Source organism: Podarcis tiliguerta (assembly GCF_965153285.1).
Source record: "Podarcis tiliguerta genome assembly, chromosome: 16".
Taxonomy (NCBI): Eukaryota; Metazoa; Chordata; class Lepidosauria; order Squamata; family Lacertidae; genus Podarcis; species Podarcis tiliguerta.
The window spans coordinates 12150494-12219207 of NC_139549.1; the positions used below are offsets into that span (position 1 = coordinate 12150494).

The following is a 68714-nucleotide window of genomic DNA, read 5'->3' on the forward strand; positions in this document are numbered from 1 at the left end:
GGCCAGAAGCACCTTTTGCCAGTTGCTACTGGTGCGACAATTACAGCCATTCCTGGACTAGGAGAGCATGACCAGTGCAATTCAGGCACTGGCAACTTCAATGTTAGGTTACTGTAATGTACCGTATGCGAGGCTTCCTCTGCGGTACATTCGGAAGCTGCAGTTAGTGCAGCATGCTGCAGCAAGGTTGCAGACAGGAGTGGGACCCTGCCTGCATATAATATCTCTGCTCAGAGATTGGCACAGATTCCCCATCTGCTAAGGACCAAGTTCAAGGAATTACTATCATTATATAATACTACTAGCAGCTTGGGACCAGTTTAGTACTTACTTCATATATGCCCGCTCAACTGTTTGATCTGCGGAACTGGCACTGTAAAGGTGCCACATATATGTTTTCCACACTTGGAAGAAATTGATCTTTTAGCAGCTATGCTTTGGAACTCCCTGCCTATTGACACCAGGCTGCGTTCTTTTGGTACCCAAGGTCACCTCAGTGAGGGCTGAGTGCAGATTCAAACTCTGGTCTCCAAGGTCCTAGTCTGACACTCTAGTCTAGCCCCTTCTCGGTAGTGGCACTAACCCTGTGGAACGCCCTCCCATCAGATGTCAAAGAAAGTAACAACTATCTGATGTTTACAAGAAATCTGATGGCAGCCCTGCTTAGGGAAGTTTTTAATTACTGATGTTTTAATATATTTTTAATCTTTTGTTGGAAGCCGCCCAGAGTGGCTGAGGCGGGGTATAAATATATTATTATTATTATTATTATTATTATTATTATTATTATTATTATTTAGTTATTCCTGCAGGGCTCGCCTGACACTACCCCATTTCGGAGCTCTATTTGCCCGCAAAATAGTCTCCTTCCCCAGCTGAAGCGCACTCAGTGGGGTCTAGGCAGGTAGAAGGCCCATAAACAGTCCCGTCCCCTCGCTACCAGGAAAACAACGGGACCACCAGCAAAGGGGAACGGCGTGCCAGTGGGATTGCTAAGAGTGCAACACCGAGGAAGCTGCGCTGGCGAATCAGCGTGGGGCCTTAGTAACATTCGCTTCCGGTGTTACACTCTAAAACGTCCGGCTCAACAGGGATTTCGGGACAGGACGAGCTTCGGGAAGTCCAGAGGCGGAGCGACAGTAGAAATGGCGTCTCCGGCGCGGAGTAACCACGTGTGGGTGGGGTCCGAGACGGGCATCCTGAAAGGTAATGGAGGGTCCGGGGCTCGACCGCTACTTGGGGTGAGATGTCTATTATTCAGCGACGCTGGGGAAACGGAGAGCCTTGTGTGGCTTCCGGGGAAATAACTGAGGAGGAAGTGTGGGTAGATGCTGTTCCTAGTGGCAGGAGGGGGTGACGTTGCCCGCATCCTTACAACAAATTATGGTGCTTTGGGCTTCTGAGCATGTACAGAGTGCCTCTCCCCTTTCTGAGACATGTTTTGAAGGAAGTACATTATAGGTAGTACATGTGAAAGAAGGGGAGGTGATGGGGAAGAGAGGATGGTTTCTTGGGTGGGGAGCGTATATGTGTAGACAATGAATGCTTGTTTGGAGGGCGGAAAAAGTGGGATAGGCAAATGAACAGAAGAGGCTAGGCTATTCAGTAGGCATTAGCCATAGTGGCTCAGTGGAACCTCCAGCTCTAGAGGGAATATACCTCGGAATTTGCTGAGGACAAGCGACAGGAGATGGCAGTTGTCTTCATGCCCTGCTTGTGAACTTCGTGGAGGCATCAAGGTTTGCCAGTGTTGAAACTGTGATCCTGGAATAGGTGCACTGTTGGTTAGGTCCAGCCCAGTTCATGGTATGCTCTTAATGGGGAGGGGGAGATTGGGGCACTGTGGATAAGGTCTCTAGACACAAAGGCCAGAGGAGATATAGAGGGAGTCTTATGTGGGAGGGGAATGCAGCAACAGGCTTTTACATAAAAACCTATCACTTACCAGTCTAGTAGCTGGATGCTGTTGCTGTGCCTTTGAAAGGGGCTTGATCAGCTAAGTCTTTACAAGATTTCTTTAAATAATTATTGGCTGTGCTGGCTGGGACTGGTGGGAGTTGTAGTTCAGCAACATTTGGAGGGCCACGGGTTAGTCACCTCTGGTGTAGATCAAGTCCATGTTAAAGGTTACAGTGCCAGGAATGGTTGAGAAGTTGCCAAACCTGCATCATAAGTCTTAGCAGGAGGGAGCTAGATTAGAACACTGCAAGGAGCAGACAGAGGTCCACTAGCCCCTCAGCTTCCCCTTTCTTGGTGGTGAGTGACACAGGGAGAGTATGCCATCGACCTGTTTCTCTTTTCACCCTTCCCAATAATATCCCTTTCTTTCTCTTTTCTCCTCCTTCTAGGGATCAACCTGCAGAAGAAACAGGCCACAAACTATAAGTCAGGAGATGCAGTGCTCAGTCGACACGAAGCTGTTACTGCCATGTGTTGGGGCGATCCCTACGAGTCTGAGGTAATGGGGTTGCCAACTTCTAATGCAGCTGGCACAGTTTAGGGGACTGGATGCTGGGAAAGAAAAACAGGATACCTCATTGTATGGGGAGCTGCCTTATAGTGGGTTGGACTGTTGGTCCCTCTAGCTCAGTATTGTCAAAAAAAAACCCCACAACCTTCCCACAAATCCATTTAAAAGGGTGTAGAATATTAATCGGCCAAAGGCTAAAGGGAAATATTTTCACCTGGAGCCTAAAGATGTATAATGAAAGACAAGCCTCCCTCACAGCTCCTTGTGCATAAGATCTATGCATCTAAGCCATGGGGGAACACTAACAGAAACTTTCCTGAAGACCTCAGAGTTTGAGCAGGGATCATGCAGTGCCTGAAGTATCCTGGACTCAAGTTGTTGAGGATCAGTGCAAGAACGTTGAACCTGACCAAGAGTCATGTGGGCAGCCAGTGCAAGCATTTGGGCACTGGAGTTATGTGCTGGTGATAGTCTGTCACCATCAACAGTCTAGCTGCAGTGTTTTGCACCACCTGGAGCCTCCGGAACAGGCCCAAGGGTAGCCTTTACAGAGTCTTCCTTGTATTGTCTTTTGTGACTGGCAGCGACTCTCCAAAAGCTTTTCCTACCCCCTGCGCTTGAGGGCATTGTAACTTGCAATGGCAGAGGTTTGAACCTGGAACTTATTTTTGCATACATTCTCTCACTGAGGTGCAGTCGCTTCTCTGAAAGAATGCAGCCGGGGAGGTGCACGTTTGTTCCTTAATAGTTTCTGCTTTCTTTCCTCTTGTTTCTTCCCAGGTCTTTGTGGGATGCCTTGATGGATCAGTCAGATTGTTCAGTACTGAGAAGGGCAAGTTTACTGAGTCACGAGACTGTCTAGGAGGCGAGGGACCCTTTTGTGGCTTGGCTGTGCTTGACAAGTAAGTCTGAATCCCTTCAAATCCTTAGCCTTCATCTACCTCAAGGAAAGGACAGGCTTCATGTCACTTGATATGACGCCCATGGATTCCGCAGGGATGATCCTTGGGTGTTTGTACTGTAGAATGCACTCTCTTGGGCTGCCACACACATACGCACACCGAACTTCTGAGGTAGAACTACCAAAAGTACCCTCTGTGCCAGTCTCATCACCCGAGAAGATCTGTAGTGAAGTAAGCAATCTTTTAGGTATTTGGGGGCCTAAACCTCAGGGGTCCTAATTGGCTTGTAAGACCAATTTTCCCCTAGCCATGGCCACCTGCCCCAGGTGTGAGGCAGGTAAAGATGTAGCTATAAAGGAACAATCAGGAACGTTAATCTGTGCCAGCATGGTTCAAATTCAGAACCTTTTAAGTTTGGCACCCAGCAGGCCCGAGATTGCTTCCACTTGGAGGTCCCGAGTGATGCCCGTTGGCTGATCAGTTGTGACTTCAAGCCCCCTTCCTGATTGAACATTGCCTGGTCAGCACACAAATGTGTATTCCTTTCACTGAGTTGCAGGAGGTAAGGCTTTGTGGGTTTTTTCCTTCCTTGGAAAGGATTGCTACCAGCTCGTCTTATGCATTCTCCTTATTTATGGCAAATTAATTTCCCTCTAACTCCCTCCCCTCTTATCTCTCTTCCCTTTTCATGGTTCAACCAATTCCTACAGTTCCCTCATCACCTGTGTACAGTCTGGTTTGCTGAAGGTCTGGCGGGATGCTTCGTCGGAAAATGTGAGTCCTATCTTGGTGTCTGAGGAAGGTGGGGAGGGGGAGAGATGGGTTCCAGGCCACAAAATAGCCTTTTAAGGCGCCACAATGCTTTTTATTGTTTTTAATTTTTCTAAATATCTTTGCAGTCTTAAGTGCTAGAAACTTGTTGGGTTTTGCTTACTGAAAGAGCTATGTTCAGGGAGTTAAGTTCTGCAGATTGTATCCCATACTTGTTCTACTCAGGGTAGACCCATTGAAGCTATTGAGCTTAAAAGGTAAAGGGACCCCTGACCATTAGGTCCAGTCGTGACAGATTCTGCGGTTGCGGCGCTCATCTCGCTTTATTGGCCGAGGGAGCCGGCGTACAGCTTCTGGGTCATGTGGCCAGCATGACTAAGCCGCTTCTGGCGAACCAGAGCAGCGCACAGAAACGCCGTTTACCTTCCCGCTGGAGCAGTACCTATTTATCTACTTGCACTTTGACGTGCTTTCGAACTGCTAGGTGGGCAGGAGCAGGGACTGAGCAACGGGAGCTCACCCCGTTGCAGGGATTCGAACCGTCGACCTTCTGATCGGCAAGCCCTAGGCTCTGTGGTTCAACCCATTTGAGTGGGACTCCACTGAATAGAACTTAATTGGTTTCAACCTATGACTATACTCCTGTGGAACTGCACCTTTTGCACAATGCTACTGTAAAATGACAACATTTTTTAAAAAAGCAAACCAAAACCCTACAACATAATTGTTGCTTTATCCATCCTTGCAGCAAAAGTGGATTTCTCGCCACCCTCTTCAATGTTGCATATTTTGGGGAGGAACTAAGAATGAAAGCGGCTTCCCCAAGGCCAGTCATAGCTACTTAGCTGAGGTTTATGAACCTGCATCTGGCAGGTCCTCATGTTAGGTAGCCTGTCTACATACAGAACCATGGAATCATTGAGTTGGAAGGGACCCAAGGGCCATCTAGTCCAACCCCCTGCAATGCAGGAATCTCAACTAAAGCATCCATGACAGATGGCCATCCAACCTCTGCTTAGAAACCGCTAGGGAAGGAGAGTCCACATGTATTTGCCTTGGCTTTGTACACCTCCACCACCAGCTCTATCTCTTGCATTGCAGCTGGAGGTCCAGGTGGGCCCCGGCGTGTGCCGCATGCGCCAGAACCCGGAGCAGCCTCACCGCGTGGCCACAGGCGGGAAGGAGAACTGCCTCAAGGTGTGGGACCTCCACCAACCGCAGGAGCCCATCTTCCGAGCCAAAAATGTGAGTTTGCTATACTGTGTAAACAGCCTGGGCTCCTTTCTCCTGTCTTAGTGCACGGATAAGGGCGTAAGAAGAGCCCTGCTGGATCAGGCCAAAGGTGCATCTGGTCCATCATCCTGTGCCTGTAGTCCAACCAAAAGCTGGACTTGAACACAACGGTAGCTCTCCCCATTTGCAGTTCTCAGCAGCTGCCCTTCAGAGGCACATTTTGCCTCCAACTGTGGTAGGAGAACAACATGGCTAGAATCCATAGATAGCCTTTCCTCCATGAATTTGTCCAATCCTCTTTAAAGGCCATCCAAGCAGATTCCGTAGTGTAGTTCAGGAAAGATCTTTTTCCTTTTCAGATTCTTCAGGATGTGTAATGTATTGGAGAACGGCACACTCTTGCCTTCGTTCACACCATGCCTTGCCCTCTTGTCCACAGGTGCGGAATGACTGGCTTGACCTGAGGGTGCCTGTCTGGGACCGGGACATGCAGTTCCTCCCTGGATCAGAGAAAATTGTTACCTGCACTGGACACCACCAGGTAGAAGCTGGGGAAGACAGATATCTCCACTACATATTTCGGAAAGTTAGGCATTTGTTCTCTCTGCATTTGGACATCTCTTGAGATATCCTAACCAAATTTTGCACAGTGCTTCCATGTGTCCCTCGGAACATTGTCCAGAAGGGCTGGAAAAGGTTCCCCATCACTGCATAATAGTATTTGGGAGTGTTACAGGGTGGTCGCTGGTGTTGTTGGTCTTTCATCTGAGGCTGAAGACTTCTGCTCTTCATCCTCTTGGTCTTCTTCTGCCTCCAGGTCCGGATCTATGACCCCAGCTCCCCACAGCGGCGCCCTGTGTTGGAAGCCACCTTTGGGGAGTACCCGCTCACTGCCCTCTCCCTGACCCCTGACACAAAGTGAGTTTCTCTTCTCCCCAGTGCTTGGAATGAATGAGTTTGGTTTAACAAACTTCAATGAATTAGATCAAAGATCTCCCCCTTTCAACTGAAGGCAGTTCCCATAATTGCCAGGTGAATTAAATGTGAATGAAGTTTGTTTCAGGGTAGAACTTGGAACGATTTCCTGTTCATCTTCAAGTTCATTCTATTACATGTGCTTTTCTACTTCATAGATTCCTTGGGCATTTTAAGTTAAAGATCATAATTGTTGGGGAAAATAAGCTAAATCATTCACATTCCACCATGTTGTTGTTTTTTTGTTAGTCGTCTTAAGTATATTTAATACTTTAGCATAGCAGCTTGTAACATTCTGAATGCTGGAAAAAATTGCTGAGGATTATTTGTGTGAACCTGGACTGAATGAGAGCAGAATTATTTCATATTTTAAAGGGACAAATGTGAACTGGAACTAGTTCCTTTTAAAAAAATGAACTTTTCAAGCTCTGGATACAATCCCCAGCCTGCAATGTCCTTGGCTGCTCACAGCTAAGGGCCTACATGGATGCTGTCCCTTTGCAAAACTGGAAATATCTAATTCCTCCTTTTTTCACTTACAGTGCTGTTGTTGTGGGCAGCTCACGTGGGGATGTGGCAGTAATTGATTTACGGCAAGGTAAGTAAGAATCAGGATGATGGAGTGGGGAGGGGGTTTTGGATCTGAGGAGAATCTGGAAAGAGAATTGCAGAGGAGCAAGGTGGGCTAAAAACAGTGGGCAGAAGGAGATATTGATGTACAGCTGGAGAGGCAACTCTTTGATGACGGGAAGGTTCTTTAAAGCAAGACAGACAGCAGCATTTGGCAGGGGAAAATTCTCCTGCTGTGTTTTTTAGTCAGAGGTTGTTGCCAGCCTTTGTGGTCACATTTTGTGGAGTTATAGACACCGCACTCTCACTCTGAAACTACACACACCCTTGTTCTGTGCGGCCTATTCTGTTGGCTACAAGATGGTTCCGTACCCCAAGGCAGACCAAGTGGGGAAACATGAACCGTAGATCACCACCTCCCTTGGGATCCTGTACTTGGAATCTTGTAGTCTATGAATCACAGCCATGTGCAACAGACTTAAAATTTCCTGTTTAATTCCACACAAGTGGAAGAAAAACCTCACCGTTTTTTCTTCAAGTCTGCCTCTGCAACAATATCTTACTATATAATATATTTGTAAGGCTGTCGCCAAGCTGCAGTTCACTACATTCCAAATTCCACACTTGAGTAGTGTAGCCACACCATACCTGCCGCCCTCGTAACTCCGCCATTGTTGTCGTCTTGTGACAGGGCGGTTGCTGAAGTGCCTCAAAGGCTTCGCTGGGAGTGTCCGTGCCATTCAGTGCCACCCTGTGCTTCCGCTGGTGGCCTCCTGCGGACTGGACCGCTTCCTTCGTGTGCACAACCTCCAGCACAAGCGCTTGGAGCATAAGGTGAGGAGGAGCCCAACACGACAATGTTGCTGGTGTTTGCATATAGATTGTGGGGGAACCTCCCATCAGCGCCAGCCAGAATGGCCAACATTCAGTATTAGTGGGTGGTATGATTTTGGATTCTCGACTCCCATTATCTCTGGCTATTGGCCATGCCAGCTGGGGCTGACGAAGCTTGAGTTCAACAGTGGCTGGAGGACATCAAGATGGGGCAAGCTGGTGGCCTCCTCTCTGCTGCTTAACTGCACTATGTCTCTGTTACAGGTGTATCTGAAATCTCGATTGAACTGCCTGCTGCTAACCAGCAGAGAAAAATGGGAGGTGAGTCGAAGGGACCGAGGAGGAGGAGGTATTATAATTCCTGGTTGCCATGAGGCTCTGAGCACAGAGCGGGAGAAGGGTGTGGGGATTGTTCTCTCTAACAAGTTGAATGCTTGCACAGATGGAAGATTGTGTAATAGCACATTTAATTTCACCCTCATACGTAAAATAGGCAATCAAATGTGATGGGTTGTATCATCTGTTAGTCTTACTGAGAGTATACCTATTAAATTAACCAACATTAGGGCCCATTGATGTCAGTGGACTTACTCTGAGAACATAGTTAGGTGCCACACACTTATTGTAACAGGAGACATGAGTCAAGAAATCATGAGCATGCCTGTGTTAAACAGGTGCCTCTTTAAAAGCCGGCAGCATGCCAATACAGATGGGCACTCTCATATTTCAGCAGGGAGCGCATTGCATGCCACTGATGCCACTAGGGAAGCCTGTATTAAGGTGCAGATACATCCTTGATCTTCTTTCTCCAGGATGAAGGCGCCGACCCTTCAGCTGACCTCCAGAGTGACGTGAAAGAGGAGGAGGAGGAGGTGGACGAGATCTGGAACTCAATGGAAGTGGTTGCCGCCAAGCGGAAAGCAGAACGACAGCTGTTCTCTGACGTGGGGAGGGACGCACCCCGAAGGGACAAGGGCCTCAAAAAGCCGAAGAAGATTAAAAAAGCTGAATCTTGAGATCTGGGTGGGGAGGGGGTTGAAATGACATTTGCCTTTTTAATAACGAAGGAGGCAGGCATCACCAAAGTACCTGAATCTCGGCCTTGGACATGGGTTTGCCACAAGCAAAGGCCTTGGCTGGTCATGGGAGAAAAAGAGACAGAAACATTGTGAGCTGCTTTCTGCTGTCTCGTAGGACAGGTTTGCCATGGGGGGGGGGGGCTTTTAACCTCATAGCAGCCCCAGGTTATTTTTTGGATCTGGGGAGCTAGTGTGGCAGGAATGTGAAGTTTTATAGCAGGGGCTTCATTTCAAGAACCTTATGGAGACAACACATTTCCCCCCTGCATGTTTGGAATTCTCCATTTTCCTTCTCTCATTTTGGCTGCTGTGCAGTTAAGACCGCTTGAAGCTATTAAAAAGTACCTTCTTGCACAATATGTTCTGAATGTGGGCTATTTTCCCCCTGTGCAGGATCTCGGGTAGGAGAAAGTGTCACCATTCCCTGTCCTGCTTAGCATTTCCATTTCCTTTTTATTTTTAAGGAGTGTGTAGGAGCGATGTGTGGAAGCAACTTCTAACTCCCAAGTTTGGGACCACTCAGGATATTATTACCGTATTTTTCGCCCTATAGGATGCACTTTTCCCCCTCCAAAAATGAAGGGGAAATGTGTGTGCGTCCTATGGGGTGAATGCAGGCTTCGCACACCTCTCCGTAAGCAGCGGGAGCGCTCCCGCTGCTTGCGGAGAGTTGCCTGCATACTGAAGGCTGCGCACGCTGAGCTCAGCGTGTCCAGGCTTCGCGGACCTCTCCGCAAGCAGCGGGAGCCAGCGCTGGGCTCCCACGGCTTGCAGAGAGCTGCCTGTTTGGGGGCTGGGGTCGGGGGAAGCTCGGGCTTCCCCCGCCCCAACCCCGCGCCTGGGGGGGAAAAATAATTTCCCCCCCTTTATTTCCCCCCCAAAAAACTAGGTGCGCCTTATCGGACGGTGTGTCCTATAGGGCGAAAAATACGGTATATTCATATTCCAACTTTTCCAGGCCTCAGTGTGGCTTACACAAATTGAAACAACACAGATAAAAGTTGAAAAGTAATTAAACTATAATAGAATTAATACAAAAACAACTTATTAAAATACAGATAGTAAAAATAGCACAGCACTAATGGAAGCGCTTTCCCCTTTTAAAAAAAAATCAGTTCCCAAAAGCCTACTAGAATAAAACATGGTGCTGGCAGAAGGATAACCAGGAGGGAGTCAGCCTAGCTTCACTAGGAAGCGAGTCCCCACACCTGGAAGGCCTCCTTCCACATTCCCACCAAATGTGCCTGTGAAGGAAGCAGGGCTGAGAGAAGGGCCTCCCCCAAAGATCTCAGAGCCTGGGCAGGTTTGTGTAGCAGAATACGGCCCTTCAGAGAGCCTGGGCATAAGCTGTATTCTATAGGCCATAACCAACACTTTGAATTGAGCCCAGAAACAGCCAGTGGAGAAGTCGAAAAAAGGGAGTAAAAGGCTCATTACAACCAGCCCCAGTCAAGGGTTTGCCTGCAGTTCTTCGTTTGTTAGAGTTTTCAAGCACTTCAAATAAAGCCCTACATAGAGCATGTTACAGTAATCCAAATGGGATGTAACTAAGCTGGATGAGAATTCTCCAGGAATGGGCACAGCTGGCACATGAAATTTAACTGTGCAAATGCAGTTTTGGCTACCACATAAATCTGGGCATCCAGGCTCAGGGCCGAATCCAGCAAAATACCCAGACTGGGAACCTGCATTTTCAGGGGGAGTGTTGCCCCAACCACGATCGGATTTGCAGATTTATCAAAATGCATACTGCTATGTCCTAGAAAAGATCAAAACAGTTTGCGACAAGAATGTCAAGAGTTGCTAAGAGACCGCTATTCCCCCTCACAGAGAGCGACAGTTTCCAGAGTGGATTAACCATGAATGTCTTTTCCTAGGGAACTTCAGATATTGTACCTCTGTGAGGAGAACGAGGGGGAAACTCCAGTTCCAATGATTCTTTGGGGGGGAAGCCACAATAGTTCAAAGTGGTACAATACTCCTTTAAATGTACAGTGCGAATGCGGCCCAAGATTGAGGGGATGAGTGGAAAACCTACAGTCCCCGTGAGGAAAAGCTAAAAGTATTTGTGGTTATTTAGCTTTGAAAATGGTTTTCCCAGTAGTGATGTATGGAAGTGAGAGCTGGACCATCGAGAAGGCTGATCGCCGAAGAATGGATGCTTTTGAATTATGGTGCTGGAGGAGATTCTTGAGAGTCCCATGGACTGCAAGAAGATCAAACCTCTCCATTCTGAAGTAAATCAGCCCTGAGTGGTCACTGGAAGGACAGATCCTGAAGCTGAGGCTCCAATACTTTGGCCACCTCATGAGAAGAGAAGACTCCCTGGCAAAGACCCTGATGTTGGGAAAGATGGAGGGCACAAGGAGAAGGGGACGACAGAGGATGAGATGGCTGGACAGTGTTCTCGAAGCTACAAACATGAGTCTGACCAAACTGCGGGAGGCAGTGGAAGACAGGAGTGCCTGGCGTGCTCTGGTCCATGGGGTCACGAAGAGTCGGACATGACTAAACGACTAAACAACAAAGCTTTGAAAAAGAGATGGGTATGATAGGTCTTTAAAATAATAATAGGGTTAGAAAAATAATTCTACAAACTCAGGGTCCTCCACGAAACTCCTTCATACAACATGGTAATTTATGGAATTTTGCTGTGGCCATGGGGCTCACGACTACTGGCTTACAATAAAGGTAAAGGTACCCCTGCCCGTACGGGCCAGTCTTGACAGACTCTAGGGTTGTGCGCCCATCTCACTCAAGAGGCCGGGGGCCAGCGCTGTCCGAAGACACTTCCGGGTCACGTGGCCAGCGTGACATCGCTGCTCTGGCGAGCCAGAGCCGCACACGGAAACGCCGTTTACCTTCCCGCCAGTAAGCGGTCCCTATTTATCTACTTGCACCCAGGGGTGCTTTCAAACTGCTAGTTGGCAGGTGCTGGGACCGAACAGCGGGAGCGCACCCCGCCGCGGGGATTCAAACCGCCGACCTTTCGATCGGCAAGCCCTAGGCACTGAGGCTTTAACCCACAGCGCCACCCGCGTCCCATGACAGAGTTTGTCTGCCATTGGCTGTGGCTCCACCAGAAGATAGGTTTCCCTGCCTTCTACCCCACCAAGTAGCAACATTGGTCTGTTGTAGTTAAAGAGTGCTGTGGCTCCTTAAAGGCTTACAATGGTATTGTACTGGCTTACAATACCATTGGGCAAATCCATTGGGCTGGAATATATTTTTTTTGGGGGGGTGAACGAAATCCTATGCCCCACAAATAACCCAGAGATGCATTTTAAATAAAAGGACACATTCTACTCATGTAAAAACATGCTGATTCTTGGACCGTCCACGGACTGGATTTAGAAGGCGATTGGGCTGGATCCAGCCCCCAGGCCTTAGTTTGCCTACCCATGGTTATATCCTTCATGAGCTTCCCAGAAGCCTCTGGGTTGTCCACTGTCAGAAATAACTGAATACAACCCCTTAGCTCCACTGTAAAGAGACCAGTTGAAGTCAACAGACTTGTTAGTAACGGTTAATAACGGCCGGTGATTTTACTGGGTCTGAGCAGTAAGAGTGAGCTGGATATCACTAATTCCTGAGGGGAAGCCACTGTGAAGAACTGCCTTCAGCCACGGACCAGATGCCCATTTTTTACTGCCAGATGGGGTGAGTTTGTCCGCCATTGGCTGTGGCTCCACCAGAAGATAGGTTTCCCTGCCTTCCACCCCACCAAGTAGCAACATTGGTCTGTTGTAGTTAAAGAGTGCTGTGGCACCTTAAAGGCTAACAAATGTCATGGCATTATCTTTCAAGGGCTAGAGCCTGCTTCACCAAACAGACCTTTAATATGATCCAGCAAGAGCTGCTCTTATTATTCCACATCTTTTTTATTATGTGCTATTACTACAAAGAAACAGGGACGCGGGTGGCACTGTGGGTTAAACCACAGAGCCTAGGACTTGCCAACCTAGCAGTTCAAAAGCACGGCAAAGTGCAAGTAGATAAATAGGTACCGCTCCAGCGGGAAGATAAACGGCGTTTCTGTGCACTGCTTTGGTTCGCCAGAAGCGGCTTAGTCATGCTGGCCACATGACCCTGAAGCTGTACGCCGGCTCCCTCGGCCAATAAAGCGAGATGAGCGCCGCAACCCCAGAGTCGGTCACAACTGGACCTAATGGTCAGGAGTGCCTTTACTATAAAGAAAACCCTTGAATGCCCCCCACCACAAAAGGACACTTTTATCAGTTTTTATTCATATTCCCATAAAAAAAAAGCTTATTAAAAGTTAGACTTAAGGTTCTACCCAACACATTTCTCTTTAGTTCTTGCATTTATATCCCACCGTTTTCTCCAACAAGCTAAGGCGGCATTAATGGTTCTCCCCCTTCTCATTTTATCTCCAAAACAACCCTGTGAGGTAGGTTAAGATGAGAATGAGCGGCCCAACTCATTGAGTTTCATGGCCGAGTCGGGATTTGAACCCTGCTATTTCCTTGTCCTAGTCCAACACTCTTACCACTATACCACACTGGGTTTTTAATCATAACAGACTAACACAGCTTTCATACCATATATTGTATGTGGTTCAAGAGTGCTGGACTAGGACTTGGGAGACTGGCGCTCACATCCCAACTTGGTCTCCATGCTGCTGTCTCTCAGCCTAATCTGGGCATGGGGAACATTTAGTCATCCCGGTGTTGCTGCACTACACTTGCTATGTATGCTTGCTAGGGCTGATGGGAGTTGTAGTTCATCAACAACTAGAAGGGCAAAGGTTCCCCACACCTGGCTTAATCTACCTCACAGGGCTGTTGTGGGGGAACCATGTACTGAGGTCCAGCACGAAGGGCCTTCTGGCAGGTCCCTCGCTGCGAGAAGCGAGGTTACGGGGAACCAGGCAGAGGGCCTTCTCAGTAGTGGCGCCTGCCCTGTGGAATGCCCTCCCAGCAGATGTCAAGGCAATAAAGAACTATTTGAATTTTAAAAGACAACTGTTTAGGGGAGTTTTAAATGTCTGACACTGTATTGTTTTTAATTCGGTTGGAAGCCGCCCAGAGTAGCTGAGAAAACCCAGCCAGATGGGCAGGGTATGTACAAACAAACAAACAAACAAACAAACAAATTACCTGTATGTGATCTTGAGCTCCCCAGAGGACTGGTGGGATATAATGTAATAATAATCATTCTATTATTATTTAATGCTGCAATCTGCAGAACTGCCTTTGCTGATTTCTCCACCCAACATCTCTTATATCCCACAACTACTCTATCTGCATTTTTGGATGCAGTTTGGGAAGCTTTCTGTGTCATTCTGCAAACTATCCCTACTACAAAACTCTCACCATTTACAGGGGCTTGGAGAGGATTTTTGGAGCAGAAAAAAGGAGGCCCATGTATTCTCTCCCTCCTCTCTTGGAGGCAATATGCTGGGAATCACAAGCAGGCAGACTGGCTCTTGCACCCATGCCCTGCTTTGGGGCTGCCCATTGTGTCATCTGTTTGGCCATTGTGAGAAGAGGGTGTTGGACAAGATAGCCTGATCCTTTGGCCTGATGCAGCAGCCAGGCTGCTCTTACCTTCTCAAGGCAATGGGATTTGATTTTGAGGGGGAAATGCGGCTTTAATGCCCCTGGCAGCGAAATCGTATTTTTATTTTTTGTACCATATAACTTAGAGACTACTGTAGTTAAGCAGTATACTAAATTGCTTAAATCCATACATAAAACCAGAAGTAAGTCTCATTCAATCTGTATGGGATTTACTCCCTCCTAGGGAAACGTGCTAGGATCGCAGCCACCTTGGTAACGAAGGGAGTTGGGATCCGGGATCGGAAGGTGATATATTTTATAACAAATGCAAGTGATATAATATAAAAGAACCTTTTCCCTTTGTTTTTAAAGGAAGACGGTGGATGATGGTGGGCAGAGTGAGGCGAGGCAACTTTCCTCCGCCAAAGTTGGAGCCAAGGCGAAAGCGTGACCTCACAAAAGCCGCCTAGGGAATAAGGCTGCGGCGGCAGGCCCCTTTGGCGGGCCGGGCCGGGCCCCGTCCAGGCGCCGCGCGGCGGGCGATGGGCTGTGTGGAATCCAATGAAGTGCTTTCCTCCGAAGGGTTAGACACAAGCTCAGTAGCAGCAGCACCCGCGCCCGAAACGACTGCTCCAGCCTCGGAAAAAGGTGACGCCTCCTCCGCATCCCCGATCGCAGGAGGGAATCCCGCGGAGGGGTTTCCCCTCACCGGAGCTGGGAAAATTCGGGGAATCCCCAGGGCCTGCGCACGTGAGCAGGCAGGCCCTCGGATGGAACCTAAGGGGAGAGAGGTTCGAAGAGGGTGGGGCCTCGGGAAGGGGGCGGAACTCGCGCATGCACGTGGGAGGAGCTTGTGGAGGAATCGGCCCAGGCAACAGGAGGGAGGATTCCTATGGGAGGAACTTGACAGGAGTTAGGCGAATATTTTCCATTCCTGCTATAAAGCTGAATGAGCAAATGCAGTTTCCAACTGCAATAAACCAGCTGTTAGCATGCTCCCCCATTATTATTATTATTATTATTATTAATTATCATTAATTCTGTTGGGAGCCACCCAGTGTGGCGAGAGAAACCCAGCTAGATGGATGGGGTATAAATAATCATAAATTATTATTATTTATTTCACTTCATCGCAGAGATGTGATGCTTTCACTTTTAAACAAAACACAGTTGTGTGATCAGGGTCCAGACTCTGGTTAGTAAGAACAAGCCAGGATCAAGCTGAAATCTCAAATCTTAGCAAGTTCTAAAACCCATCACTCAACAAACCAAGCTTTTCTTAATCATATGTGTATAAAAGAGGAAAACAGGGTGCACAAACCCAAATGCTCACTGTGGTTGTTCACACTGTAGGAAACCATAATTTCACATTGCAGATTTTTCGGGGCGCTTATATAGTCATACATTTTTTTCCTTGTAGATTTAATTTAAACCAGAAGCTGCCTTATACATTAGAGGATACACTTGCTTAAATTCCTTCTTCAGCACAATTAGTAAGCCCTGTCCTTGTGCATCTGGCCACCCTGAGGAGAATATGCTTCTAAACAAGATCATGATAATCTAATTTACAACCTTAAAAACTAATCAGTAAATAGTGAAATAATAACCTAATATAAATAGCCTTTTCAGCTTCTTACCAATGTAGGAGAAACTGATATAGATTTTATTTTTTTTAAGGCTGCAAACCTCTGCACATGCATCTGCAAATAAACCCAATTAAACAAAATGGGACAGCCTCTGGATGAACATGCATAGGATTGCTTTATAAAAATGTAGACTGATGCTAGATTAGCTAACTGCAAATAATCCCAAACCTTGATAGCCCTGCAGAACAGGGTTGGGGAACCTTCCAGATGCTGCTATCCTACAACTCCCATCATCCCATTGGCCACACTGGCTGGGGCAGGTAAGAGGGAGAGATTATTTAAACAGAAGCATTCTGACCAGATAATGAGTAATAGCTCCATTCTATTCTCTGCTGGTCGGAATATATGTAGAGTAGTTCTGAGCACCACATTTTAAGAAGCATGATGATAAACTGCAGCATGTTCAGAAGAGGGCAACTGGGATGGCGAAGGATCTGGAAAGCATGTCCTATGAGAAACTGTTGTGGGGGACAAGGAAGAGGAGCAGGGTATGTTTACCCCGAAGAAGCAAATATTTAAGTAGACATGAAAGTGGTCTTCAAATATCAGAAGGCCCGTCACACAGACGATGAAGCTGACCTATTTTCAGTTGCTTCAGAGGACAGGATTATGACCAGCAACAGTGGCTTGCAGTCAGTGGACTAGGGGGACTAGGTTAGTCCCCTAAATGTTCCTGGTAAATTAGAATGACGGGGTCCAAGAGCCCTCCCGCTACCTTCCCAAAGCCCTCCCGGAGGCAGCAATGCTCCAATAATCTGTCAGAAGCCTGGCAACTCCTTCCCAAAGCCCAGCAAGTTTCTGACCTGCTTAAGATGCTCACACGTGCATCTCCCCCCCCCCCTATTCGCCCTTGCAAGGTGGTGCCTCTGGCCCTAACTGTTCCCCTACAAAAATATTAATTGCATGCCATGGACCAGAAAGTTGTATCTAACCAAGTTATACTGAGAGTAGACACATTAATGGATAGAAGTTTCATTCATTTAAATAGGTCTGCTCCAGCTATGGCTACCATTACAACCCAATGTTTAGAAACTGGAACTTGGAGCCTCCATGCCTGAACTTGCTAGTGCATCCATCTTAATTGCACCAGACCTCTTCCAACACACAGGGCCTGCTTGTGGGTTTTGTATAGGCACCTAGATGGCTCCTCTGAATAGAGGACTAGATGGGCCTTTGCCTTGAGCCAGCAGGACTTTTCTTCTCAACATGCTGCCACAGCAGCATGCAAGCTATCCCAGAACAGCAAGAGTTTCAGCGGCAGCCAATGCCACCCAGCAAAATTGGTGCTTGTAGCATTGGTCTCTGGTGCCCAGTTATGCCATGTGTTGGCACAGGGTCCTTTAGAGGGTTATGGAGACCAAAAGGCTAAAGCTTCCCTGGTTTTGCTGGTCCCGTCCCCCCCATTGACATGATCTTATAATTTTTGTTTGCAGTGAAAAAAAAGAGAAGACATAGCTTAAGGGAAAGGTGGGCAACTGGGAAGAAGTCATCTATCGAAGATCTGGGCAATCGGACTGAAAGCACAAAGATCCACGTGATCTGGAGACGTGTTTCTCTCTTCAGCACAAAGCGAGATTCCTTGAAGAGCATGAGCGCAGAAGTGGCTGGGCCCAGTCATCTGAACAGCGATCACGAACCTCATCCCAATACCTCTGAGAAATTTGGGGATACTCACTGAGGAGAGAGAGAATGTGGACAGAGAATGCAGAGCAGGCTATGGCAGCATTGCTGCAAAATACAGGCAGTCTTACAGCTAAGGGGAATAAACTTTAACTATCACGCATGGCTTTCTGTGAAATTCTTGGCTGCTCAAGATAGCAGATACCCATTTTGATAATGGTCAGGAAGAGGACCAGTAATGGGAAGTGAGGAATTCAAACATTTTTTTGGTGATCGTAATTAATTATGTGGGAAAGACTTGGACTTTTGACCCATGAACACAGCACAATATCCCATGCAGCAAGTAAAAGACTGTCTTTTTATTCCTCACACCCCTTTCCATCAGATGTTTTGATGGATGGGCCAGAGAAAAAGTTAACATTTCCTACATTGGGGCCAGTTGCAGGTTTGAGGGACAAGAGATGCCTTCAGTAAGCCTCACTGAGCTAGAGATGAGGAAACATCAGGCCTGGGGGCCAATTGTAGCCCTCCAGGCCTCTCTACCTGGCCTCAGAACCCTCCCCAGGCCAGTTACTTCACTGGCTCTAGGTGCCTTTGCCAGGTTAGAATGCGCCTGTCCGTGCCTCTTGCTAGCCCTGATGGAGGAGAGGGAGGGATATGTGATTGTGCATAGAGACGAGCCTACTATGTTGTTGTTGTTTAGTCGTTTAGTTATGTCCGACTCTTTGTGACCCCATGGACGAGAGCACACCAGGCACTCCCGTCTTCCACTGCCTCCCACAGTTTGGTCAAACTCATGTTGGTAGGTATAATTTACACCTGTTGCTCCATCCATTTTACCTTTGGGCCCACCTGCCACTGAAATATGGCCCTCGGAATGTTGCCCATAATTAAATGTCGCCCTCAGGCTGAAAAGTGTTATCCACCTCTGGCCCACTGTCATTGGAACTCCTTTGCCTCGCCATTGCTGGACAGAGCGTGCCAATGAGGAAGCAGGCAGGGGCAGCAGCTCCTCATCACTCAATGCCATTGCTGCTTCTCCTCTCTGGGCCAGACCACCAGACTAGATGGTGGTTAGACACCCTGTTCTTTTGGCCTTGCGACACCATTAAAATGCAAGAAGAGGCAGGTGAACAAGCAGTCAACAATGGTGCAGAGGGTGAGGAGGCCCAGCAGGGTCTTTGAGTGTGCCCCCAGGCATGCCAACCATTGATGCCACCCTGCACATGATAGAGAAATAAAGTCCCAGCAGACAGAACAGAAATATTCAGGGTCTTCCTTTCCTTTGAAGATTCTTAGTTTATGTGTATTTTTTCTTCAGTGGCCAAGGTCCACTTGTTGTTGTTGTTTTTTTCTTTGGACCCCTGACCATTAGGTCCAGTCGTGGCCGACTCTGGAGTTGCAGCGCTCATCTCGCTTTACTGGCCGCGGGAGCCGGCGTACAGCTTCTAGGTCATGTGGCCAGTATGAACAAGGCATTTCTGGCGAACCAGAGCAGTGCACGGAAACGGTGTTTACCTTCCCACTGGAGCGGTACCTATTTATCTACTTGCACTTTGATGTGCTTTCGAACTGCTAGGTTGGCAGGAGAAGGGACCAAGCAACGGGAGCTCATCCCGTCATGGGGATTCAAACCGCCGACCTTCTGATCAGCAAGTCCTAGGCTCTGTGGTTTAACCCACAGTGCCACCCGTGTCCCTTAAGGTCCACTTGTTTTCATTGATGGGGATGTTGCTGATGACTAGACTATTTAAAATGACAATTTGGTAAGATTTATTTTAGTTCCTCTTCCTCTAAGTTAGACCTCTGTTAGCTATCTCTGTATGTACTTGGCTTGTGTGGAAGTAGGTTTTTAGTTGCTACATTCACGCAGGATATTCAGAAAAAGAAGTTTTTTTTATTTCCAAGTGCCGTCTGGCAGCCACAATAGATGGTGGGTGGGTTAGTTAGAAGACTGCCAACAGTGTTGGATTTGGCCTGCCCAATTTGTAGGTTCCAGACTCAAATTATCTTGTGGTTTACTGTGCACTTTACCTGGTAACACAAATACTCTGCCCCCAAGGAGCTTATTGCTGAAATATTGCCAGTGGGGTGGGGAAAAGAGGATAAAGGAAACAGATGCTAGAGCAAAAAGGTAACATTTCATTTGACTACCAACATAAGAACACAAGAAGAGTGCGCTGGATCAGGCCAATGACTTATATAGTCCAGCAGCCTGTTCACTGTGAACAACTAGATGGCGGTGGGAAACCTGCAAGCAGGACCTAAGCACAAGAGCTGCTGTGGTTTTCAGCAAATGGGATTCAAAAGCCTTACTGCCCCTGACAGTGGGGGAAGAGCATAGCCATTGTGACTAGTAGCCATTGACAGCCTTATCTTCCATTAAACTTTACTAAACAATGCACAAGGAAAGAATGGAGAATATGACCTCTTTGTAGTACTCTATTGTAGTGTTTCCGTAGTACTTCATTTGATTTTGGGGGACGGACTGTAGCTGAGTGGCAGAACATCTGCTTTGCATGTAGGTCTCAGGTTCAGTCTCTGTTTACAGGTAGGTAGCCGTGTTGGTCTGCTGTAGTCGAATAATAATAATAATAATAATAATAATAATAAATTCCTTCCAATAGCACCTTAGAGACCAACTAAGTTAGTTATTGGTATGAGCTTTCGTGTGCACATAAAAGTTCATACCAATAACTAACTTAGTTGGTCTCTAAGGTGCTACTGGAAGGAATTTTTATTTTATTTTATTTTATTTTATTTTGTTCAGCCTCTGGCACCTCCAGATAGGGCTGGAAACATCCACTGCCTTAAACCCTGAAGAACAGCTGCTAGAAAACGCCTCAACAGCCGAATCTCTACCTGTCACAACGTTTCTTCTTTCTTCTTCTCCTTCTCCTCAGTTTGTAGATTTAAGTTACGGCCCAATCCTACGCACATTTACTCAGCAGCCAGCCCGACCCATTTCAATTACAGCTAACTCCCAGGTAAATCCTTTATTCTGGAATGCAGGCCCCGCCGGCTCTTGGTTGCCTAGCAACAAAATCCCGACTCTACACTCCCCCCCCCCCCCCGTTTGCCAAGGATCCCGGGAAGCGCCCGCCTTTTGTCGCATAGCAACAGAGCCCCGCCTCCCTCAACCGCAACGTCAGCGAAAAGAAGCCGCGTCGCTGGAGGGGCGGGGAGAACATACGCAGGCGCGCGCTGGCGAAGGCGGCGCTGCTAACAGACGTCGCTCTCGGCGTCGTGCGTGTGACGTCCGCCGCCGAGGGGGTACGTGGCAGTGACGTCGGCGGCCCGCCCTCCTTTCGGCTTGTTTGGTCGTTCGATCCGGAGGCCGGTGTTCGGAACTGAGGAGGGAGGCAGCGCCTAGAGCTAGGTCCGGGTCCGCGAAGCCGGTGAGTCGGGGGTCCGCCTCTCATATATGCCTCAGGCTTCGCCGTCGCCCCCCCCCCCCCGCTACTCTTGCCGAAGGCGGTGCTCCTCCGTAAAAGTTCCCCCACCCGGTGTGGTCCCCCCTCCCGCTTCAAAGAGTTCCCCCCTTTTTCAGGGACAGCGGCCGGAGCCCTTTCCCCCTTTGTGTGTCCCCGTGAAATGTTTCCCCCTTCCCCACAGATTGTGGTCTCCAGTCCCTTCTCTTTCGTGTCCTGCTCCAAATCCCTCCCCCAGCCTATTGGTCCAAGTCCTTCCTCTCGTGTGTCTTCACCCTCCCCTTTCTGACAGGAACGAAAGCTTTTCCCCCTCCTCCTTTCCTGGGTATCATTACGAATTGAGGTCTCTCTCTCTCTCCCCCCCCCCCCCCACTTCCAACTCTCCACTTTCCTCTTCCACAGATAGTGGTTGAAAACATTTCCCTTCTTTCAACCTCACCCGGATAGCTCAGTCGGTAGCAGAACGTGAGACTCAATATTAATATTAGGGGCGTGTGGGTTTGAGCCCCATGTAGGGCAATTTCTGCATTCCAGGGGGTTGGACTAGATGACCCCCGTAGTCCCTTCCAACTCTACAATTCCATGATTCTATGTATGTGGCAGCCCCTCAAGAAAGGGCCATAGCTCAGTGGTGGACCGTGAGGACTAGAATCTTAATTTGAGGGGAAGGGCCGTAGCTCAGTGGTTGAGCACCTGCTTTGCATCCAGAAGGTCCCAGTTCCCAGCATCTCCAGGTTGGGCTGGGAGAGAGCACTTGTGTGAAACTTTGGACACCCACTGACTGTCAGTGTAAACAATACTGAGTTTGGTAAGGCTGGCTCTGTAGAAGGCATAAGAACACCCTGCTGGATCAGGCTACTGGTCCATTTAGTCCAGCATCCTGTTCTCATGGTGGCTTAACGGATGTCTCTAGGAAGTCCACAAGAACAATTTGAGTGCACAGCACTCTCCCTTCCTGTGTTTTCCAGCAACTGATATTCAGAATAATCCTGCCTCCAACTGGAGGTGGAACATAGCCATTATGCCTGGTAAATATTGATAGCCTTATTAGCCATGAAGTTGTCTAATCCTCTTCTAAAGCCATCCAACTTGGTGGCCATGCCTGCCTCTTGTGGGAGCGAATTTCATAGTTTAACCGTGCACTGCAGAAAGAAATACGTTCTTTTGCCTGTCCTGAATCTTTTAACATCTGGCTTCCTTGACTATTTTCTAATTCCAGTGTTATGAGAGATGCAGCTTCCTATGTTACTTTGTGTTTTACTTTCTGTTTTGGCTTAGCTTCATCTATGTTTTCAGAAGCATCCCAAGTGGCCCGCAGTTTCCCTCGCCCTGACAAGCAACCCATGTTGTCCCTTTCTGAGGGTGATGGGGGAACCCCACTCTCCTTCCTGCCACCCTTACCCTACAGATTAATTGAGCTTTGGAGGGTGCAGTGCAATTACAGTAGTGCTTCTGGCTTTAAGAAAGGAAAGGAGGGTTGGAGCTGGTTATCTGGCTAAGGGGTGGCCAAGGCTGTGCCGCTGAGGGTCCAAATATACCCCAGACTTTCCCCGCTTTACTGGAGAGGGGAAGGCTGGAGATGGATATTGGGAGACTCTGAGCCGATGCTGTTCACAGTTTGGTGCTGAAGGGCTCTGAGTCCCACACTTGCACTGGGGTTTCCGAGCCCCTCTCAACCCCCAACACTACCGTAGGGGCCCTGCCTTCCTTCCTCTCAGTCTTGTATGCCCTTCCCTGGGTGTAAGCCCCATTGAATACAGTGAGGCTTATTTTCAGGTAAGATTGATTGAAGGAGAGGTACAGAATCCCTGTGTTCCAAGGCTGGATGTAATTTGTTGGATTCCTGGGTAGACTGTGTTTGAACAGGAAGTTCCTTTTTGACAGTTAGTAGATCTCTTCCTCTTCCACAACCCTTTCTAATGCTTTCTTTTAAAGCTGTCCTAGCTAATAGGCACTTCACCAAAACTTCAGGCATTAAGTTTGATAAGTTGTTAAAATACAGATTTTATACATATTTGTCATAGGATAAACAAACATACTGCATTCAGGAAAAAAGTCAAAACAAATAACTATAGGTATGCAAAGGTTTCTGATTTGTTGGTCTTTTTAGGGTATCCACTTTTAGTGGCGCAAGTTTTACTAGCTGCCCATATCCACAGTGCAAGTTTGATTAAGTTAATTGTTCATTGTACTGCATGAAATAGCACGCCTGTTCCAAACCTGCTGACTCTGAGAAGGGGAAACAGTTTCTCTTTCTCTCTTTCTCCACTCTTTGTTAGACAATTTGTAATAATAGAAGTTGCTGTAATATTTCCTCCCCTCTCCCAGACGGTTTTTTTTTTCTATAAAAAAGAAAGCCCCACTTGACTTCTCTTTTCCTTATAGGAAAAGTGCTCCAGCCCTTTGATAATTGTAGTCATTCTTTTCTGCACCTTTTCCTGTTCACTTACATTGTTTCTGCACAGTATTTCAAATGCAGCTGCATTGTATATTTACGTTAAGCAGGGTCAGGGGATTCCAGCTCCCATCAGCCCCAGCCAATATGTCCACAATTAGTTTATTCCTGCCGATTGGATACCACTCTGGTATCTTTGAAGGTTAACGGTGATCTAAAAGTGCTTCTTATAAATAGAGTGAATGATAAAGCTTATGCTACAATAAATCTGTCTCCTTATATCGCCACAAAACTCTTTGTTATTTGTGCCAGCAAGGTGGTGGTTTGGAAGACTGATAATCTTCTGTTATTGCTAAGCGATTCAGAACTTGTGGGGAGAGTAGATGTTAGTTCAGGGGTAGGCAACCTAAGGCCCGTGGGCCGGATGCGGTCCAATCGCCTTCTCAATCCAGCCCACGGATGACCCAGGAATCAGTGTGTTTTTACATGAGTAGAATGTGTCCTTTTATTTAAAATGCATCTTTGGATTATTTGTGGGGCATAGGAATTCATTCAATTCCCCCCCTCCCAAAAAAATATATATATAGTCCAGCCCACCACATGGTCTGAGGGATGGTGGACCGGCCCACAGCTGAAAAAGGTTGCTGACCCCTGTGTTAGTTCATACAACCATAAAGCAGCCAGATTCTCACTTGCCCAATTGGTATCACTACTTGGGCCTTTGTGAAATCTAAATTTCCTCCCACTGAATTAGGAGTGGTAGTTTTTCGAATCCAAAAGGAAAGCAGTGGAACTTAGGAATCTCTTGGATTTGTACTGAGCACTGGGGGGGAAGAAGCCGTTGCTAGTAGTTTAGAGCAGTTTGTCCTAGGGCACTGGGTGCCTTCGTTTGTTTTTCAGCTTAGTTCTGGTGGAGATCAGAGTTAACATAAAAACATAGAAGGAGCCTGGCTCCTGCTCATACCAAATGACCTGTCTTGTCCAGCATGTGGCCGCTCAGGTGCTCCAGTGGGAAGCCTACAAACGGGACCTGCATAAAACAGCACTCTCCCCATCCATGGTTTCTAGAAACTAGTGTTTAGACACTTGCTGCTTCTGACAGTGGAGATAGTAGCCATTGACAGTGAGTTAGTAGCCATTGGTAGCCTTATCCTGGTAGCGAGGGTGTGTATGTGTTGGGAGCCAAGTGGCAGGACAAAGTGGTCTGCTTCAGGAGTGGTGGGGATTGGTGTCTGAACATGCAGCAAATACTTTTTGTGTTGGCCCTACTGGAGTGGTTATGGTGCCACTTAGGCTCTGCTTCAGACAGGAAGATGTTTTGGGCCAGCACTGCTATGTTCTTAAAAGCCACAATACATCAGTCAAAAATACTATGAATTCTGTGACAAAAAATCAAAACTCTTAGTTTATGAACTAATAAGAAATTCTAGAAATATATCACGTGTATTCAAGGACAGGGAGGAAAACACCTTTCGAAAGAAGGTTGGTGGGCGGGATGTAGAGGCTTTTACAATGAAATATATAAATATAAAGTAACATATAATATGCAAATTAGCAGTTATCTCAGTGAAGTAAATCTAAAACCCCTGTACAGAGATCAGTGAAGTTATCTATGTGAATCTACAGCAGAAAATGAAATAGGAAAAATCCCCTTAAACTAATACCTGCAAACACCCCAGGATTAGATGGCTTCACCTCCTATTTTTTTTACAAAATGTTTAAGGAGCAATTATCCTAAAATGGGGAGGCTCTTCAACTTTATGCTCTGAGGGCGTCAAGTACCTGCCACTTGGAAGGAATCGTAGGTGATTGAATTTCAGAAACCTGAGACAGACGCCATTTTTGTATACTAGTATTGACCTATAGTACTAAGTAATCAAGATGCAAAGATTTTTAGGAAACTTTTGGCAGACGGGTTGACATCCACTTCTCTTATCCACAATTGTAGACACGGATCAAGTAGGCTTTGTTAAGGAGCAGCATATAGCTGATCCTATCAGGATATTAATTATTGCAATCTACCTGGGGCAGGGGGAACCAAGAAAAGTAACATTGATAGTATCGTTCTAGAAAAGCATTTGACAAATTGGGCTGGGAGAATTTATTCAGCTTGGTTCTGAAACTTCAGGTAGTGCAGAATTCGGTGACTGGGTTGCTCACTGGGGCAAGGCAGTTTGAGCACATTACACCAATCCTGGTCTGACTGCACTGGGGACCAGCTAGCTTCTGGTCCCATTTCAAAGTGTTGGTTTTGACAGAGCCATAAATGGTTCAGGACCACAATACCTCAAGGGCTGCCTCTCCCCATCTAAACCTACCCTGAGATCATCCTCTGAGGCCCTTCTTTGTGTGAACAGGCCTTTTCTGCAATGGCTCCCTACCTGTGGAACACTCTCCCCAGGAAGATTTGACTGGCGACTTCATTATACACCTTTATGCACCAGATTCTGTGAAACTAGTTGCTAGAAATCAGCCTTGGGCTGATTTACACATGACGCCCTTTTAAAGTGTGTTCTGAGAGGGGGGATTATTTGTTTGCTTTTGTTTTTATTTTTATTATGTGCTTTGCATTTTCTATATTGTCATTTTGTGTTGTGGTCTGCCCTGAAATCTATGGGTATAGGGCAGTATACGGAATTAATTAATTAATTAATACTATATCCGTTATTGGGTGGCGCTGTGGTAAAAGCCTCAGCGCCTAGGGCTTGCCGATCGAAAGGTCGGCGGTTCGAATCCCCACGGCGGGGTGCGCTCCCGTTGTTCGGTCCCAGCGCCTGCCAACCTAGCAGTTCGAAAGCACCCCCGGGTGCAAGTAGATAAATAGGGACCGATTACTAGCGGGAAGGTAAACGGCGTTTCCGTGTGCAGCTCTGGCTCGCCAGAGCAGCGATGTCACGCTGGCCACGTGACCCGGAAGTGACTCCAGACAGTGCTGGCCCCCGGCCTCTTGAGTGAGATGGGCGCACAACCCTAGAGTCTGTCAAGACTGGCCCGTACGGGCAGGGGTACCTTTACCTTTTTATATCCGTTATTAGAAAAGTTGTAATTTCCCACAATATTTGTAACTGTTTTGAAGAACCTGTTTGAGAATTCTCAGAGAACTATCAGACTTAATGGACAGGACCTCCCCAAGATTCAGTATGCAGAGTGGTACCCTTTGCCACCCCTGCTTTTTGCCATATCCCTGGACCCTTTGGCTACGAAAGTTAGGGGAGATGATTTGATTAAAGGAGTATCAGTGGAAGGAGTGGAACAAAAGCTTAACCTGTTTGCAGATGATATCAGGGTTAGAAAAACCAAATATATCCTTACCAAATGTTCTTGAAGATTTTTTGTTAAGGTGAAATCTCGGGAATGGAATCCATCTACAAAAAGTCAGAGATGTTGCCTTTCAATATCGCACAACTGGATAAATTGCGCCTTAACCAATCCAAAATTAAATTGTGCAAAAAGCAAATAAAGTATCTTGGAGTAATGATTACAAAAAGTTGGAAACAGTTAAAGAAAAATAGAACAATAGGCCTTTCATCAAATACATATAATTAGATCCCTCAAACTGGCAACATAGTTGGGAACGGTCACTACTGTACAAATAATTATCTTACCTAAGTTAAAAATGTTATTCCAAGTCCTTCCTTTCTGTACTGATCTGCCAGCTTTTGAAAGATTTTAGAATCTCTTAATTTAATCATCCAAGCAAACAAGACTGCCAACATATACAAATCGACATATTGGCGGGGGTGGGGAGCATTCCACCAAATTTATGACGCAGCCCATGCATGAAATGTAATTCTAATGATGAAACAGACCTCTCACATTTATTGTCAATTTATTTTAAATCCCTTGGCTGTAGCACATCTCTGACTTTGAAATTATGGTCACTCTCTGATCACCTCAGTTGCTCCTTTCTGTTACCATCCCTTGTTCTTACGTCAAAAGAAAAGAAATACAGCCCAATGGTTATAAACAGAAGGGATTGCACACGATAAGATACCTTTACAGAGATTTAAAAGCTCTAACAGGAGCCCAAGGAAAAGAAAAACTGGGAGAACTGGAAACAAGCTGGCTGCCCATACATCAAACTGCACGTTCCTTGGCTAATCACATAGTTCTTTCTCAAGCAAACAGACTGTTAAAGCCCATTGAACAATTAATTTTAAATTCAGTGTGCCCTCCCAAGAATTTCCCCCCCTAGTATTTATATAATTATTTGTAACCTGATGAGAAGTTTAACCTGACTGAAAACAATATGGGAAATTTTGAAATTAATTCTCAAGATTGGCAAAATGTTTTTTATTTTTTGATGGGAGGGGTGGAGATTTAAATCAGTAACTGCTAAAAGCAGATAATATTTTTTATGGTTTTCATTTTTGGAATAGTGTGTGTGTGTGTGTGTAATATTTTTATTCTAATATATTGATCCCCCCCCCCCATAATTGTATTGGTCACTGGTGCTCCTTTGGGAGGAAGGGTGAGATAAAAAATTAATTAATAAATGCAATAATAAAAACCGTACTTGAAAGGGTTGCAGGCTTTAAGTCATTGGTGGAACTAGTGGCTCTCAGATGTTGAACTACACCTCCCATTATCCCTGTCCACTCAGCTGCTACCTTGATCATGGGAATTTGAGTCTAACAACTCTTAGATTGCCCCTTGTTGATTTAAGTGTTTTTACAATGGGGTGGGGAAGCCTGTCTGGTGCAATTTGAGAGCAAGGTTGGAATTTTCATTGCTGGGCGCTGATGACCCCCCCCCTCTCTTTCTTTCTCTTTCTTTCTCTCTCTCTCTCTCAGCACCAGGTTATGAGCCTCCATGAATACGAGGAGACGCCACGGCTCTAGAAACACGGAGCAGGGCGTTTACCTGGGACCTTCCCAGACGCAAGTTCTGCCCCCGCTCGCTGCCACCCAAGCCCCAAGCCCAGTTGCGCCACCTCCTCCACAGTGGGACACCATGTCGTGTCAAGATCGCACCCAGGAATTTCTCTCCGCCTGCAAGTCCTTGCAGAGCAGACAGGTGAGGGCCACTTAAGGCTGAGTTGGAGGCAAGGGGATTTGGATAGACCTAACTCTTGCGGCCAACGTGAAGAACTCCTGCAATTACACCGCTCTAGGCTGGGGGCCTGATAGAGACAGCTGTAAATCAAGGCATGGGAATGGGTGGAGGATGCCCTGAGCCTGTCACATGCGCTGTTCCCGATGTTAACTAAGGGCCAAGTGAGATGATACATTAGCAGCAATTAATGTGCATGATTTGTGTGCGTGCATGATTTGTGTGCGTGAGAGTGATTGAATGTGAGTGAAGCATGGCCTGGATCCCAGGAAAGGGGAGTTTCACTTTCTCTAACTTTCTTGGTGCTGTTGAAAATCCACCAAAGGTGCCTCCCCTGCCCACCAAGCTTCTATTAATTCCCAGGAAGGAATTTTCCATTGCCACTTTGAGAACCAAGGTACCACTGTAAATAATTTTATAAGCTTAAGTGGCAACTTGATTATTGTTAATGTTATCGTCACCGTAATCAATTTATAATTGCATTCTACACTTATTGTCAATGCAACGTATAACAAAACCAGCAAAATAACCAGCTAAAACACAAAACCCAGCAGATACACTTAAAACAAAACTGAAACTATACCCCCCCCCCAAAAAAGACACTCGTGGCATAGATCCATTTCTCCAGTGGAGAAAGCCTGTTGGAACAAAAATTCTGCTATTGTTTCTGGAAAGTACAGATAGCAGGGCATCTGTTGTATCCTGAAAGGAATGCCATTCCACCAACACGGGCAGCCACCCTAAAAGCCCTTCTCTGAGCTACTGTGGTGTGGGCATCTGAGACCTTTAGAACTTGCAGGAGAAATTCTCCCACAGGCTGCAGGAATTTCCTGGGTACCTAAGGTTGGCATCTAAAAATGCTGGAGACCCAAAAGAAATAAAGTTTCATCTTTTTGTACCGGGCCATTGTGTTGTTTGTTGGGAGACAGGGAGCGAAGCGTGGCTGGTATTCTGAAAGGTGTAGATAGAATTTTTCCCCCTGGGAGAAGTTGGACCAGTAAAAACAGAAGCACCCACGAGTTACTCTTTCTTTCACATTTTTGTTTATATTCTTAACACAGTCTCAATATTCTTTCATTTTCTTCTTTTTTCAGAATGGGCTCCAGCCAAACAAGCCAGTGCTGAATGCCATTCGGCAAAGAAGCGAATTCACTGTCATGGCCAAGTGAGTTTATCAACCCATCGCTTCATGGGGATGTTTCAGGGACATATGAGAATGTAGCACTGCAGGGGGATCCAGAGAAATAGGTTTTCCCTATACAGTGTCGGGAGCCCAGCCCCACAGCCAGTAAGGTCCAGCACTCATGGCTGGTGAGATGGCAGGTACTGGAAGCAGGGAATGGGGGTTAAGTTGGTAAGTGGTTGGAAACATGGAGGACAAGCTTGGAGGAGGGCTGCTATGACCAACAGTTGAAGACAATTGAAGGTTCCCTAGCCCTTGCAAGAGGTCTGTGAGATCTCAGCAGAACTTGAAAACCACAGCCGCTTCTTCTTGCTTCTCTTGCAGCAGTGGGGGGCAGGCGATACGCTTGTGGGCTCTGGGGAAGTGAGGAGAAGCAGTATTGAGAGGTCCATGAGATCTTGCTGTGGAATCCAGTAGCTGCAGCCGCTTCTCCTTGCTTTTCTGGCGGTGGCTCCAGAGGAGTGAGGAGAAGCAACAGGGAGATCTTGCAAGAGCTCTGTGATAACCTGCCCGAAGCCGCTACCACTTTTCTGCCGGCGGGCAAGGCCTTTTGAAAATGTGGAATGTCAAAATCCAGCACACAGGGTGGTCCAGCACCTTGCATAATAACTCCTTGCCCCTTCCATTTTTAAGATTTGTTAGTTTCGTGTAACTTGAACACCTGCTGATAAAATGAAAAAGTAGGCGAGGCGGTTGAGTTCTGCATCCGTTGTTGTTAATTTCATTTTATTTTATTTTTGAATAATTTTTATTACGTTTCCAATTAACAAACCAATCTTATCACATGAGTTATACCTAATTATACCAATACATAATGCACTCCAAATAACTAGCCAAATTTTAAATTTTTGTTGGGGGTACCCATGCTTCGAGTTCAGTAAGTTGTTGTTAATTTCAACTCCTTGTGATTCTCAGGCGGATTGGGAAGGACCTCAGCAACACTTTTGCCAAGCTGGAGAAGCTAACAATCTGTGAGTATTTGGAGTGTGGATGAAGCTGGAGCCTACTGTAGGAAGTGGGGGAAACTGATCCACATCATGCAGTTGCTGGCTGAGTTTTGACTTGTCATTTGATGTCGATGAAAAGCTGGGGAGGTGTTGGGATGCCAGGGCAGTGGTGTACACAGTGGCTGACCATGAATGCTGTGCTTGGACGAAGGCAGGGAGCTGGGTTGAGAGCAACTGCGGCACCTTAGCTTGTCCTGTCTAGGATAAGCTTCCACTTCCATAATGTGGAAGTCACAAGTGAAGGGAGAGGGGCCGGGCTTGGTTGGTGAGAATGAGAGTTAATATAGAGGGTGTGGAGCCTCAGGGCCTCCTGATCTAACCCTCAGGACTGTCCTGAGTCCATCTCTCCCCTTATGGGCCTTAATTCAAACCTACCCAGAGTGTTTCTGCCTGGGCTGTGTCCTTTTGCTCTGATAACACCTCTTGCCTCCTTGAACCAAAGGCATAGGGAGGAATGTGTGCAGAAACTATCCCACTCTACAAAGGTTACATTGATCTGCCTGTGTTTGCTTCTGGTTCCACCCACCATGTGGCATGTGGCCCCTGGAAGGTTGCCCAGAGGGGAATGTGGCCCCCAGACTGAAAATGGGTTAATGCGCTACACTTTTCTGTATCTTCAGTGGCCAAGCGGAAATCTCTGTTTGATGACAAGGCGGTGGAGATTGAGGAGCTGACTTACATCATCAAGCAGGTGAGCTGCAGGGCCTTCTCTGTCCTGCTCCTCCTTTGGCTGCCTTTTCTCTTCATTCCGCTGCATCACTTGGAATGTCCATTGGACAGGGAAGGAAAGCTAAGCAAGTGCCAGAGAAGCTGGGAGGCACTACTGCGGTGTGTCATGCTTGCTGGTTGCCGCCTCCTCCTCCTCCGAGCTCTCTTAAAGGGGCAGTCTCCTGATCTAGCGCCTCTTGGCAACCTTGCGTTGGCTCTTCAGGCAGTTCCTCTTTCTCTCTCTCTCAACAGGACATCAACAGCCTGAACAAACAGATCGCACAGCTGCAAGAGTTTGTCAAGGCGAAAGGCAGCCAGAGTGGGAGGCACGTGCAAACTCACTCCAACACCGTGGTGGTGTCACTGCAGGTCAGGCCTGAGGCAGAGGGTTGAAAAAAGATGCAAGCCTAAAAGTTTGCGAGCCTTAAATGTCTTCAGAGCCAGAGGGTTTCCCCCATCCCAAAAGAACAAGACTTGGGCACTGTAGATAGCTCATTTCCCCCCACAACTCACAAGCAATAGAATAAATTCTGACAGCTTGGAAAATAATATGCATAATTTATTCAGCTTGCAGAACCTTTTTTTTTTCTTGATGCAGAATTTTGAGGTACACTGTTCATGCATCCCTGCTTGCCTTTTGGATGTTTTGGAACACAGCTCCTGTCAGCCCCAGCCAGCACCCGAGGTTGAGGAAGGCTGTTGTAGTCTTCTATGTATTAGACATAAAGAAAATGTTTGTTCCCTATTATGGGATTAGCAGCAGTGACAGGGTCTGGATGTGGGAATAGGTTTTCTGTGGCCAGAGAGGGTGGCAGGAAGGTCAGATTTTGCCTTCCTCACTCTTCTTCCCTTCCCTTCTTTTCTAGTCCAAGTTAGCCTCCATGTCCAACGATTTCAAGTCTGTTCTGGAGGTGCGGACAGAGGTAAGTTGCTTGTAAGCCAGCAATCTCAAACTTTGCTAAAGTGAGCTTCCGTTGTTTTAGCTGCCTCACACAACATAAATAAGGCATCTCCTGACAACACACACACACAAACACTCACACACACCTATAAACAAAATAATAAAATGAATGCCTTATCAACCCTGATCAAAGGCAACAGCATGTGGAGACTGCCTAAATTTGAACCTTTGTTATCTATATTGTTATCCCTCTTGTTTGGAGAAAAATGGGCTAAAAAAAGCGGAAACAACAGTGTCAAGTTTCCATGAGAGGTGGTGAAAAGTCTGTGTAAATTGTACAACCTTATGGATCACCGTCACTAGATGTAAAGCAAGCTTGCGGGGAACCTTTGGGCCTCCAGATGTTGCTGAAGTACAACTCCCATCAGCCCCAGTGGCCATGGATGATGTAGTTCAAGCAATGTCTGGAGAGCCAATGTTTCCCCACACCTGGAGGAGCTAGTGATATTATGCATTGCATTGAGGGGTGGGCAATGGGATGAAAGGGAAACGTTAACTTGTGCACATTAAGACCCACCGGCTGAGCGCCTTGATTGCTTGGCCTGCCCTGACCCACCCAACTTCCTTCCCCAGAACCTTAAACAGCAGAAGACTCGGCGAGAACAGTTCTCCCGCCCCCCGGTCTCCGCCATTCCCCTCGCCGCAAGCAATCTAGGTGAGTCGGAGCAGGGAGTCCCCTGGTACCAGAGGGAACTGGAAAGTGGTGCTGCAGGTACCCCATTGAAGGAGGGAAGGTGGGGTTGAAATGAGGTGGGGGAAGCAGTCTGACCTTGCTGGCTGATGTCCACAGGTGGCTCCGCTATGCTTCAGGACGAACGTCGGCACTCGGGGGACGTGGCTATTGACATGGACAACCGGGCCAGCCAGCAGCTGCAACTCATCAACGAGCAGGTGCCTTGGCAGGGGGAGTGGGTGGGCCTGAGGACGTTTGCACTAAAAATAAGGGGTGTGAAGCAATGGGAGAGGCTGACTGGCTTTATTTCGGGTGTTGTCATTCTTTAGCTTCCCATGGCTGAGCTATAGGATAAGAAACATCTGTCTACAAACAAAAGCACTCATGAACATTCATGTCCCTGGTGGAACTCCCTGTTTCTTCTGAGCAGTTTTGCCCTCTCTCCTTTGGCAGCCTTGCTAATTGTAGCCTATTGGCTTGGGGGAGCCTGTCAGACTTGAGCTGTCTGCTACTTGCATAGCCTTGCTTTGGGTTCTCACATCACACTAACACAGGGATGGGGAGCCTGGTGCCCGCAAGCTGTTGTTGGGACTCCAGTCCCCATCCTCCCCAGTCATTATGGCCAGTAGTAATGAGAGTTTTACTTCCAACACCTCCTGGAGAGCCTGGCAGGTTTCCAACCCCTGTCCTAGACACACATCCCAACCAGTCAGGGATCAAATATTAAATGAACTTACAGAGGCATGAAGCAAAGATAGAGAGCCTGTGGCCCTCCAGATGTTGTTTATCTTGAGTTCCCATCACCCCCAGTCAGCATAGCCAGTGGTTAGGGATGATGGGAGTTGTAGATGGGAGTTGTCGCCAAAAACACCTGGAGGGTACCAAGCTGCCGAAGGCTGCTCTGTATCATCAGTATTGACCACCACATGGCTTCCTTGCAGTTGTGTCATATCCACAGATCTGCTTGGTAACAGTGGTACAGAAAAGAGAGCAGGCAATCATAGAACTGTAGAGTTGGAAGGGACTCTAAGGATCATCTGTTCCAAACCCCTTGCCCACATCACCCGTTCCTCTTTTGTAGGATACGTACATCCAGAGCCGGGCAGACACCATGCAGAACATCGAGTCTACTATCGTGGAGCTGGGCTCCATATTCCAGCAGTTGGCGCATATGGTTAAAGAACAAGAGGAGACCATCCAGAGGTAGTGGGCAGGGGAGAAAAGCTCTATTCCTCTTGAGGCAGCCAGCGGATTGCAGCACAAGGGTTGTTTGGGAGGAGGCTTGTGGGGAAGAGCCTGACTGCTGGATCAGGCCAAAGGCCCACCAAGTCCAGCTTCCTGTTCCCTCCTCAGCAAGCAGGGCCTGAGTGCAGCAGTGACTCTCCTTCCCACTTGTGATTCTTAGCAACTGGTACACAAGGGCAAACCACCTCCAACAGACAGAGATGACCCTTAGCGGGGCAACTCACAAATGTTGGGTTCATCGCTTGACAACTGCAGCCAGCAACCAGCTGCTGCAAATCAAAAGGGGTGGCATTACACTGGTCTGATACGTGCAAAATGCACTGTATGTTATTTCATTAAGAATCCTGGGAGGCAACTTAGTGTTGCTGTTTCCATAGGTCTAGTTACAGGTAGGTAGCCGTGTTGGTCTGCCATAGTCGAAACAAAATAAATTCCTTCCAGTAGCACCTTAGAGATCAACTAAGTTTGGGCTTTCGTGTGCATGTGTGTGTATCTGAAGAATACGCACAAAAGCTCATACTGATAACAAACTTAGCTGGTCTCTAAGGTGCTACTGGAAGGAATTTATTTTGTTTCCATAGGGTTATTCCTCCTCCCCTAGAGGCAAGAAGCAAGCTGGCAGCTCCTCCTGAAGGCTTCACCTGCCCTTTCCCCCCCCTTTTTTTCCCAATCCTGTAGAATTGACGCCAACGTGGAAGATGCTCAGCTTAATGTTGAAGGCGCCCACACGGAGATCCTGAAATATTTCCAGTCCGTCACATCCAACCGGTGGCTGATGGTGAAAATCTTCCTCATCCTTATTGTCTTCTTCATCATCTTCGTGGTGTTCCTGGCCTGATGGTGGAGGCGGCTCAACCGCCCCCCACCAGCTCCTCCTCCTCCTGCAAGAGCCGCGTTGGGACGCTGGACTCTTCTGTTCTCTTTGTAGCCGGCCTGGGGGCAGAGTCATCACTGCTGCCCACCATGTGCCTGGTGCCGAAAGGGGGCCCATCCTCGCTCATTTGTGACTCTCTCTTTTTTGGCTGCGGCTCTTGGCCTAGAGCGGGGGCCACCCCAATCGGAGTGCAATAGCATTTGGACTACGCTGTGAAGGGCTCTGCCCCAACAAACCCCCTTCTGCTTCCCAAACGGGATACAATCCAGTGCGGGGGCATGTCTGTATGTAGCGGGACCAGGATCTTGCATCTCTTCCCCTCCTCTGTTCTATATATTTGCCCTTCCCCTTTGGGACTAAACAAAAAAACAACACACTAACAGAACCCCTCCCTTACCCTTTTAAAATATTACTGATACCTTGGTGTGAGGTTTCAACTTCCCAGCACAGGCTCCCTCTCACAATCTGTTGGGGAGGCAGCTGTATCTCTAAACTTGCAAGGCTTCTGTTGTCTTTTCCGGAGGGCCGTGGGCCTGATAGGGGTTTCTCCCCACTCCCTGTTTTCCATATTTAAGTTTCTTCCTTGCTTCTGCCTAGGCATAGAGAGCTCCTGTGTGCAAGGAAGGTTCTCTGAGTCTCCCGTTTTAGACAGAGGCAGATCAAGGGGCAGCCTTCCTCGTTGCGTCTCCTGCTCAAGGGAGAGATTTCTCACTGTGGCTGATGTACGCAGACCAAATATGTTTCCCCCTGTGGCTCCGATCCTCCTGGCTGACGGAAGTCAGCAGGGCTTGGGCAGAGACACTGACACCTCTTTTAGTTGCCAGGCACCCTATCTCTCCCTCTCTGAAAACAGATCTAACTCTCTAGTGCCTCCTCCATGCTGTCAAACGGATCAGGCTCACCCCCCCCCCAAAAAAAAGAAGTGGAGAAAGTGTCCTTGCTACCCCAACCTTACTAATCATTATAAGCTAGTTGATACTGATATAACTGCTAAGCTCTAATCCTTCTCTTCCCCTGCCCCAACCTCTTTTTCGTTAGTAGCCTATGCTAAGGCCATTTCAACCCCCTGGCCTGGTTATGGTGGCTGAGCAGGAACCCACCTTAATGTCACCACCACACCTTCCTTTTTTGTTTTTAGGTGGGTGGGATTTTGCCCCCCCCCCAGTTGCAATGGCCTTAACATTCCACTGTCAGTTTCTCCTGTGCTCTTTCAGATGAACGGGGGGTGGGGTAGGGGGAACCTGCTTGTCTGTCATTAACCAGTGTGAGATGGTGGTGCTACCCTGTGATCTAGAGGAGAGAGTAGCACCGGCTCTTGCCTGAAAGCTATTTTTAAAAAAAGCTTTACTTTAAAAACAACAACAACAACAGAGTCTTCTGCCCATTCTGTTGCTGGCACACTAGCCTGGATTGCAAACACGTTTATCTGCTTATGCCAGCCTGGGCCAAGCTGGTACACGCCAGCGTATTGTGGGCCACAGCTCCCATCTTCCCCAGTCAGCATGAGTGGCTGGGGCTGATGGCAGTCGTAGTCTTAAAAAACCCGGAGTGCATCAGCTCGTCCACGGCTAGCTTAACACTTTGCCAAGATTAGCTCCCCAGTCTGTGTTGCAATTAAAATCTACATGAAGATACAGCATAAATGAGTGGGGTGCAGTTTCTTCTGGGCCTTGGCCACTGGTCGTACAGTCCATCTTCCCAGCTCTTCCTTCCAGAGGAATGTAGCAGAAAGAGCTGCGGCGGGAGGTTCTGGCTGAGATTTTTCCGGCCCCTAAGGAAAGTCCCCTTTGTGCAAGTCAGGCGAGTTGGTTAATTTAACTTGGTACTGATTCTGCATCCGACACTGGCTTGCTTGGCTCTCAGGCAGAGGTCTGTCCTAGCAGAGGCATTAGAATCCAGCTCTCCCTTGCCAAACAAGTATAGTCAACAGGTGTTCTTCCTGGTTGAAAATGCTCAGAATAGCACCTATTGGTTGAATTTGCTTAGATTGAATTCGACCCACCCTCCAGATATTGGGCTCCCCTCTGCCCCAGCCAGTGAGGCCAAAGGTCAGGGATGGTGGGAGTTGTCCATACAGCAATATCTGGAGGGCTGTTTGTTACCCTTGAACTACCAGGTGTGGCCAACTCCCAAGAGATTGTGATTTAGCCCCGTTTTTGGAGGGTTCTGATCAAATTTGTTGAGCTTTTTTGGGGGGGAGCCTAAGCTTTTTTTTGGGGGGGAGAGCTGCCAAGATCTACCAGTGATCTTCCACAGACATCCGGTCATCTACCAGTAGATCACGATCTACCTGTTGGACGTGCCTGAACTAGACAGTGTTGCTGCAGGCCAATCTACACAGGATCCTTGAGTTATATTGGTGGGCGGAAGCGGAGAGAGAAAGCATGACAATAGCAGGCCGGAAAATATTGCAGCTTTGACTGGGAGCTCCAGGTGGGTGGAAATTAGGTCATGATTTTATGAGTCTCCAACTTAGACTATGTAAGGTAAGGCCTTGGAAACATCAATTTGCCATTCTGCTGGGAGAAGCTGTGTAATCCCTTCCTCACCCTGGGGTGTAGGGACCTAGATGCAGAGCCAGGGCTTGGCTTTGTGCCTGCAGTCACCACTGAGCGATGTGAAGTCATAACTTCTGAGCATGGGGCGAGTGCAATTCCTACAGGTACACCTTAAATAACCACCCCATACACAGCTCTTCCCTATCTAAGCGAAGGAGAATGCTCTTGCTACAAGAGCAATTCTCACTTTAGAAACAAAGTACTGTGTTTTTTTTAAAAGGCACAAAGATAAGCTCAGCAGGGGAAGGAGAGAACATTTTCATTTTTCTCTTTAGGCAGCAGGTGGGCACCACAAATTGCTCGTAGTCCTGATTGATGGGTGGCTCTTGTGAAAGACTCAAGAGGATGCGTGTTGGATAAACCTCACCACAGATGAAAGTACAGTGGTACCTCGGGTTACATACGCTTCAGGTTACATACGCTTCAGGTTACAGACTCCGCTAACCCAGAAATAGTACCTCGGGTTAAGAACTTTGCTTCAGGATGAGAACAGAAATCGTGCTCCGGCAGCGCAGTGGCAGCAGGAGGCCCCATTAGCTAAAGTGGTGCTTCAGGTTAAGAACAGTTTCAGGTTAAGAATGGACCTCTGGAACGAATTAAATACTTAACCTGAGGTACCACTGTAGTAAGAGTTACACCACTGCGATCTTTATTGGCCTGCTGTGTATAAGGTGGCTTTTCACTTAAAATCTACAATGCAAAAATATAGGGAACTTTTGGCATTCTAGATGCTGCTGGATTACAAACTTCATCATCCCTGAGCATTGGCCATGCTGCCAGAGGCAGATTTACATTATTTTTATGCCTCTTTTACATGTTTCCTTTTAACTCAGAGGCCCCCAAAGCAGCAAACGGAATATGAATACAAAAGAAAATGCAATAAAAGTACAATAAATAAATAAAAAATCATCTGCTGTAGTAGGCAATATTGGAACTAAATTTAACTCTTAGGATCAGGCATATACTATAAACTAGACAATAGCCGCAGCCAGCTACCCCACTGTATGGCTCTTGCTGCAAGAATGAATCACAGATAATCAATTTTCTATGACACTGTCAATTTGCTTTTAACATTTGCCAACCTAACAGAGTACCTAATGTTAACTCAAACTCACCATCTCTCCTCTTCAGTTTGTGCCATTCTTAGAGCTGTGGCAGATTTTGCCTATTGGTGTACATCCTCAGACTCAGTTAAGATTTCTTGCTAATTAAAAGTTGACCCTACAGCTCATCCATGCTGCCAGATTCACTGGCCTATGAAGCTGCCCTCTTCATAATTTGTTCAAGGTCTGCTTGCAGTTTTTGCTGCTGTTCTTCAGAGACTTCAAGCTTACCCAGCAAATATTCATTCTGAGCTTCAGGTTCAGAAAATGTGTAGTGTACATTGCGGATCTCCCTTTTCTGGTTCTCTGGTCATGTAAGGCCATGAACACATTTTTATTCATTGATGTAGAATTTAAAGGTTCATTTTGCAAGCTGTCCGATTTGGATTTGGGCCAGCAGTAAGCTTCACTGAGCTAAATGGAGATTACGTCCTTGAAAGTGTGTTTGGAAGTACAGTACAACCCCAGAACAAACAGTAATAATTCTATAGGCTTCCTAGCAGCCAGTTCAGAGGCATCCGTGATGGCTAGATTAACACACAGGCCTCCACTTCTAGTTCCTTAGATCTCTCACTTGGCTGAGATGGAAGTGAGAGATACACAGAAAACAGTGAAGAACCCAAGATTTGGGCATAGGTACAAAATGCTTTGATAAGAGGCACTCCTTGAATTTCTGATTTGAACAGACCCTATTTATTTGGAGATCCAATATTTTAATGGTATCTGGGATTAGGTAGCAGATGCCTCCCTGTTCCCAAACAACAAAAAGTAGCAGCAAAGATTGAAATCCTTGCTCTTTCCTTTGTGCAAAAATGTATTATTTTTGCAAAACAGTGCGTCTCCGTGCAAGTCAGTGGAGCATGAGGCCTCTGTATGCAACGTGAGTGTGGGGTTTGGCTTGGGAAGGAGCCAGGGTGTGGGCGTTTCAGTAAACTGAACTTTTTTGCAACTTTAGGAATTGTTTTGTGGGAAAATATGCAATACTCAAAGAGAATTACAGCAGGGGTTGGCATCATTTAAGCATGTGGGATTTACTTTTTTTTTTTTTTTTTTTTGCTAAAGCCCAGAGGTCCATCAGCAGAAACAAAGAGCATAAAAAGTACAAAAATTAGGCTGCTGATGTGGTCATGAGGCTCAGTTCCAGGATGGAGGTTTTAGACTGAACAAGTCCCACAGGCAAGGGGTGTGTGTGTGCAGATTCATTGTTCTTTTTAAAAGTCGGAAACCCTTGTTGAGCTATATGCATTTTTTGTGTGTAGGAGTGGGGTACCTATGGTTCTGCTGCTGTTGTTGGACACCCAACCCTCAGGCTATATGAGCAATGGCCAAAGTTGATGCAAGTTGTACTCTCAACATCATTTGTAGAGCCATAGGTTCCTCACTCCTGATATAAGCCATAGACAGTGGTACCTCGAGTTACAAACTCCTCAGGTTACAAACTCCACTAACCAGGAAGAGTTACCTCGAGTTGAGAACTTTGCCCCAGGATGAGAACGGAAATTGTGTGCCGGCGGCACAGTGGCAGCAAGAGGCCCCATTAGCGAAAGCACACCTCTAGTTAATAAGTTTCAGGTTAAGAACGGACCTCCAGAATGAATTATGTTCGTAACTAGAGGTACCACTGTAAAGCCCTAAATTATCTGGGACTCTCGATACCTACAAGAACACCTTTCTATATATTGAGTAGCCAATGCAGTGCTCCCACCCAGATGTTTGAACTCTCAGGTCAACACTCGGGTCCCATCACCCTCAGCCAATGTGGTCAATAGGGATGATAGGATTTATTTTATTTTGTGTATTGGATTTATATACTGCCTTTCTACCAAGGCGGTTTACAAATTTAAAACAATAAAACAAATATATGAAATGTTCAGGGGCATATGACAGGGTATTTCCTGTAGTGGTTTCCTGACTCTGGAGCTCCTTCCTTTGGGGAAATACAACCCCCACAGTGGGTAGTTTTAAGGAACAAGGGAAGTCCCACCACCACAACCTTTTATTCACCATGTGTTTGGTGAAACTATTTTTTATTCTTCTATTTTACTCTGCACATCATGGAGCTCTATAGGTGATTTTATAGTTTATCCGTATATCCTTTTGATATATCATACACAGAGACATGCATGTCATTTCTGTAAGCTGCCTTGGGCTCCATATTGAAGGAAATGTGAGCTCTAAGTCTTAACTAATAAATAATATAAATAAATAATAAATCAAGCACCCAGGGCAGCAGATCCCAAGCTGTTTTCTGCTTCCTCCCGGACTACACTGCTGTTCGAAGATATTCTCTCCCTCCAGCCTACATTTTACATTGGCATGCCTTTTACAATCTCGAAAAACTCAACAACCACAGACGTTTCACAGGAGCGTAAAAGCGCAGGGGCCTCCCGTTTGTCTTTTATCTTTTTCCCAGCCCTGTTTGCTCGGTAGCTGCTGCCCAACCACAGCTGCGCGCCAAAAAAAAAATGAGATTCCTCCATTCATCCCTACGACGAGCGCCGCTCCCTCTCTCCGCGACTGTAGGTAAAAGGGTGAACCGAAGGAGTCGTCTTCCTCCTCCTTTTAAACGAGCCGGAAGTAGAACTCCGGATGCGGAAAGCTCTAGCCGCGGCACCTCTATGGTCACAAAGCCGAGCGTTGAGGGCGCGCCTGACGTGCTCGCGTACTATAATCACCGGAGGGCGGGAGCGCGTCCGTTTCGGGCATGCGCAGTGCGGCGCGTGGGGCCCCCCTCAGTTGGATGAAAAATACTTCGTGAGGGAAAGAGCGGAGGGAGCAACTGGCTTGGCTTTCCAACCGACTCGAGAGCGGATTTATCATCGCCGCCGTCATTCTTGCTGCTATTGTTTTTAATCTTTCGAGCGAGAGGCGAGGTGCCTGTACCTGTCCGAGTCCTTGCCTCTCTCTCGGCCTCATCCTGCGCTCGGGGTAGCGCCGACGCTCCCTCAGGGCCGCTTCCCTCGATGGCCGACGGAGGAAAAGGAGGCTACAGCGGTGAGGAGAGGGCCGGGGGCGGGGGGGCTCTTGAGCAGCGCGGGGGGGGGGTCAGGTCAGGGGGGGGTCTTCGCTGGCGTGAGGGGTGGGAACCGGGCCGAAGCCGAGAGGGTACTTTAAAGACACGGGTAGCCCAACGTGTTGCGCCTCCGGATCCTGTTGGACTCCGGGTCCCGGCCCGCGTCGCTAGCGAGGAGCCCGGCAGCGCCTGGGGAGCTGTTCTAGGGCGCGAGCCAACTCCTAGGGGCCGAGGTCCCTTCGGCTCCCCCAATGAGATACTTGAAGGGTCCCCCCCCCGAAATTGATGGGCAATGTCATTCACACGGCGCGTGTGCGCCTCGTGATCGATTGTGTGAGGCACGGCTTACCTGTCCCCCCCCCCCAATATTTTATTCAAGTTGGCACCCCTGCTCTAGGGAGTCAGGAACCTTTTTTTGGTGGGCGACTATGTGGGCCACTGGCAGTCCTGTGGAAGACGAGGAAGGGTGGGTCGGGTTTGTGGACAGTGGGCCGGGATGGGAGGGGGGAGGAGCAGGAGGGTGGGGGCAATTAAGGCAGGGAATGCTCTAGGGCAGAAGGAGAGAGGAGGTGAAGACAGTGGCTATTAGGGGGGGCGAGGGGGGTATGGAGGAAGGTGTTATGGGGAACCTTAGGCGGGGTAGAGGTTCCTTTTTGAGAAAAGGATAAGGAGCTTGAAGGCTTTTAGAGAGCTCTTTTTGTGTCTATAGTACTGTCAATGTGACACACACACACATGTATCACTGACAGGGGTAGGAGAATCTGATTTTGTACAAAAATGAAGCAGAGTGGCAGGGGCAGCTCCTTGGAGAGGGATAACTAAGAAGAATATTTGGATAGAGTTAAAGAGCACGGAGACAGGAATCCCACTATTTCAGGTCCTTGGGGGAAGCTGAAGGGAGGCAATGGTGGTGGTGGATAGGGAATGGAGACTTGTTAGGAGGAAGTGAATGGGAAGGTGTGTCCTAGTTCGTGATATTCTCAAGTTGTCTGTGGAGAACTCAGAAGCGTGAGGGCACCTTGCTGAATTTTGTAGGGAGCACAGAGTGTAGAAGAAGGCAACTGATGGCCCAAGGGTAGTCAGTGTGGTGTTCTGCAGACATTGTTGGGAATGCAGCTCCCTTCAGCACCAGTCAGCCTGGTCAGTGGTTCAGGGATGATGAGAACTGGAATCCAACAATGTCTGGAAGGTGTCGTGTTGGCTATCCCTGCTCTAGTTTGCTTTTTGAGACTTACCTGGTGTGATTGTTTCTCTGAATACTTTGCTTGACAGCCTTCTGACACTTCAGTTTTTTGCCCTTACATAGAACATGATGACCGTGTGGGTGGAGGTGGTGGCAACAGGGGCTTCCCAGGGAGGAGGCGAAAAGGTCGAGGCCCCTTCCGAGGAAAGATGTACAGTGAGATGAACCATCACCCGCGGAACTGGAGCAGCGCTGGCCCCAGTCCTCGTAGCCGACTTGAAGAGGAGGATGGAGATGTTCTCATGAGTGACCCTCATGATGTGCTGCGATCCCGCTAGTAAGTAAAGTGTTCTCTTGGGTGGACATAAACATACTTTAGTTTGTAGGCATGCTGCTGTTGCTCAGCCTCGGTTACCCCATCTGTCAAATGGGAACAGCGAGTTATATCAGAAGACTGTAATAAGATAGGCATTATGAGTTGTATCAGCTAAGTTCCACTCAGTGTAGGACCAATGAAATCAATGGATACTGCTAATTTAAGTCCATTGGCTTCAGTGGGTCTACTCTGAGTGGAACTTAGTTGGATACAACCCTAAGTGGGGGTGGGGGGAAGAACCACCTTATGTGCAGAATGACACTTCACCACCATTTTTCTGTAAGGTCTGAAGCACTTTTGAATCCTGTACTGGTTATATAGTTTTCAGCAAAGAGAATATTCATTCCTTTTTCTTCGGAAGTACACTGGGGCCGAAAAGTGTAATTCTCAAAAAGAATAGATGTTCCCTATTAAGGACACTTTTAAAAAAGTGTTTTTTTGTTTTTGTTTTTGTTTTTTTGCTAGTGAACCATTTAAGTGTGTGAATTTCATAAGATCTCCAGCCAATCCCATAGAAAGGTTTTTGTAGCAAGTCTAGGAAAAATAAGGGGACCATTTCTTAGGGCATCACTTGGTTAAAGGCAGGATGTGAATAAGGTCAAGGAGCTGGTATTAACGAAGATCAGAATGGTAAAAGCCTGTGACCTGCTCTGTTTTTAATGCTCTAGTTTACAGGCCCTCACACACCCTAGTTTAAAAAAAAAGCATAGAAGGTGGAGCTCTTTGAAGGGATGTGAACCTTTCTTGCCTAACCAGGTACAGGTTCTCTGCTGTGGGGAGGGACTCTGTGCACATTTCCTGTACCTACAAAGATGGAAAATTGAGGTCATCTGAATCATTCCTCAGCATAGCACTTAACTAGCTGCAACCAGATGAAGAATCTGTGAAGTAAATAATAATAATAATCAGGGAACTGATAATTGAATGTATTCATCGTTTGGAAAAAGGGCTAGCATCACAAGTTACCTGGTTCATTGCGTAAAGTTAAGTTGCGGGTATAATTACCATTTAAATGTCTGATTAGTTCTGTAACATTTTTTGGGGGGGGGGGGGAACCAAATACTTTTTATTACTGCTTTGTCCACAGAAACGAACCAGCGAAGTAGAATAATTTGAGTGTGTGATCCAGACTTCTTTCTGGGCAAGGTTTCTCATATCTTAATTTGACACTCTGCTACACTCCATACTGAAATCTTGTTTTCTACTCCTCAGCACTCCTTATGGTCGTCCAAACAGAGATCGGGAACGGGGAGGTCTAAGCAATATAAGCCTCACAGTGAGACAGAATCTGACTACCCTAGAGCGGCTTGGCCCCAGAAGCAATGCCCCCAAGAGGAGCTGGTTCAAGGTTACAGTAAGTCACATGGGGAAGGGGAGGGATTTGGAAGCGGAGCTTGAAGGACCCCTGGCTGTTGTTGGCAGAGGTGCTCTGTTCCTGTAGAGTTGCTGTTTTGACGGACTCTTGCTTATTCAGTTCCTAAGCAATGCTGCGTGTCATTGGCTAAACTGTTTAGATTCTAAAGGGGAGGGTGGGGCTGGCAAAATGCCCTCCTAAGCAAAGAAGAACAGGCCAAGCAGGGGACTGAGAAAACAGCAGACCAGAGGCAATGAGGCCAAGGTAGGAGGTGAGGACTGAATATTGAATGTTCCAGAAGCATGAGGAGAAAGAAAAGGAGAAGTGGGCAGAAAAGAGCTGTAGAGGTGAGGTTAGCTCTCATGCACACTTTGATCTGAAACAATCAGTCCAATCTTTGTGTCAATTCATTGTTAATTGTTTAACAGAGCAGCTGGTTTACCTGAATAATTTTCAGACTTGTGTGTGCTGACAACACAAGGAGCTACCGCTTTTTGAGTTAGGCATGAGAACATTGTTAAGCAGGGTAGAAAGGGAGCTTCCCAGTTTCAGTTCTGCTGGTAATCTGCAGGTCAGTCCTTCCCCACATGGTAGCTTTGCAGTCCCATGTGGTTTGGGAGGGGAAATAGCTAAACCTCACAGGATTGGAGTTGAGAGAATGCTGCCTTCTTTTATAACAGAAACAAGCAGCACTGTGGTTTGACTTTGACAACCAAGCCTCTTAACACTGTGTATTTGGTGGTGGAGATTAAATGCATTTATTACTCCAGTTTCTATCTTGCCTTTATGCATATAACACCCACGAAAGCTAACAGTGGGCTGTATCAAATGTTATTCCTGCTCAGAGTAGACACATTGAAATTAACCAACATGACTAACTTAGGCCGATTCATTTCAGTAGGGTACAATAAATAGAACTTCAGTAGATTCCACCCAGTAATAATACTACAATAACACATTTTAAAACCAATAAGTAAATAGAGCAGATAAAACCTATCAAAGATACAAATTGAGGCCACAAACATAATAAGACTAGTCATGATTTTTTTAAAAAAGAAAAGTCAGCTTGACGGGCCAAAGGATAGTTACATAAAAAAGATTGTGTGACTGTGAAATGACATTAGAGAAGGCCCTTAGGTCATGTCCTTGCATGTACGCCCAAACTGCAAACCCAAGGCTTCAGAAGAAGTGCAATTCCGTCCAAGACAGCATGAATCCCCATTCCCTGATTTTAAATGAACCAAGTTCTTCACCAGCATCCAGGCCATTAGCAACACTGCACACTGATTCTGAACTTGAACAGGTTTTGGGGGGATTTAGATGGAAATGAGAGAGTTAGTCTCACCAGCATGTTCATAGAATCATAGAGTTAGAAGGGACCCCAAGGGTCATCTAGTCCAGCCCCCCTGCAATGCAGGAATCTCAGCTAAAACATCCATGATAGATAGCTTAAAAACCTCCATGGAAGAGGTGTTGGTGACACAGATCCTCCAAACTGCAGAATACCTCCCCCAGTGGTTCCATGTAGATGTTTAATAGCATGGGAAATGAGATGGAACCCCAAGAGATGCAATTGACCATCAACAAGGGCATCAGACAGGATTCACATGGCACCATTTTTTGAAACTGTTGCCCTAAGAAGGACTAGAGCCACCACAAATTTATGTCTCCAAGTCCCATCACACCCAGATTGTTCAGAAGGTTGATGCTACTGAAAGCTGCAAAGAGGCTCAGGAGAACAAACCAGGATGGGTGAGCTCCCTCTTTTTGCCCAAGTTGGAAACTGGCCAGAAATTATCCAGTATGTGGGGGATTAAGGAGGAACCCCGCCTTTAAATATCTTAGCACAACCCTCTGTACTTGGTGCAACAGTACTATCTTGTGACAAGGCATTTGCATCTCCTCACTGGCAGGTTTTATGAGCCAGGAGGAGCAGGGATTGAGCAGTCAGGTCTCACTTCTCCAACAGTCCACGTCCTTGAGTTGCACATATTGAAATGTACCCAGAGACTGTTTGTACTCACGGGTTTTGCCCTTGTGTACAGTTGATGCTAAATATAGCTATACCTAAGCTTAATGGGATTAGGAACTTCAGTGAAAGTCATCAGCCATTGGATCTAGACATCTTTTCAAATCTTTTCCTGAGCTGATTCTCCAGCTGCAGGCTTTTAAATCTGATTTATTTCTCCCAACATGCCCAGTCCAGCCATTCAGTGTATATGCCTGGGTCAGCTGGTTTTGCTAGAGAGCCGATTTGAGGAGATGTCAGAGGGTGAGAGGCCAGAGCTAGGAATAGAGGAGAAATTTGTGCAGTCTGCATTTGAAAGCAAACATACCTCATTTGTTAAGCAGGAAAAAGCATTGAAAGTAATAAACATATTTTAGGGGAAGAATGTACACACTTTATACACAATCTACATACATGTGTTACCTTTATCCACAAAAAAACTGCTCCCATTTCACCTATGCCTAGAAACATCTCCCTTTGTTCTCTTTCCAGCTGAATTGTAGCATTTTTAATCCCATAGCTTACAAAATGGGTGCCTCCCAGGTTTCACATTTCCAGATTAGCCAAAAGCTTTTCTTCCTTCCCCGCTGATGCAGTGAAAAATGTCCCCAACCTACCAATTGGCAAATGGACTTGAGAGCTGGATATTATTACCACATCAAAGCTTTGATATGGTTCTGCTTCTTGCCTTGATTGGCTTTTTTGCTTTTCTCCCCCTCAGATTCCCTATGGAAGGAAATATGAAAAGGCCTGGCTGATTAATGCCATTCAGAATTTGTGCAGCGTTCCCTTCACTCCTGTGGAGGTAAGAGAGGCATACACATGTTCCCTGGGCAAGAATTTTCCTTTCTGTTTTACAGAATTGACAGTCTTGTGATTCCCAAATTGTGTGCTGCAATAGGAGCTGGGGTGTTCCTTGAAACCGCCATGTCAGATGCATCCAGCACCCATTGTCATTTGGATCAGGAGGTTGTATGTGGCATTGATTTGATCTTGCCCCTACCCCAGTTAGTAAATTGCCAATGGTATTCTGATAGAAGTTGCACCAGCAATACTCAGATTATAAGGTGCTGGGCAGGGGCTGCGTTTCCTTGGGTGTGCCCAGTATTGATTCTACTCAGAAAACCTAGCTACTGTTTTTTAGAAATGCCAAGCAAGAATGTTTGGTTAGAACTGGGGAAAAGAGGAGTCAAGGAATGGAGCTTGTGTGAAGTTCCTCAACTTTCTCCCATAATTCAAGCTCTATACACTAGCATCCCATGCTGCAGCTGACGGGTACAGGGGAATCCCTGAGTCACCACCATTGCTTAGAATACCCAGTTGCTTCTATAGGCCTTAATCACCTGAGCAGGATGCCAGGAGGCATTAATTGTACTTCTCTGCAGTTGAAGGGAGAGGTACTGCTCTCTCCCCCCCCCCCCCTCAGAACCAATCAATAAAATGTTAGTCATTTTTGAGCACCTGAGTGAATTGTGCCTTCAATTTTAATCTAGGAAAAAACTTGCTGTGTCGTAGATAATTCAGCAGTTTTGGAAATGCTGGTGCTAGTGAAATAAAAATATCATGAAGGAATGCGGAGACTAGGGGTGGCATGAGTCTGGCATTAGCAGAACGTGTTGGTGATGGGGAAGCTTAAAAGATCTAAGCCCTGCACCTTCTGGTCACTCAAAGCTGTGCCCAGAGGCATTACAAGGCACCTTCCATGTTGTATAGTCTTTATTAATTATGAAGATCAGCTCCTTTTTTTTTCTAATTAAAGAAGAATGAGCTCTGTCTCACACCAAGACCTTTCCCCCTCTTGCCGCAGCTACACTATGCCAATAATCGGGTAGTGTTCTATGTGGAAGATGCCTCTGCAGCCAACGCCCTCAAACAGGTGTCTCGAAAGATTGTTGCCCCAGATGGCTACAAGGTTGGTTTGTTCTTCCTCTGTGGGCCTGGGGCTAGTGGTGGGGGGGTACATGAGGTTGGAGGGCGATTAGCTATGTCCAGACTAGTGAGGTTGCTTGATCAGTTATAGCTCTGACCTGCCTCATGTGATCGTCCTTTGCTGACACAGCTTAGATTCAAGCAGTGCCTGCAAAGGAAGAAAGGAAAGAACCAGGAGTGCACTCTTAATTATTTCCTTTGAAGTTGTGAGGTCAGGTAATTGAGAGATGGTCAACCTCGCCCATCGGCCAGGGTGGCTCAAAGGGGAGTGGGGGAGCTTAGGATCCAGCCCACCTGCAAGATCTTGTTCTCCAGTCCTCTCTACATACATTAAGAAGCCTGGGCAGGGATTAACCTGCACCCATCCAATCTCCAACTGGTATTTCTTTCAGGTTGTGATACTTTCAAACCCATGCAGTCCACCAACATCTGTCCAGCGTGAATTGAAACCAGAGGAGATTGAGCAGCTGAAGGTGAGTGGAATGTGCCAGAACTTCAGTACTATTTTCTTGCCATCCACTTGCCAGTCTGCCCTGCATTCCCAGAAGTGGTTTGTGTCTGGTGTTTTTCTCTTTGGGAACCTGACAATGATCCTTGATTTTAAACTGTCTCAAGTGGTTAGCAAGTTGGAATGGGAGATGCCATCTGTCTTTAGTGGGAAAACAAGTCCCTGTTCAGGTTGTGAGTATTGTACAATCTCTTCCTAACTTTGGTTTGGTTTTTTCTTTTGCTTCGGGTACTGAAATTCTGTTCCTCCCCCCAAGAAGGCAGGAATAAGCCTGTCTGAGGCCTTATCTATCTAATGGAAATTTTCTCTCTCCTTCCAGCTTTGCATGAGTAAAAGATATGATGGTTCCCAGCAGGCCTTGGATCTAAAGAACCTTCACACAGATCCAGGTAGGACACCGTACCCACCTTTTCACTGTTGGGACTGCTGTTCTTCTACACACCTAGAACTCTGGTTCCAGCTTCAGGGGCGGAGGTGGGTTTCTGTTGCAGATTCCAGCTGGCAGTGAAGTGAGATTCATGCTATTCTTTAACTCCCCAGATCTGGTAGCCCAGAACATTGACATGGTGTTGAGTCGCCGAAGCTGCATGCTAGCTGTGCTGCGGATCATCCAGGAGAACATTCCTGAGGTCATCCATTTCTCTCCCCCTTTCCCTCTCTTCAACCCAGCCTTTTTCTTGCCTTGGTGCACTCGGGGATTGGTGATTTCTCTGAAATTTCATGCTGAAAAGATTTCAGCTTGCCCTCAAATGAATATGGACCCTTGTAAGTAAGTGGTCCGTAATTACAAACCATACACCAAACATTCCAGAAGGGGTGGCGGTATTGGGTTTGCGTTTTTTGTTGATTTGTTCTTGTATTTATCGTGTATTTTGTGTCTTATCTTCTATTTTTATGTTGTGAACTGTCCTGATCTACAGATGGAGGGCAGTATACAAATGTAAATAAAGAAATCTTACTGTAGTTTAATTTATTTTTTAATGAGGCTTTTTTTAAAAAACCAACAAAAACTGCCTTAAGGTGACTTGGTGGCAAAAAGCACATCTCTCACTCACACCTCACAAATCCCCCCCATCTGTCCTTGCAGCTCCTTTCTCTGAACTTGAGTGACAACAAGCTCTATCGCCTGGATGATATGGCTGAGCTGCCCCAGAAGGCTCCCAACCTGAAGATCCTCAATTTGTCTTCTAACCAGGTAGGGCTGGATGCTCACTAGCTCAGCCTGAATCTTCCATTGGGTAAAATCTTCACTCTCTTCACTGTGCTCTCTTTCTTTCCCTCCTGGCTCCCTTCAGTTGAAGACAGACCGTGACTTGGACAGGTTAAAAGACTTGAAGCTTGAGGAACTATGGCTGGATGGCAACCTGTTGTGTGATAGCTTCCGCGACCAGTCTACCTACATCAGGTGAGCAGTAGCCCTGGGGCTGCCTAAGATGTCCTGGAAGGGTGTACCTCCACCTACCCAGAGGGCATTCAGGGCATGATTAAGATGTTTCTTGCCAAAAGGCGTATTTTGCCCTCCTAGGGGTGCCAGCTTGGTTATTTTGACCCCATAGCACCATCTGCCTCGGCTGCAGCCAAATCTCTGAAGATGCTGCACCCCATTCCTGGATCCTGAGTTGTGATTCTTGTGATAATGGTTTTATTTCAGCCAGATTGGAGCACTGCCCAGCCCCGTCTCCTCCCCCCCCCCATATTGATATTACTACATTTATTAGCTGAAATTTGCTTTTGTGGATGATCTGCCATACCGCACCTCCCAGCCACCCCAGCCTTGCTTCTCTTCCTTGTGAAATCTTCCTTTCCCCCTCCCCCGCTTTTCTGTCTGCCTTCCCCTCTCCGCTCTGCACACGTCACTTGCTTTTCTCTGCCCCCGGGGCTCTAGGACCTCAGGATGCGCAGCCTTTTCCATCCTCTCGAGTTCCCCCTGTGCACTGCCACCCTCCTTTGAGCCTGCCATGCTGAGCCACCTTGCTCGTGGCCTTGCCTGCTTCTATATTTATATATTGCGGCTCCCCAGTGCTGTACCTGGAAGTACCATATTGCACAGAGGCGCGTGGAAGTCTTTCTTTTGGAGAATTGAAGCTAAGCTGCTAAATCCCGGGGTGCCCCTGGTGCGTTTGGCTCTCACAGATGGCTGGTTAGCCAGTGACGGGTAAGATTCCTTGCGGAAGGAACAACCTAAGACAGGCACAGTCGCACAGTGGCCAAACGGAGCCCTTCCGCCTGCCTCCGGGGAAGTTGGCAAACACAAGGCACCAGAACCCTCCTTCACAGGCTTGTCGTCGGCAAGTAGCTTTTGGACAGCCTCTGCGCCGTTTCTAATGGGGAGACTTTTGCTTCTTGATGATCTGGGAGTGACGATGGTGCTGACTCTGGGTGGAGCAGCAGCAGCAGCAGCAGACTGAAGTGACAAGCTTCTTGCAAGTAAAACTCTTTCTCCCTCAGTTGTGCACTTGGAAGTCCTGTTTGTGTGGCCCAGGCATCTGTATCTTTGCAGGGTTGGAGCGTCAAGAAGGGGCAGTGTGGAGGATGGATGAGGCTGTGCATCGGTAGGGAGGAGTTTCCAGGCCTTTTTTTCTTTGTTTCCATCACTCTGGCGTCCCTCTGCTTCTCCCTCCCCCTCCCCCACCCGCATCTTCCATGGTCATTAATTAGATTTGGGCCTTGATGCAGGAACTCTCCCAAAGCTGTTTTAAGTTGGGTGCCAGGAAGTTGGCTCAGGCATCTCCATGACCAGTGGGAATTCTTGTCCATTCCCCTACTTTCCCTTCCCTGCCCCTGCCCTCTGGCCTCAGTGGAGCGCTCCTCCTATAAATTGAGCCATGCGGGTGAGTACACACTCAGGTAAGTGCAGAGGGAGACTTTGAGTAGCATGGCTTTGGAGACTTCTGCCTCTCGCACCCGTGTGCATGTGTAAAACTACCACGGGAAGAGTACCAGAGCATTTTGCTTTAAAGCCTGTGCTCTGCTACCTACTAATTTTTTGAAGTTGGCTAACTGTCACTCGCCCTTGTATGGTATCAAGTGACAGAACCATAATAATGAAATTGATCAACTTTTCCCTTAAATTGTCTGGCAATATTAAAGGAAAGCTGACTCTGCATTTTCTCCTAGGTGAGACTTGAGTCAGATTTTAATACGCAGAGTGGGAAATGTCAAATATAATCAGATGTCTCTTTAAACTGGATTGCAGTAGTTCTCTAATCCAGCATAAGCAGTACAATCCTTTTAACCCCATTCGTGTTGCTTCTTCCGTGGCTAACGGAAGATGCAGAGCCTAATACGGTTCCACGTGCAGCTTTAGCAACCCGTCCCTGATTTTGTACACGTTCTACCTTTGTTTAAAATGCTTGTACGTGCAAATTTCTTAGGCTTCCAAAGAAACATACAGTTTGAGAGCCTTGGGCGGGGGGCTCTTGTTAAAAGATTCTGGTAATGCCACCATTTTGTGGTGTTTCTCCACGCTCCTAAGAAAGCCCAGATGCGTGGAATGAAACTTGTGGGACCTGTCTCCTAAGTTCTTCCAGTTGGGGAGCTGGTTGTTGCTCTGTAATTCAGAATCCAGGAAGTGAGGTGTGGTGAGGGTTCTGAATCACCAGTGGGCAGCCTATATAATTCGGTGGGCATCTGTTTGGCCCAGGATAACAAATTGATAACTCTCCACCTCCTGACAGCAGTTGAGGCAACTTCTTTTTGCAAGACTGCCCATCTTGGTTTTAAAGGATGCTTTAGAGAATGGTGGCCAGTGGCCAGGCTGGGTAGAAGCCACAACAGGATGTAGTTCAGGTAGCACTGACTGAGGTAGGAAGATGGTGGTAGCAGAAGGTGGGGACCACCCAGGTAGGCCACGGGTGGGGGGAGGGCAGTGCTCTTGGGGCACAAAGCTCTTTCATTCACTCCTTTTCCCCTTTCTGACAGCGCCATCCGCGAACGGTTTCCAAAGCTGCTGAGGCTGGTGAGTGAATTGTTCAAATTCCAGGTGGATTCTGAGCCAGCTTTTGTATCTGACAGTACTGTTGCCTTACCCTTCTGCCTCTCCCATCACAGGACGGCCATGAACTCCCCCCTCCTATTGCTTTTGATCTTGAAGCACCTACCACGCTTCCCCCTACTAAGGTACAGAAATGCTCGGAAGGGGCAGGGGAGAGGGCCTGTGTTGCTGTTGCCCTGAGAAAGCTGGCGCCTTTCGAGCCCTTGCTTCAGTCCCATTGCTCGGTGTGGGTTGTGGCATAGGATGCCTTAGGGCTGGTGCTGAGTGGGTACTGGGTAGATTTTGCTTGGTGTTTGGGAGGAATGGAGGGGAACAGATTAACATCCGGCTTCTCTCTTTGACTCTCCCCACTCAGGGCAGCTATTTTTGCTCTGAAGACTTAAAAGCGTTGATCCTGCGATTTCTGCAACAGTAAGTAGAGTTGCAAGGTCTTGTACGTTAAAGAAAATCAGAGCCCCTGCCAACAAGTTTATAACCTGGGGGTTTTGGCACACACAAAAAAGGGGAGCTGGAGAAAAAAAAGAGAGGGTAAAGATCTTAAGTTTTAAGTTAGTTCCTGGGAAGAGGGTAGTGGTAATGATGCTGGCTGGCATTTGAAAACCAGGGTTTGAAATTGCATTCCAGTGTTTAAAACTTGGCTAGCAAAAAGGATCACTGACAGTACTGTAATTGAAAGAAGCAAAAGGGTTTATTGAGGCACAGTACCCCATAAAATAGGAACGCGAGTGGCGCTATGGTATAACCCACTGAGCCTAGGGCCTGCCAATTGGAAGGTCAGCGGTTCGAATCTCCGCAACGGGGTAAGCTCCCGTTGCTCAGTCCCAGCTCCTGCCAACTTAGCAGTTCAAAAGCACATCAAAGTGCAAGTAGATAAATAGGTGCCGCTCTGGCGGGAAGGTAAACGGTGTTTCTGTACGCTGCTCTGGTTTCGCCAGAAGCGGCTTAGTCATGCTGGCCACATGACCCGGAAAAACTGTCTGTGGACAAACGTCAGCTCCCTCGGCCAGTAAAGTGAGATGAGCACTGCAACCCAAGAGTCATTCCCGACTGGACTTAACTGTCAGGGGTCCTTTACCTTTTTACCCAATACAATGGAAATAACATAATAGAAATAATAAAGCGGCTAAAGCCTCTCTTCCATTCTTGCTGTTTCTTTAGCAATGTTTGTATTCTCCCACAGATATTACACTGTCTATGATTCTGGGGACCGGCAAGGGTTATTGGACGCCTACCACGATGGAGCCTGCTGCTCCCTGAGCATCCCCTTCTCACTACACAACCATTCCAGGTAAGTTTACACTTCTGACTTTTGTTCCCTTGCCATGGGAGAGGACTGCATGTTGCCCTACTACACTGCGCTTTGGTTTTGGTGTGACATGGTGTGAGACAGGCTGTGTGCACCCTTTCCAAAGTTTCTGTGCCAAGATGTGGGGTATTTTGCAACCTATACCAAGTAAACAAGAGTTGCTTGTATTAGTCACAAGGAGATTCAAAGAGCTGTGTGTGGATCTTGCACATGCCTCCCATTCAAATATTTCACGCTTTGCAAACATGAAATCTTTTTGTAAGGTGCCATACATTTGGTTGCATTGTGTTGATTGGGAAGAAGATTTGGTGTTAAATAAATCTAACTAGACTGTTCAGAGGGCAGGGATTTGTGGTGCTTCCACCGCTTACTTTTTAAAAAATCCTCATACCAAGAGAGAGACTAAGTTGAAAGTACATGGAGCTGCTTGCTTTACTTTGGAGCCAGCCTGGGATTTAACCCTCAGCACTCTGCCTCCAAATCCAACATTTTGTCTGCTGCAGCCAACTATACACCTCCTGCTATGTAAAGAAAGACCTGGGGAAATGGGCAGGCGTTTATGTTCTTGTTTTGTCTCCAGGAGCACTCTGGCTGAATACTTCAAGAACAGCAGGAATGTGAAGAAGCTTAAGGATCCCAGTAAGTAATGACCAGTGGCGGGGGTGGGGTGGGCGTACAAGGCTACAGACTCTTTTAAGGACAGTGTGTAATCAGAAGTGTTTCATGGGAGACGGGCCCTGCACAGTGATTCTGCTGCGGAGGTTGGGACCCCAATGCACAAAAGAGGGGAGGTGCAATGGTGAAAGGATTTGGGACAATGCTCAAATCCGCACTGAAGCCCTTCATTCGTAGCAGTCCAGTTGTGGAAGAGGATAACAGAAAAGCGCCTGATTAAAGTGAATAAACTGAATTGGTTGGCTGTTTTGGAACAAGAGCAGTGATTTTTTTATTTTTTTAGGGTTGGGGCAGACGCTCCTACATTAGTGGATTGTCCCTCCCCCCTCCCCCCTCCCCCCACACCCGTATGTGTATTTGCTGCTGGTTTCTCCACTTTGGGTTTACTTCAGTGAAGGTAGTGATTGACCTTCCCTCTGCTCTTTCTGCCCCCAGCCATGCGCTTCAGGCTCCTCAAGCACACAAAGCTAAACGTTGTGGCCTTCCTTAGCGAGCTCCCAAAGACTCAGCATGACATCAACTCCTTTATTGTGGACGTCTGTGCCCAAACGGTGAGTCAGGGGAGAAGGAACTGGCCAAGCACTTACCACCTTTCAAGGAGTAGGTGAGGTCAGTCGGCAACAAGAAAGACGAGGAATGGGTTGTTGGTTGGGCAGAGATTTGACTTGCCCCTGGTAATTGGTGGGAGCTGAGAAAAATTGCTCCCTCTATGCAGAAAGTCAAAATATGTGTTGTTCAGCTGGAAATCTTGGAATCTGAAACAAAGTATGATTACACCCCCCCCCCATAAATACATACCCCCCCCCCATTGCTGCTCACTTTTCGATAAAACAAAGGCAATTTACTTCCAGGAAAACCATCCATAGATCTCTTTTTATGCTGCTACTGTTTCAGTCCTTTTAGCCTGTTTTCAGTTGGCATGATTGTAATTGTTTCTATTGCTGTGTATTTATCTTGTAAGTGGCTGTGAGTATTTCATTACAGAAATGTGGGGTATACATCTTGATGTTAAATGATGTATATAACATCTGTGTGGGTTGCTGCCCTGAGACCCTTCTTTTCTCATTGCAGAACACGCTGCTGTCTTTCACCGTCAATGGGGTCTTCAAGGAAGGTGAGTGTGCTGTTAAAAGCCTGCTTTGTGGCACACCCTGAACAGTGGGAATGCCAGAACACTTGCAGCACCCAGTGCCCCTTCTTGAAAACTCTAACCTGCGCTTTCTTTCTAAATTCTACAGTGGATGGCAAGTGTCGTGACTCGGTGCGTGCCTTCACCCGTGTGTTCATCGTTGTGCCCGCTGGCAATAATGGGTAAGGCTTGTGAGCTTCAGGGCATTGACAAATCCAGGGATTGCAAGACAGGCGTGTCTCTGAAAGGGGCAGGTATTGGGAGGATGATGAAATATTTATAGGGGGATGAGAGACAGAGCCTTAGCAGCCATGTCTGTCATGAGCTGGGAATGTCAAAGGCTTTTAAAAATAACCCATGTGCTGGAGGCATTGGGGGATTGGCCAGCTTATGGAGGAGCAATCTGATTTCTCCCAGTGATTTATATCTGTACTGGTGAACCACTGGCCAATTTCTAGGGGACAGCCTGGCGCTGGTTGGGGAAGGGCCCTAGCTCAGTACTAGAGCATCTGCTTTGCATGCAGAAGGTCCTAGACTTAGTCCCCAGTATCTCCAGGTAGGGCCGGGAAAAATTCTCACCTGAAACCCTGGAGAGCTGCTGCCAGTCAGTGCAGGCAATACTGAGCTAGACCCAACAGTCTGACTTGGTGTGAGGCAGCTTCGTGTGTCACAATTCTTGCAAAAGATGTGGGGCTAGCATTGATTTTGGCATTTTCTGAAAGCACGTTAATGTTTAGAAGCAGGGGGATAACAGATTAGTCATGCCTTACTTAACAGTTACAGTGTTCCAAAGTATATATTCTCAGTAAAATTTAAGTGGTTCCTTGCAGCACAGTTTTAAAAACCAGGCCATCAAGATAGGTTGATTGCCACTTGTCGAATCTAGCGACAATTCCTTTTGGCTGTAGTTGACTTTCCACAAGAACAGTGGGAGCACGGTTCAAAGAAAACATCATGCTGGTGTGTCCCATTTTTTTCTCTGACTTCAGGACCCATTTTGCTGAACATTGGCTAGATGTTTAATATTTGCCACGCTTTTTGCTACTGTTAGAATATGGCAACCTTCTCTCCTTGGTGAAGGCAGAAGCAAGTATAGTGTCTAGCTGTTGCTCCTTTATTTATGGGAGCATCCTGCAGTGCTTGGCAAGAGATTCAAGCAAGCAAGCAAGCAAGCAAGCTGTAGGAGGCTCTGTGTATGCATTAGCAGATCCTAACCTCTTCTTGCCATCAGAGGGGTGGCCAGGAATAGTCAGGTCTCAGACTGAAAGGGTAGAAGGCAAAAGGGGCCATTCTGGCTACCCTACCCTTGATATTTCCTCCTTATGTTGGGTGTAGGCTTGCAGCCCCTTCATTAACCACTCCTGGCTCTTTCCCCCTCCTCTGCAGGCTGTGCATTGTGAATGATCAGCTATTCATTCGTAAGGCCACCAACAAGGAAATCCGCAAAGCTTTCGTCATGCCAGCGCCCACGCCCTCCTCCAGCCCGGTGCCCACGCTCACGGCAGAGCAGCAGGAAATGCTGCAGAATTTCTCACTGCAGTCGGGCATGAATCTTGAGTGGTCTCAGAAGTGAGTCTGGAGTTGCTGGGGGCTGGCAGTTGGGGAAAAGGAGTGGGAGATGGTCTTGAGATTAGGGTGGGGGGCAGGGAGGGAAAAGCGGTTGCAAAATGAGATTAGGTTAGGCTGCTGTCTCATGACTTTATCATCTCTCCCTACCCTTGCCCAGGTGCCTCTTGGACAATGATTGGAACTACGCTCATGCGGCCCAGGTTTTTACCCAGCTCAAGGTGAGTGCCCTGGTGCCTTTCTAGAGTGAGACCACCAGAACCTGCTGCCAGGCTTAAGAACTGGAGACAGACAGTGATGGCTGGGATGGATTTGCACTGCACTGCACTGTATAGTTCTTTTACAGGGGAGAACCCTGGGTGCCTTTTCCTTCATTCTCAGGGTCTGATGTGTTGTATTTGAGGGTCATGTTTCCCCCCCAGAGGAAGTTTGCAAGGAAAGCCATCCCCCTATGTAATATGCCTTGATGTGTGTATTCGGAATTATTTGAAGCGAGAGCATCCAGAAACCATTGCTGTTGGTTTTTTCTCTTTTGCTTTTCATCCATAGTGCAGTAATGAGAAGCTGATATGTAGCAGACTTTGCCTTTGGACGGGTGACTGTCCTTAGAATATTTTGTCCCCTTACTGGCCTCTTAACTGACCTTTGGAAGCGGAGTCAAGTCCGGATTTGGGAAAACTTTTTTATCACAACCCTGTGAGCCTGGGGAAAACCCCTGGGTTCTGTTGACAGTTTCATGTTTGTTTGTCTCCTTGTTATAACCAGACATGGAAGAGAGGTGGTTTTTGTTAACTTCTTACTCTTCCTTTTCTCTTCTAGGCTGAGGGGAAGATCCCAGAAGTGGCTTTCATCAACTGAGCGTTTGCCACCATTGCCCTTACCAAAGCCAGCCAAGCAGCGTTTCATCCGTTGGGTTCTTGTTTTGTAAATAAATGAAAGTTTCACTATGTAAATTAAAGAGACTCCTACCCTGTTGTGACTGTGAAGGCTGCACCTGTCCGTGTTGCCATTGGACTGTGGGCAAAAGCTGAGAAAACAGGCCCTTGTGGAAGAGGCAGCACCTCCTGCCTGCAGCGGCAGATGGCGTGAAGAATTGCTGTGTACACTGATTTTCTAACGGACACTGACGACTATGGAAATTTGGAGGAAAGGCACTTGGATCATTTTTGGGTTCTCCCGCCTCCCTTTTAATTTGAAAAGCTGATTTTTAGCATACCCCCCCCCCCGCCCCGCTGCTACCGACTTGGGAGTTGAGTCTTCTATGTGCCTAGAGTAAGAAGTAGTAAGTAGTTCCCAACATGCAACAAGGGTTATATCCCTAGAGGGCAGGGGGAATGGTAAACCTCCCAAAAGGCATTGGCAGCAGCACCACCCCTGTGTCCTTTGAGGCACAATTGATCATCCTGATGGTGCCAGAGAGAGTGGGTTTCCTAGTTCTAGGTTGCTTTAGAGGACTTTAGGTATGTGAGACCCTGTATGTATGGATGGATGGCCTCTGAAGCACAGCCCTTGCAGGACGTCGGATTTGCTGTCACTCACTGCTTAAATGAGAAGAAGCTTTGGGGTCTGCACACCTAGCAAGCTGTAGCTTCCGTGTTTCTTTTCTGCCTGTAGTTCTTGAAAACACTGTGTTTAGTAAAATTGTTATTAAAACCATGCTGTGGATTCTTGTGATGGTGTTCTAAACTAGAGACAAGATCACTTCCTTTTACTATGTGGATTTCTTTTTCCGTTTTGGCCATGCACGACTTATGATTGTGGAAGTTCTGTCAAATGTACAAATTATGTAAATAAGCGTATCTTCCCATCTTTCACATCTTACTAGTGTGTAGTAAGTAGAAGTGTGTAGGGAAGTCCTAATGCTTTAGCCTCCTGACCTGAGTTTATCCTGCTTCCTCTGAAAAGGAGAGCAAGGTTATGTTAACTTTTATTTCTTCCCTGTGGAAGATGGCTCCTCTTCCAGCCCTGGAGATCTGCAAGATCCCCTGCTCCGTGTTATATACAGAGACGTCACTCAATGACCCAGGAGCCTTGGACGAAGCTTTATTTTTTAAGACCGTGATGGAGAAGGGTGTTATCCAACACTGAATTATGCTTAGGTGACCAGAATTAGTTGGAAGGGGACTCACAACTCAAGTCCAAACCCTTTATCAGTGCAGGGAATCCACTGCTACAACAACCCTGATAGATAGCTATCCACTTTTAGTCTAAATCCTTTTCATTGTTTAAACAAAATTTAGATACAATTTTTTTTTAGTCTAAATCCTTTTGTAATTTGAACCTGTCAGTTTGGGTCCTACCCTCTGAGCAACAGAAAATAAATTGGCTCTGTGATTTATGCCAGGAGGAGCAGCGCCCTCCCCTAGTTGCTTGACTCCCAACTCTGAACAGCACCAGCCAGTATGGCTAATGCCACAAGGATGTTGGGAGCTGGTGCCTTGCAGGTGACGTTAGACTACCTTTTTACTCACTCTGGCCTCTACAATAGCTCTTCAGGTTTCATCAACTCTTTATCTGTCATCCAGGTTGAACAGACCTAATATATTCAACCTTTCCTCTTATGGTCTCTAGATCCCTCTCCATCTTTGTCGCCTATCCTCTGTACACGACACATGTGGTATCTTTTTAAAATGATCGTTGCAGCTCCTGGCGCTCCACAAACCACTCTTCACAATTTGACAATTCTCTGAGGGAAAGTATGTGCTTTCAAGGTATCATGTGCACCTCCTCAGCCTTGCCAGTTTTGGTAAATGACCGGAAGCTGACGCTGCCCTCCCCAAAGATGGCGCCCGAAACGAGCATCCGCCTATGACTGCGTGGAGAAGGGGAAGTGGGTTTAAAAAAAAAGGGAGGAGAGAAATACTACAATTCCCATGAGCCTCTTGGGCTGCAGCTGACCTTGGCAAAAGCGGTTCAAGAATGTTGCACTGCACATGGCGAGCAGGGCTGCGGATCGGGGGACTGGCAGGTGGGGGGGTTGGAAGCTGCGGGGTTTGGAGGCTGTGGGGCCGCGCGGATCCGCAACACCCCGTGCGCTTTTGGAGCTGGGGCGCGCGAAGGGCTGACGGCGCAGAGTTGCCTCGGCGATGGGGCGCCCGGGGCGTGCAGACCGCCTTCCCGTTGGATACTAATGTGCCCCGGGATGTCTTGCTTTTCCAACACGATCGGGGCCGTTTTTTCCGTATTCTCGGGCTGTTCTGCGCCGGCCAGTTCGTGTTCTGGGCGTATCTGGCACACTTCGCTTTCCACGGCTTGCGGGATGTTAGGGCGAGCCGGCCAGAGCCGGATCCCCAGCATGGGGAGCGCCCTCTGCCAACTCTACCGGGAGGAGCCACGATACAGTTGAGCTCCAACAAGTGGCGCTTCGGTTTCACTGCGTCTTGCCTGACCGTGGGTAAGGAAGGGCTGGATTCTTCTGCTCGCTCCTCCTCCGGGGTTACTTATTAGCATTGGTTGCTCTTCGTTGTTATAGAATTGTGGAATTGGAAAGGACCACGAGGGTCATCTCTTCCAACCCCCTGCAATGCAGGAATCGTTTTGGCCAGCATGGGGCTTGAAATCACGACCCTAAGATTAAGAGTCTCATGCTCTAGCGATTGAGCTATGTGCCGCGATGCGCATGGCGCTTTGCGCATTTTTCTAAGCAAAAAAAAAAAGACCCCTAACCCCGAGGAGTTTACAATATAAATTGCAATCTTACTTTCATTAAATTCTAGGTTTGCTTCTTGTCGGTGACAGATAGTATGTGGGGCACAGCAGGAAGATGTATCCAAACGTAATATTGTGGGTTTCAGATCCATGGGTTGTAGCCCACTTAGTTCTACCCCCAAATAGATCCATTGAAATTAATTTATTTAAGTAAGGCCCCTATCTGCACTATACATTTAGAGCAGCATCACTACCACTTTAAACAGGCATGGCTTCCCCCAAACAATGCTGGGAACTGTAGTTGTTAACAGTACTGTGAGTTGTTAGGAGACCTCCCCTGCCGTCACCCCCACAGAACTACTGGGAAGAAGGATTGATTGTTAAGCCGCTCTGGAAAGTGTAGCTCTGTGGTGGGGAATAGGGGTTTCCTAACAACTCTCAGCACCACTAACAAATGGCAGGCCCTGGAATTCTTTGGAGGAAGCCATGACTGTTAAAGTGGCATAGTATAAGGTGCAGATGAGGCCTCAGTCATGCTCCTTTGTTACAGGGGGTCTACTCTGAGTAGAATTAACACGGATACAACCCAATAAAAATAAGACACTCCCTGCCCAACTCAGGCTTATAACCAGGACCAAGGATCACATCCAACATCCATGGCTGGGGCAGGTGTAGTCTGAAACATCCATTAAGGCACCAGGTTGACACAGGCACCCAAATGTATCAAAGCAGGCGCAAGTCCAGCTTCTGTGTGAAATTGCACAGGTCAGGTGCTACCACAAAACAGGCCTTTCCTTGACATAGGTCTGTCACAGCTCAGCTGGCAGAAGCACCTGGGCCATGAAGGTCTTTGAAGGTCACAATCTCTTTGAATCGGGTCCAGAACCAGAGTAGGAGCATGTGCATTGGCGAAGCACTAGTACATGATGATTAAATTTCCTAGTCAGAAACCCAGCAACTGAATTCTGAACCACCTGCCATTTCTGAACCATCTCCCAGGGCAGCCTTAGGCTTTATCAGGCTTTGCAGTAGCCTGACCACTAGCTTATCTCAGCTCGAGTTGTCATCCTGCTCTGTTCCTTTGCAGGTTCTCTGATCTTGGCGGCAGGTTTTGTCTTTTCCCGACGCTCTGTGAGCCGGATCTTGCTGCACCGAGGTGGGCAGGAGGTGACCTTTACCACCTATTACCCCTTGGGCTGGACCTCGTCCTTCACGGTCCCTCTTCGCCATGTTTCCTGCATGTCCCATCGTTCGGAGGTGCCGGCGATGATGCCACTCAAGGTTAAGGGGAGAGCCTTCTATTTCCTGTTGGACAAACAGGGACGGATCACCAACACAAAGCTTTTTGACATCACTGTTGGTGCCTATCGCAAACTGTGAGGCACAGCACAGGAAAAGGCGCAGGAGACGGCCCGTCCTGCATCCTGGGCTGTTGTGCAGATGGTGAAAGATGGACTGGCCACATCCGGCAGACAGATCCCAGGCCTAGAAGCAGCTCTTAAATGGCTTCTTAGGCCTTCTGTGCTTTGAAAAAGACAATTGATGCATGATGTTTTGGGGTAAATGGAAGCTCATCTGGAGAGAGAAAGAGTGAGGGAATGAGAGAGAGCGAGAAAGAGAGACTGAGATTGCACAGAGTTGCCCTGGATCCTGAGTTGATTAGCATGTTTGTTAAAAATCTAGAAAGCACCAACCTGATTTTTGCACTGCTTTTTCCGTACCTCCCAACACACCCCAGCTGCATTCACAGTACATTTTTCTCTGTAATCTTTGGGATGACAGAGGGGGGTGGGAAATGTGTGCTTGTGTCTTGGTAGCAATAATTATGGTTGTTGTGATGGCTTCTTGTTTGATCTCCAGGAACTCATCCTGCCTTAACTGGAGATCATTGAATTTTTCCTTTGTAGAGCTGCCACCTTTATTTCTGGAGAGGCTCCTGTGCTTTTTATAATAGGGAGAGCAAGGGAGGGGAACCGTTTTTCAGCTCAAGGTCCACATTTCCTTCTGGGCAGCCTTCTGAGGGCTACTTGCCAGTAATTGGGGGGGGGGGGCAGAGGCAAAAGTGAACGGAACAATGAATGTAAACCTGACTTTTGTTAGAGTAAAGTAGTTTCTACACACACCAATCTATCTTCCATCCATACAACCAGGAGGCATTATCAAAGTTCAAGGCCGCATTCCAGCCAGGCAGACACCTCCATGATGGGAAATGGGGCTGGTGAGGTGTGGCATGGGGAGAGTTCTGAGGGCCAGACAGAGAGGCCTGGAGGGCCACACTTGGCCCTTGGGCCTGAGATTCCCTATCTCTGAGGAAATGTGATAGACACTGAACAGTAAAGTTCATGCATCCCCATTCCCTGTTACTGCCTTCCTGTTCCATAATCATTTCACCTGCTGAATTTCTGTCTGCCCCCCCCCAAGTGTTGTGGGGAGAGGGGACGGACCAAAGTTGACAATTGTCTCCTGTCTTCTTCCATTTTGGTGTGGTCCCACCAGCCACTGCCAAGTCTTGTTTTCCCGCTTGAGCAGAAGCTTCCTTGGCCGCTCTGGTTGCCATGGAAACATGTTGGTCTCAGTGGCATCAAGATGGCTGCCGTGTGGAAAGGGGAGCTGGGCGGCGGTGAGACTCCGGACCTGCGGCTGGGAAAGAGAGAGCTAGAGAAGGAGGGGAGACGAGGTAACTGTCTGCCGCTTCCGAAAGAAGCTTTTGAAGCCTACTAGCTGCCCCTGCTAACCTTGCGTTTCTCATTGTCAGCACAGCCTCCCCTTCCGCTCCCCACCCTGTTCTTTTGCATTAATTTCTAAAAGCAATGACGATAGAATAAAGCCCCTCCCCACCCCCACTCTCAGAAGTGTGGCACTCTGTGCATGCTCAGGGGGAGGCAGCTGGTTAAGCCTCTTGTTCAAGCCATTTTATGGCTAGCGAAATTATAACCTTGTGGGCCTCTGTCCAATGGATTTCATGTTGGGTCCATATTTAATCACCTGACCCTGTTTTTTCCTCTCTTAACATATATAGGAAACCCAATTTGATAGTATTAATAATTATAAGGATTTTTACTGCCCCTTCTCAAAAAAATCATAAAATAGTATACAGGGGTTTTGTAGGTGCTCCCAGCAGCAAACAGCCCTGCCCCACAGAGTCTCTTTTTAGCTTCACAACACCCCTGTGAGGTAGGTTAGGTGGGGAGAGGAAGGGAGGGAGAGACCAGCCCAAGACCACCCAATAAGTTTCATGACTGAGTGGAGGATTTGAACCTGAGTCGTCTGTCAAGCAATCTAACCACAGGGGTGGGGAACCTTTTTTCCAGGCCCAGAGCTGCATTCCCTTCTGCACATCTTTCCAAGGGCCACATGGCAGTGGTGACTGGGGCCAGAGGCAGAAATGGCTGGAGCAATTAATGTAGATGTTAGCTTTGTACAACAGGCTAGCTTCTTCAGGCATGCTCCCCTCTCTGTCCTCCATCCAGAGCCGTAGCTAGGTGATCTTGCGCCTCTGACAGAACCTTCCAGATTGCATCCCCTAGCCACGGACAAATTAGCTCTTTCCGCCTCTCCTCCACCCATTCAATTCACCCTCTATTTAAAACCATTTCTGAGGCAATAATCGATATTTATGGACATATTTTTAGCCGGTTTTGTGCCCCCCCCCATCGCCTGCGCCCCTGGCAGCACCCACCTCACCACCCCCAGCTACGGCCCTGCCTCCTTCCAGGCAAGGGCAAGGCATCGCCAGAGTTCAGAAGCACACTTCAGCCAATCATAAACACTCAAGGGTGTTTGAAGCAGAGCTGGAGATGGGGTATGGCGTGAAGAGAATTCCAAGGGCCAGATAGGGTTAGAGGGCCGCATTTGGCCTTCAAACCCGAGGATCCCAGTTTAAACAGTATGCAAGTTAAGAACCATATGTTTTCTCTTTCCTCTCCCTGTCCTTTCCATTCTGGAAAATGGCAGCAACTCCCTCCCCCCTTCCTGCTACATCGTATTCCCATTTTGGATGGCTCAGTTGACTTGAGCTGGCCTTTCAAACCCCCTCCTCTCCTTCCCCCACCCCACAAAATAAGCCACCCTTTATTAAATTGTTCCAGGGTTTCAGTGCAGCCCCTCCCTAGGAAGCTGCGGAAGAATACTGCTGAATTAGCCTTAACACTAGGCCAAAGTCCCAAGTCTCTCTGACCTCGACCAAAACATTTTGCTGAAAGCATTTAGGTCCAGTTGGAGTCAAGGTGATGCAAGTCGCTCAGATTAGGGAGAAGAAACATAAGAAGCTGCCTTATGCTGTCTCAAATCCTTGTTCTGTCTTGCTCAGTTCTGTCTGGCAGCGGCTCTCCAGGGTTTCAGGCAGAGCATCTCTCCCATCTTGACCTGGAGATGTCATTGTGCAAAGCAGATGCTCTACAAATGGAGCTAAATCCTCGCAAAGAGAAACCCAGTACACCAAGGAAAAGAGTTTTAAGCCTAGCTTCTTCCCTGATGTGCTAGTTTTTTTAATGTGCTGGGAATATTGCTTTTAGGATATGAGTGATCATTTGGCAATGTGAGTTATGGAACTGGAACAGTCCAGACACAAATTTACCACTTGCTGGCACTGTGAATCTTGAACTCTGCCCCCACTCTGTTGTGCCTTCTAATTCTAAGATGCCAGGAATGAACCAGGGATCATCTTCTTGCAAAGCCCCTGAGCTATAGAGGGAAGAGACTCCCAGGCAAGTTTGAGAGGTTGCAGCTTAGTGGCAGAGCCACTGTTTTGCATGCAGAAGGTGTTTAAAATAGAGAGGGGTTTTAAGATTACGCATGGTGTAAAGAAAGTGGATCGGGAGAAGCTTTCTCCACCCACAAACCTCATAATACCAGAACCAGGGGACAGACAACAAAAAGAAGTACTTTCTTCACATAGCATGTACTGTGAAGTTTGCTCCAAATAGAGGCATTGATGGCTAACAAACTAGGATGGCTTTAAAGGAGGATTAGACAAAGTCATGGAAGATAAGGCTATCAATGGACGCTAAGCCTGATGGCGATGTTCTCTCACCACTGTTGGGGGCAGTAATGTGTCTCTGAATACCAGTTGCTGGGAATCACAAATGGGGAGAGTTGCTGTTGCGTTTATGTCCTGCTGGTGGGCTTCCCATCGGGGCTTCCCATTGGCCACTGGGAGAACAGGATGCTGGACTAGATGGGCCTGTGGGAGGATCCAGCTGCCAGGCTCTTAACTATCTTCAGAAGGTGCCAGGTTCAGTCCCTGGTATCACAGGCAATAGGGTAAGAGAAGCCCCTTTATAGCTACCACCATGTGGAATACACCCAGATAAGCCAAGATCTGACCCAGTACAGTATGTCTGTACCAAGGAACTGAATATCCTGACATCCGAGACAGGCACCCAGATGGATGCCCTCGTTGAACTCTTGTCCATTCAGTATGTAATCCTAGCCTGCTCTGAGTTAAGTGTTTGTGTATGAGAACCACCACTCCGAAATCTTCCACTGAGAGCAGCTGCCTCACTTTTTATCTTGATGGGGTCACCTGGCTCAAGGATGTGATCTTGTGGTACATCGTTCCAAATAAATAATGAGCCTCCTTTCCATTGATTTTTATTTTATTTTACACATGCTCAGTAATTGCCGTGGTATTTCCAGACCTCCATAGAAACCCCAAAGACTTGTAGATTTCATTTTAACATAGGGTTTCTGTTTGTCCAGTTTCAAACTTGCAGCTCTTTCCATCTCTCTTTCCTTTCCCATTTATTTTGTTTACTCATTACAACAAATGCAAATACTGTTAACCTGGACAGTTTTTACTTAGTTTGATGTTTTTAATTTTCCAAGAGACCAGTGGAGATAGCTTAATTGAGTCAAGAAAGACGACTCAGAAATCATTTTGAATGCTTTATTACAACATAAAATGTTATTGGGACATGCACCCCTAACACCAGTAAATTAGCAAATTTTGAAAAGTTGTTTGTCAGTTTGCTATGCATTCAGACACTTCTTAAGATATCACAATGAAATTTTGTGTGATAGTTCCTGAGATCAAGGAGCCAGTTTTCATCTATGTTTTGATACAGTTGGGTGCCATTTTGAATCAAAATGGCAGACTGGACCTTAAAAACTTCACTGGTTGCAGAACTGTGCTGTTGGTTTCTTTCTTTCTTTCTAAAAATTTGAAAGCAACATCAGCTCAAAGGCTGCTCATTAACAATAGAGAAGATATGCTTATACGCATTCAAATCTTAAAATACACTGGATGGTTGATCAGACCACCAAGTGGGCACAGGTCTTACCTAGCTAAGGTGGATGTTAATTGAAGAAGCATCAGCTGCAGATAGTGATGAGTTGGAATGCTGTCTCGTAAGTCCAACATTGTGTTAGAACTAGCACTTTTTTCGGGGCCGCAACCTCGCACAGTGCCCCCAAACATACATTTTTAGGCGATGTGAAAGCACGGCCCTGAAAAAAGTGTGTATTTTGGGCTCTCATGTGGGTCATGTGAATCACACAGGAGAATGGACAGAAAGACGTCCATCCCAGTTTTGGGACTCAGCATGTTGGAGGGTTTGGAAATACAATTCTCAACACAGTGGGAAAAGCTATGACAAAGCAACGTGTATGCTCAGCTCTTGAGGTGCTGTTGATGAGCAATTTCAAGGGCCCTCCGGCACCTGCTCTCCTTCCTTTTACTATATATTCAGTTTATTCTTTATTCAATTTATATCCCGCCCTCCTTCCCCAAGGAGCCCAGGGTGGCAAACTCACACACAAGAAAACAGTTCAAACATCTTGCAAACAATTCCAATGAGGCTACAGGTTGGGAAAGCCCTCTACTTAAAAGGCTTGTTGGAAGAGAAAGGTTTTCAGCAGGCGTCTGTCTAATATTTAACAAGAGGGCACCCATAGGGTGGTTGTCATGATACTAAAAGCCAGATTTCTACATTGTGTGGCATCAAACTTTTGATAAGACGGTATCTGCAGGAGGCCCTCAGCTGCAGAGTGCAGTGGTTAGTTGGGTATGCAGTGAGACCAGTGCTTTTTTCCAAGAAAAATGGTGCTAGAACTCACCATGGAGTTGTTTCAACAAGTGGCCAGGCGACTTGGGGCAGCCCTGAACAGATGCAGATTTTACAACAACCATGTTCACCACTCACGGAGATGCTAAAAACTACTGCAAGCTGTCTCCCTCTTTGGTTTGGGGGTCGCCCCTAGTTCTGGTGCAGGT

General features: G+C 47.2%; 5 protein-coding genes and 2 long non-coding RNA genes across 11 annotated transcripts in view; 6 read left to right on the forward strand and 1 right to left on the reverse strand.

Annotated features, from left to right (window-relative positions):
* Positions 1-1049: 1049 nt before the first annotated feature.
* On the forward strand, positions 1050-9193 carry WDR74 (WD repeat domain 74). The gene is made up of 11 exons (XM_083418614.1): positions 1050-1206; positions 2349-2458; positions 3251-3372; positions 4083-4146; positions 5245-5388; positions 5816-5917; positions 6194-6294; positions 6894-6949; positions 7613-7755; positions 8020-8076; positions 8568-9193. Exons 1-11 carry the CDS (start codon positions 1146-1148, stop codon positions 8769-8771), a joined length of 1164 nt encoding a protein of 387 aa, XP_083274740.1. The 5' UTR covers positions 1050-1145; the 3' UTR covers positions 8772-9193.
* A 5078-nt stretch (positions 9194-14271) lies between these two features.
* LOC310667050 lies at positions 14272-17781 on the forward strand. 5 transcript variants are annotated; one of them, XR_014506142.1, is made up of 3 exons: positions 14272-14413; positions 14729-15004; positions 17436-17781. It is a non-coding gene; the product is annotated as an uncharacterized lncRNA (long non-coding RNA). The 5 variants fall into 5 exon arrangements; XR_014506143.1 differs by having other exon boundaries at positions 14362-14413; positions 14733-15004; XR_014506144.1 differs by having other exon boundaries at positions 14364-14629.
* Positions 17782-19753: 1972 nt separating this feature from the next.
* On the reverse strand, positions 19754-20761 carry LOC310667055. The gene is made up of 2 exons (XR_014506154.1): positions 20485-20761; positions 19754-20194 (listed from the first exon to the last, which is right to left on the reverse strand). It is a non-coding gene; the product is annotated as an uncharacterized lncRNA (long non-coding RNA).
* A 61-nt stretch (positions 20762-20822) lies between these two features.
* STX5 (syntaxin 5) lies at positions 20823-36794 on the forward strand. Its single transcript, XM_083418618.1, has 11 exons — positions 20823-21020; positions 28242-28464; positions 29595-29665; positions 30599-30654; positions 31311-31381; positions 31651-31767; positions 32265-32321; positions 32933-33014; positions 33150-33250; positions 34114-34235; positions 34956-36794. Exons 2-11 carry the CDS (start codon positions 28261-28263, stop codon positions 35113-35115), a joined length of 1041 nt encoding a protein of 346 aa, XP_083274744.1. The 5' UTR covers positions 20823-21020; positions 28242-28260; the 3' UTR covers positions 35116-36794.
* A 4646-nt stretch (positions 36795-41440) lies between these two features.
* On the forward strand, positions 41441-59509 carry NXF1 (nuclear RNA export factor 1). Its single transcript, XM_083418529.1, has 21 exons — positions 41441-41806; positions 43132-43345; positions 44597-44738; positions 47468-47551; positions 48554-48658; positions 49068-49148; positions 49503-49572; positions 49724-49812; positions 50271-50378; positions 50479-50588; positions 53105-53141; positions 53234-53302; positions 53533-53588; positions 54358-54465; positions 55064-55122; positions 55594-55709; positions 56230-56272; positions 56397-56469; positions 57674-57856; positions 58014-58074; positions 58673-59509. The coding sequence occupies exons 1-21, from the start codon at positions 41776-41778 to the stop codon at positions 58709-58711; spliced, it is 1878 nt and encodes a 625-aa protein (XP_083274655.1). The 5' UTR covers positions 41441-41775; the 3' UTR covers positions 58712-59509.
* An 840-nt stretch (positions 59510-60349) lies between these two features.
* Positions 60350-67079, forward strand: TMEM223 (transmembrane protein 223). Its single transcript, XM_083418661.1, has 3 exons — positions 60350-61247; positions 62589-65141; positions 65277-67079. The coding sequence occupies exons 1-2, from the start codon at positions 60773-60775 to the stop codon at positions 62879-62881; spliced, it is 768 nt and encodes a 255-aa protein (XP_083274787.1). The 5' UTR covers positions 60350-60772; the 3' UTR covers positions 62882-65141; positions 65277-67079.
* The window catches only part of SLC3A2 (solute carrier family 3 member 2), a 22301-nt gene continuing 17641 nt past the window's right edge, over positions 64055-68714 (forward strand). Inside the window, exon 1 of the mRNA XM_083418533.1 lies at positions 64055-64178. Within this exon, the coding sequence (XP_083274659.1) occupies positions 64088-64178 (91 nt within the window). The 5' untranslated portion in view covers positions 64055-64087. The remainder of the gene's footprint in view (positions 64179-68714) is intronic.

Bases quoted from the DNA above. Each gene is read 5' to 3' on its own strand.
- WDR74 (XM_083418614.1), top strand. From the start codon at position 1,146: ATGGCGTCTCCGGCGCGGAGTAACCACGTGTGGGTGGGGTCCGAGACG. The intron at 3,373-4,082 runs GTAAGTCTGAAT...CAATTCCTACAG, and splicing joins GGCTTGGCTGTGCTTGACAA to TTCCCTCATCACCTGTGTAC. The intron at 8,077-8,567 runs GTGAGTCGAAGG...TTCTTTCTCCAG, and splicing joins CCAGCAGAGAAAAATGGGAG to GATGAAGGCGCCGACCCTTC.
- STX5 (XM_083418618.1), top strand. From the start codon at position 28,261: ATGAATACGAGGAGACGCCACGGCTCTAGAAACACGGAGCAGGGCGTT. The intron at 33,015-33,149 runs GTGAGTCGGAGC...TGATGTCCACAG, and splicing joins CCTCGCCGCAAGCAATCTAG to GTGGCTCCGCTATGCTTCAG. The intron at 33,251-34,113 runs GTGCCTTGGCAG...CCTCTTTTGTAG, and splicing joins TGCAACTCATCAACGAGCAG to GATACGTACATCCAGAGCCG.
- NXF1 (XM_083418529.1), top strand. From the start codon at position 41,776: ATGGCCGACGGAGGAAAAGGAGGCTACAGCG. The intron at 53,303-53,532 runs GTACAGAAATGC...CTCCCCACTCAG, and splicing joins CCACGCTTCCCCCTACTAAG to GGCAGCTATTTTTGCTCTGA. The intron at 57,857-58,013 runs GTGAGTCTGGAG...ACCCTTGCCCAG, and splicing joins AATCTTGAGTGGTCTCAGAA to GTGCCTCTTGGACAATGATT.
- TMEM223 (XM_083418661.1), top strand. From the start codon at position 60,773: ATGTTGCACTGCACATGGCGAGCAGGGCTGCGGATCGGGGGACTGGCA. The intron at 61,248-62,588 runs GTAAGGAAGGGC...GTTCCTTTGCAG, and splicing joins TGCGTCTTGCCTGACCGTGG to GTTCTCTGATCTTGGCGGCA.